This window comes from Pteronotus mesoamericanus, unplaced genomic scaffold, assembly GCF_021234165.1.
Source record: "Pteronotus mesoamericanus isolate MK-2021 breed Mesoamerican mustached bat unplaced genomic scaffold, CSHL_Meso_final contig_20, whole genome shotgun sequence".
Classification (NCBI taxonomy): Eukaryota; Metazoa; Chordata; class Mammalia; order Chiroptera; family Mormoopidae; genus Pteronotus; species Pteronotus mesoamericanus.
Window position 1 is genome coordinate 55,790,834 of NW_026555085.1, and position 72,089 is coordinate 55,862,922.

At 37.1% G+C, this 72,089-nt stretch overlaps 2 protein-coding genes across 3 annotated transcripts; one reads left to right on the forward strand and one right to left on the reverse strand.

Moving 5' to 3' along the window:
• The first annotated feature begins 235 nt into the window (after positions 1-235).
• Positions 236-13,519, forward strand: TSTD3 (thiosulfate sulfurtransferase like domain containing 3). The gene is made up of 4 exons (XM_054569756.1): positions 236-338; positions 9,001-9,174; positions 9,275-9,434; positions 9,734-13,519. The coding sequence occupies exons 1-4, from the start codon at positions 266-268 to the stop codon at positions 9,804-9,806; spliced, it is 480 nt and encodes a 159-aa protein (XP_054425731.1). The 5' UTR covers positions 236-265; the 3' UTR covers positions 9,807-13,519.
• A 645-nt stretch (positions 13,520-14,164) lies between these two features.
• Positions 14,165-40,389, reverse strand: CCNC (cyclin C). 2 transcript variants are annotated; one of them, XM_054569757.1, is made up of 12 exons: positions 40,229-40,389; positions 35,179-35,285; positions 34,127-34,211; positions 33,904-33,973; positions 31,169-31,220; positions 23,561-23,616; positions 22,479-22,514; positions 21,715-21,806; positions 21,016-21,083; positions 17,883-17,962; positions 16,831-16,949; positions 14,165-15,382 (listed from the first exon to the last, which is right to left on the reverse strand). In XM_054569757.1, the coding sequence occupies exons 1-12, from the start codon at positions 40,258-40,260 to the stop codon at positions 15,328-15,330; spliced, it is 852 nt and encodes a 283-aa protein (XP_054425732.1). In that variant the 5' UTR covers positions 40,261-40,389; the 3' UTR covers positions 14,165-15,327. The 2 variants fall into 2 exon arrangements, with proteins under 2 accessions (XP_054425732.1, XP_054425733.1); XM_054569758.1 differs by lacking the exon at positions 14,165-15,382 and adding an exon at positions 15,553-16,014.
• Positions 40,390-72,089: the final 31,700 nt, after the last annotated feature.

Here is a 72,089-nt window from a genome sequence, read left to right on the forward strand (position 1 = left end):
GTATATTTCCTACTTTATACTTTTAAACTTTGTCTCTCCTTAATAGGAAAAAAAAAGCAAGCCAACCCTTAGTTGCTTTCCAAAAGATTTTAAATGTTAAAGCACGTTTTGGTCCGCTATTACGCCTTGTGCCACTACCCGGTTCGGCCGGCACCTGGCTGGAGGGCGCTCAAGAGCCCGACACGGCTCCACCCGCAGCGGGTGGAGGGGGCGGGGCGGGGCAGGGGGCGGAAGTGGTCAGTAGTTTGGCGTGCAGGAGCTGGTAATGCCGCTGCAAAGGTTGCTGTTTACAAGTGCGCGCCGCACGATCCTCGGGCCCAGGGAGACTGCGCTGTGGGGTGAGCTCGGCGGTCCCCGGGGGTAGGAAGAGTCCTAACTTCGGGCCCGAGGGAAAGGATGGTATGGGTGGAGGCTCTCTCTTCTTTAGGCTTCCAGTTAAATGTCAGACCCATTACTCTCAGCAGTTAGGGATGTAGCGCCCTGCAGTTCTTGTTCCTGCCAATGCCGGGTTATTGGAATCTGAGGCAGCTCTGGGGGACGCCGGGAGAGGAGTAAATATTGCTCCAGGGAGCTCGCGTGGGAAGGCATTTATAGAGGTATTGGTGCTTGACTGAGCAATGAAGGTCAATTTTCCACTCTGGGAAGCGAACCGGAAGGCCAGTTCCTCCCCGGAAGAGACGTAATGACGAGCCCAGACCGGCGAGTTCCACTTGTGACCCACGAAAAAGCAACGCTTATAGCTTGATGAAACATTCACCTAGGATTATAGCATGCTAGAGCTATAAAAGCACCACCCCTAATTTTACAGATGGCAGAAGGGAAGATGGAGCAAAGGTAGTTAGTAGAGACATTAGGTGGAGAACTCAGAACAAGCATCCAGCCCTTTCTCTTTGCTTTTATGCTGCCTCAGTTTTGCCACGGCTGTTATTTGTGAATTCAAGGCCTGGGACCTGGAATAACAGTATTGTTATTGTTGTCACTCGCTCCACCCCTCAGGTGTTCCTTTTTAACTGTCGGTACATCCTCTGTAATTTGTTGTGCTTTTTGCAAATTCTTTGTTGTTTGTTTTTACCTTTGTCCAATATTCGTTTATTGAGTGCCTAATTAGCCAGGCCTCCTGCTAGGGACACAGCCTCTGCAGTTCTCTTTAGCATCTTGAGGGGAGACAGACACAGGTAAACAGTCACCACGCACAGCCCCGTCTCGTGAGACTGCAATGGAAAGAAGAACTGACTCTACCTGAATTGGAGAAAGTTAGAGAAAAGGTGCCTTTTAATTTTAATATATTAAAACAAACAATAAAACACAACATACGCCTCCTTTATACACTCTCCCCGTCCTACTCTCTTGCCCAGATATGATTTGTTACCAATCATTCTAAACACTCTTCTATGAGTATACATAAATAAATGTACACATAAAATACTACATATATAATATGTATTATATAATAAAAATCTATGTCACATTTTATATATATAATTTATATTATATTATGATCTACAGTGCATATTCTCCTGTAATTTTTTTCTCATTTAGGTATTCAGAAGCTTTCCATGACCACACATGTAATTCTTTTAACCACTGGATATATTCCATAGTATGGATTACCACAGTGTATTTCTTCTGTCCCCTATTGAACATTTTGGTTTCCAATATTTTGCTATTATAAAAAGACCTTCAATAATTATCATTGTACCTGCCTCTTTATGTATATATACAGGTATTTTATTCAAATAGATACCTAGAAGTGGACTTTGGATCCAAGTGGTGGTAACAACTGGCATTTACCTGGGTCTTAAAGAAGAGTACAAGTGTACCAGGTAGAGATGAGTGAGAAAGTTATTCCCTTCAGAAGAAACAGTGTGCATAAATCATGAAGAAACAGTGAATATATGTACTGTGTAGACTATTTAAACCTGGCAGTAACTATAAACGTTTAAGTATTATTCCCATTTTACAAAAAATAAACTAAGTGCCAGAGAGGTTAAGTAATCTGTACAGGGTTACAGAACTAACTAAAAGGGCAAGTCACGAATAAAAGCTGGTTTGTCTGACTCTTAAATCCCTGCTCTTACTATTATAAAATGTAGGTAGAGCACATGTATTTTTTTTTTCTGTGCTACAACCCATGTTTGTTTAATATGGTTGGTATATTTCAAGGGAATTAATTATGTCTGGTAAATATTAATATCTGCGTAGTTGTAAGTTTTGATCTAAAGGTGTTTTACTATTCACTTTCTTGGCAAAAAATGTTTTAAAACCATAGATTTATAGAATTTCTACTTGGATGGTGTCTTAGAAATAGTATCACATTTATTTTACAGATCAGGAACTTAGGCTCAAGAAGAACAAAAGATTAAGAATCATCAGCTCAAATAGCTAGGCAAGTGGCATAAAACCACATGCACGCTGCAGTTCCCTCTTTGCTCAAGCACTGCTTCACAGAAGGCTTCTGTGTTTATCTGTTTGTTGTATAAATAAAAGGAGAAAGTACTGAGTTTATCTCTCAGTTTTTAAAGCTAGGATTTCTTGGCATATGAACTTTCAAAGTCATTCCATGAGGTACTGATTTCACCCCATAGCGATTAAGTCTGCAAGCATTACCTACTGTGCTAGAGTTAGCTATGATCCATGTACAAAGGTCAGGTACCATCCTGTCCCTCACAACCACTTAAATTCAGAGATGACTGAAGTTGGAAGAACAGGAACAATGAGTTAGGAGAGCAAAGGTGGTGATAGGGGTCTCCTCTTTGAGGATCAGGTCATCAGATCAATATACTCACCCCATCCCTGCTTCCATTGACCTATGGCTATTTCATAGTGGACATCAGGGTGAAGATGCTGGTTGTTAAGACAGGTCTGATGCCTCAGAGGTAGGATTTTATTTTCTGCTCTTATTTATTCAATTATAAAGATTTTATTTATTTTATTTTCAGAGAGGGAGAGGGAGGGAGGAAGAGGGAGACAGGGGGAGAGAAACATCAATGTGTGGTAGCCTCTCATGTGCCCCCCTCTTGGGGCCCTGATCCACAACCCAGGCCTGTTCCCTGACTGGGAATCAAACTGTCAACCCTTTGGTTTATAGGCTGGCACTCAATCCACTAAGCCACACCAGCCAGGGCTATTTTCTGCTCTCTCTCTCTTTTTTTTTAAATAATGGTGACAATTCCTTTATTTTTTAAAAATTTATTCAGTTTATTTAAACTAAAAACAGTTCAGCTATTTTTCTTCCCCTCCCCCTGACCCTACCACACCCCTGCCCACCTCTGACAAACACCAATCTGTTCTCTATATCAGTGAGTTTTTACATACGTTTTTTAAGTTTCCACACATAACAGACATCATACAGTCTTTGTTTTTCTCTTTCTGACTTACTTCATTTAGCATAATGTCCTTGAGGTCTATTCATGTTGTCACAAATTGCAAAATTTTATTCCTTTTTCATGACTGGATAATATTCCATTGTATGTATGTACCACAATTTCTTTATTCATTTATCTATTGATGGACACTTCTTGGCTATTGTAAATAATGCTGCAATGAAATGCAGGTGAATATATCTTTGAAATAGTATCTTTGTTTTCTTTGGATAAATACCCAGAGTAGAATTGCTGGGTACAGTAGATGAAACAGTCACCTCTTCCAGCTGGAATGAATGGCTTTATCATTCAACCTTGTCATTCAGCACCTTAGCTTGTGGTTGTCTCGCAAACCTTTGTGCTTGCCCAAGCCACCTGTTACATCTTTAATAGCACCCAGCAGTTGAGGATATGCCAAGACCTGTCAGTGTCCCAAAGGCATGCATCTCAGGCTGCCTGGACACCAGACCAGCAGCTCTTAAAATATGCAAATGTATACAGCCCTGAATACATTTCATGAGGGACTGAAAGTGTAAGCCCCACTGGCCACCAGAGCCATACAATCAGAAGATGTACCCTTGGTGGCAGTCCCCGAAATCAGGACTTACATACTTTTGCTATAGCTGGAGGGTAGGGTAGTTGGGGCAGAGGAGGAAGGAGAGGGTTAAGGTTTGATAAATTATGCTAGTAAGGTGAGTTTGAAGGGCTTGGACTGTATCCTGTACTAAGGAGTTTGGACTGTAATATAACGTGGCAGTCCTCCAATGTAGGCTGTAGGGAGAACCCAGGTATGGTTAGATTTACTGCAATGGAAATAGCAAAATTTGGAGTTCATTCAAAGGTTAGGCTGAAAAAGGTGAAAATCAGGCGGAGTGTATATTACTCTGGAAATCCCTCAAGGGAATCACACATGATCTCTGAGTAAATTTCAAATATCCAGTTCTTCAGTATTGGAACAGATCACTATTTCTTTGGTTAAGCGCCAGATAAAGTCATTGATTTACAAGTAGAGGCCTTGGTGTACAAAACAAACAAACAAACAAAAAATCACACACACACTATAGCTTTAAATAAAGAATTAGTTTGGAGTAGAGGCCCATACACCAAGAGAGGCCTGGAGGGGCTGAGACTCGTTAAGGAACCCCGCTTGCTTCAGGCTTTCGCTCAGCACAGAAAGGTAAGGAAATCAAGTCTGCTGATTACACATCCTATTTTCCCCAGCACCCCCTCCCAAACAGTATAGCTGAATTGGAGAAAGTTATATGTCAATTTTAACAAGAAAACTATAACTATCTTTTCTTTAGTTACACAGGCCACATTCTGTGGTTATGTTTCCCAGTGGCTAAGTGCCACAGCCTTGAGTTTAACATAATTTTTAAAATTACCATACTTTTCCAGTTCCGAACATTGAGGAATAGTTAACAAGTGTGAATTTGGCCTGCTGGCCCTTTATATTGTGGGAATCCACAAAACAACTAGTTGAAAGAAAGAGATTGAGTTCCAGGTGTTTTAAGATCTAATCTTGACAAAAATGAACCAGCTTTTTAAAATCTGAAAAGGATGGAAAAGCCTGTATTTTTATTTTTAAAATATATTTATTGTGGTAAAATACATACTACCATTTTGATCCTTTTCAAGTATACAATTCAATAGCATTATAGATATTCACAGTGTTGTACAATCATTACCACTATTTCTAAAAATTTTAGTCATCTCAAACAGAAACTCTGTACCTGTTAAGCAGTAACTCCCTATCCCTCCTCCCTCCAGTACCCTGGTACCTTCTAACCTATTTTCTGTTCTTATGAATTTATCTGTTCTAGATTTGTCATATAAGTGGAATCATAAAATATTTTCCTATTTGTGTCTTGCTTATTTCACTCAGCATGTTTTCAATGTTGTAGTTTCATGTTGTAGTATGTGTTAGAACTTTATTCTTTTTTATGGCTGAATAATATCCCATTGTATGTCTCTGCCACATTTTTAAATCCAGCTATTGATGAATACTTGGGTTTCTACCTTTTGACTATTATAAATAATGCTGCTATGAGCATCAGTATATAAATATCTATCTGAATCCCTGTTTTCAATTCTTTTGGATACATACCTTGCTACAAAATGTTTTTGTCAATGATGACTTGCCTAGTATGCACATACGGTAATCCCATAAGATTAGAATGGAGCTGAAAAATTCCTGTCTCCTAGTGATCATTCAGCCCCTGACTTCAAAGGATTTGCCAAGGATAAAGAGGTTACAAAAATCAACAAGGTGGTGGTTGAGATGGCAAACAACTTTGACTTGTGTGTAGATGAGGATGACATTGAGTATTTCTTGGAGGTGGTTCCTGAGTAATGGATTAATGAGTTGTTGGAACTACAACATGAATGCATAGCTGAAGAGGCAAGAGAAAAGAAAACTGCAGAAGAAAAAGAAGAACCACCCCCAAGAAAATTCACAGTGAAGAGTTTAACAGAAGCTTTTGCAGACTTCAACAAGCTCCTTAAAAAATTTGAAAACATGGGCCCTGGCTGGTATGACTCAGTGGATTGAGTGCCGGCCTGTGAACCAAAGGGTCCCCGGTTCAATTCCCAGTCAGGGCACATGCTTTGGTTGTGGGCCAGATGCCAGTTGGGGGCATGTGAGAAGCAACCACATGTTGACATTTCTCTCCCTCTCTTCCCCTCTCTAAAAATAAATAAATAAAAAGTTTGAAAACATGGACACCAACACCAAATAACAAAGAGGAATGTTCACGTTGAATTATCTGCTTTACAAATCTGTGATGAAAAAAAATACACCAAAGCACCATGGACGTATTTCTGAAAAAGTGACACCTCAAGAAAAGCCGCCGGCAGGTCTTTCAGGAGGTGTCCCAGAAGAAGATATTGTTATCACAGGAGATGACAGTCCCCTGCGTGTTACTGTCTCAGTAGGACAAGATGTGGAGGTGGAAGACAATGATATTGATGATATCCTAACCCTATGTAGGTCTAGGCTAATTTTTTTTGTGTCTTAGTTTTTAACAACAACAAGGAAAAATAGTTCAAAGACTAAAAAATATTTTTAAATAGATAAAACTTACACAATAAGGACATGAAGATATTTTTGTACAGCTGTACAACATGATTATTTTAAGCTAAGTATTATTACAAAAAAAGTCAAAAAGTTTTTAAAGATTAAAGTTTATCAAGTAAAAAGGTTACATACAGAAACCTAAGGTTAATTAATTATTGGAGGAAAAATAAATCAGTGTAGCCTAAGTGTACAGTGTTTATAAAGTCTACAGCAGTGCACAGTAATGCCCTAGGCCTTCACATGCACTCACCACTCACTCACTGACTCTGAGCAACTTCCAGTCCTGCAAGCTCCATTCCTGGTAGGTGCCCTACAGGTGTACCATGTTTTATCTTTTGTATCATAATTTTACAGTACCTTTTCTATGTTTAGATACATGTTTAGATACACAAATACCATTGTGTTACACTTGCCAACAGCGTTCAGTACAATAACATGCCGTACAGGTTTGTAGCCTAGGGACAACACTCTGTACCACATAGCGTAGGGGTGTAGAAGGTCCTACTATCTAGGTTTGTGTAAGTGCAGTCTGTCATGTTTGCACAGAGACGAAATCACCTAGTGATGCATTTCTTAGAACATATCCCATTGTTAAGTGACACATAACCATATAATTTCCCCATAAATTTGGAATATTACTGTTATCAGATACCAAATTATCATAGAGGGAATATTATGGGCCTGTTTCTGGACTTAGACCTTTGAAACTTCTTATGTCAGTTTTACACTACTTAAAATAAGTTCACATTATATTTAATATCTCAAACATTTGAAGCATTATTTACGTTCCTTATAGTGGTCGTTTTGTTGTGAAATATGAACATTAACTTTGCCTTAATTAAAATTTGTGTTGTCTTTCACTTTTTAAAATATAATTTTGGACCTATAGAAAAGTTGCAAAAGTAAAATAGAGTTTCCTTTATTCTTACCCAACTCTCCCCTAATATAAACATCTTACCTGGTACAATTATTGAAACCAGGAAATTAATTTTGACATAATACTATTAACTAATCTAGAGACCTAATTTAAATTCCACCAGTTTTCTGCTTTGGCTGGTGTGGCTTAGTGGATTGAGCACTGGCCTGCAAATCAAAAGGTCACTGATTTGATTCCAGGTCAAGGCCCATGCCTGGGTTGCGAGCCAGGTCCCTGGTTGCAGGCATGAGAGGGGCAACCAATTGATGTTTCTCTTCCTCTCTTTCTCCCACCCTTCCCCTCTCTCTAAAAAGATAAATAAAATCTTTTAAAAAACCCACTAGTTTTCTCACTGATGCCTTTTATAATCCCAGATCCAATCCAAGATCCTACATTTGTATTAAATTGTTACGGCTCCTTTCCTTTAAATTGTGAGAGTTCCAGTCTTTGTCTTTCATGACTTATACTTTTTTTAGTGTATTTACCTTGAATCTTTATTTATAAAACATAGGTATTTGAACAGAGTTAAAATTTCATTGTACATACTTTATTATTTTTTAAGATTTTATTTATTTTTAGAGAGGGGAGTGGAGAGAAACACCAATATGTGATTGCCTCTTGTGCACCCCTACTGGGTACCTGGCCTGCAACCCAGGCATGTGCCCTAGGCAGGGAATTGAACTGATGACCCTTTGGTTCTCAGGCCAGCACGCCATCCACCGAGCCACATCAGCCAGGCCATGACCGACACTTGTAAATGGTTTGAGGTTTTCTTCCGATTAGATGGAGGATATGCATTTTTCGCAAGAATACAAAGGCAGTGGTATGTTCTTCTGAGTACATCACACCAGGGTACATGTTCTCAACTACTGTATTACTACTGATCTTTGAATAATTGGTTAGTGGTATCTTTCTGGTGTCTCCCTTTGTAATTAGTAAGTATCTCTGGAGGGATACTATCCCTTTTCTCATCATACTTTCATCTACTAACTCTAGTATCCATCAGTGGTTCTTGCCGCAACAATTACTGGGGTGTTTACCTAATCATGATGGTATTTCCATTATTCCTTCAACATTTATCAATTAAAACAATCCTTTTTCCCCACTTACTTGTTCAGTTATATCCTTACATGAGTATGGACCTCTGGATTTTGTTGTATGGTTGTTTATCCATTACCATTACCATGTTACGTTACCAATTATTTAACAGAGAAACAGTACCATTAAGAACTTTCAAGTGCTTTCAAATGTAAGGTCCTCATATCTAATGTATGGCTTATTTTTGCTTGTAAGGGGAAATGAAATTAAAATTTTAATATTAAACTTAGATCATGATAAGACTTACATATTATTTACACAGTTCACTCAACAAATGCTTCATGTGTGTTTACAAGGTTACTCCAACTAAGGGGCTTGGAGAGGGGAGAATATAGAGCTGACACAAAGCCAGCCATCAAGCGAGCAGGGCAGGAAGATAGGGCTGCGTCCTCCTGCTCAGTCAGACTGTGTAAAATATATACATTGAATATAGTTTAGTAAAGTCAAAGATCAAGTATAGTTAGCTGACTGGAACGGGGAAAATTCCTTTGAACTTCTCTTTGCAGATATTAATAGTGATACCATTATTGTGCCTGTATTCTTTCCAGGTTTGAACTCAATAGAAGGAAACTGCTACAATTTTTGTACTGCTGTTTTTAAAGATGTCACTTATAAGGAACTTAAAAACCTCATGAATTCCAAAAAAATTATGTTAATTGATGTTAGAGAGACATGGGAAATTCTTGAGTCTGGAAAAATCCCTGGGTCTGTCAATATACCATGTAAGTGACGTGTCTTAAACTGACTCATTACAAAAAATGTATATATTCAGCCAATTTACTGTAGATAAAATTTAATCGAGAGTCTTTACATTTTTTCCAGTGGGTGAGGTAGGTGAAGCTCTACAGATGAACCCAGAAGACTTCAAACAGAAGTACAGTGAATTGAAGCCATCCAAATCTGACAGGCTAGTGTTTTCTTGTTTAGCTGGAATAAGAAGCAAGAAGGCTCTGGACACAGCAATGTCTCTGGGCTTTAACAGGTACACGGATGAAGGGTAAAAATGTATTCAAGCATGTATATTGCAAAGTTTCATATGTATTGCATTTTTATTGGAGTACTGAAGAACTTATAATTACTGTTAGTAATGGCAGTATAGCAAGAGTAAGAGCCTCTATCTTTTCATAACTACTCAAAAGTAACACAATCTTTTAAATAGGCTGAAAGTCTAAATAGTATGCTGAGTAGCCACTGCGTCTCTGAAGTTCATAAAGTTCCTATCAACCTTGTGTTATAAAGCCGGAGAAAATGTTTACAGCACTATTTCATGTATGTTTTTAGTGCTCAACACTATGCTGGAGGATGGAAAGAATGGGCATCCTATGAATATTCAGAGAAGAAACAAGGAAACTGAATTCTGGACTACAGGCTGGCTCTTTCCTTGTGTACGTGCAGCCTAGCACAATGGAATGAGCAAAAGAATAAAAATCTCTCTTTGGCACCACTGACAAATGGGAAGGGAATTTTGTGTAAGTCAATTATTTGACAAAACTTTTTCTCAACTGTAAATTGAGAATACCACTTCCCCTACCTACTTGTAAAAGCTATTGAAGATCAAGACACTGTAAGTGACTTGCCGTGGATGTATAAGGGTTGGGATTCGAGGAATTACTTTTTGAACAGTTGAGTTCAATAGTATTCCAAAAGAACAGGTTACCTCCATTTCCTAATTGTAATGTGTGACCATTTGTTAGTATACGTTCTATCCATCAGAGGCTATGGGTTAGACCAGATTAATAAACAGACTTGACATTAAAACACCAAGGACCTGGGATCCTTGTAAGTAGATGAAATAATAAAAAATGAAAATACATTAATAGCATCCAAAGACTATGGCAGTGTTGTGACCAGCATGGTAGTGATATAACTTTGAGTTTAAAAATTAATATGATCTATATAGATCAAAATCAGGACAGTGATTGCTTCTGTTGAGGGATGATTAACTGAAAAAGGCAAGGAGGGATATTTCTAGGGTGATAAAAATGCCCTGTGGTACATGGTTCTATACACTTACCAAAACTCATTTAATTGGACCCTTAAAAAATATATTTTCTATAATTGTATCAATTAAAATAAAAATGAAGAAAAACTCAACCGCTAGCATGAGTATATTCCTTTGAAATGTCTTGCACTTGTTAGTGCCCTAGTGCCCCGGTGGTAAAACAAATTTGTGCTTTTTTCTACCTGTACCTCTTCGGACCCACCTGTTTTCAGTCTTATGTTTTTCATCCAGATCATGTAAGGCCTAGCAAGTAACTGTAAGAACGTGCTTTGTCCTTAATGATATATATTAAGCCAGTGGAGAATCTGGAGTAGGGATATGATGTGATCACCTTGAGCTTCTATTTCTGATGTCAGTCTAGTTTCTAGCACACTCCCCACATAACTAGAAAAGCTGGGAAATCCACACATGTAACATATGCAGAGACTTCAGTGTTGGTTCATTCTCTCTACAGCTTTCCTTCTCTGTGAGATTGTGCCTTTTCATATCCTTGCTGTATCCTTAGTGTATTTGCCCTAGTAATATGGTTTATATAAATATATAAATAAAATCTGCCTAACGGCAAAACCAGCAAGAAGGAAAGCTGTACAGAATGAGCCACTGTTGCAGTGAACCCATCAAGGAATAGGAATCTGGGTTAAACACAACAGGCTTTTATATAACTTAGTTGGAACCCCTGATAAGCTATACTGTAGGAGTGGAGGTGAACAAGAAACTGACCAACTCTCATAAAAATGTTAAGGCCAGCTTTGAATCAACTAAATGCCTGAATGCATTAAGGTGATCTTCTTGATACCCTTAAAGGCCTGCCAGAAGTAAATCCTCTCTTGGAGAAAGATATCATTTGTCTAGCTATGGCAGGGCTTGTCAACAGTAAATACTTTAAGTTGCCATAAGGTCTCTGTTCATCAATTGCTACAGTAGCACAAAAGCAGCCACAGACCATACATAAATCAGAGTGTAGCTGTTACTCCAATAACAATCTGTGGTTGGTTAGGTTTGAATTTTGTATTTTGAAGTTTCATGTATTGCCAGATATTCTTTTAATTATTTTAAAACATTAAAAATAAAGCAAACATTTCTTAGATCAAAGACCAGCCCAAAACAGGTGGCAGGTGGAATCTAGCCCACCCTTGAGCCAGAAACAGAAATGTTAAATAGTTTTTCATATCAATGTTCAGAATTCTTTCAGATCTTACTAGAAATAGCAGTAAAGAGGACTTCATGATTGAAAAAGAAACATCCACAAAAGAGCTACACAATTGGAGTTTTCACACACTTTAAAATAACTGTGATTTTTATATTCAATAACTTAGATGATAAAACAGAAAAGTTTATTACAGGAATGAAAACTACAAAAAAGTATCAAATAGAAATTCTAGAATTTAAAAATACAGTAACCAAAATTTAAAACCCAATAGATGACAATTTTAACAGATTAGCCATAGCTGAGAGGGTTAATAAAAATGAAAAAACAGATACATATATTAACATGGATGACTCTCACAGTGATGAGTGAAAACACGAATTTCAGAAACACAGTACAAGAGTTTGAAAACAAGCAAAATGCCATTTATTATTTATATGTGTATGCATATGTACATATATAGTACAAATAAATTATGGGAATAATAAATACAAAATCCATACTGGCTTCCTTCAGGGAGAGAACATAGGCTTTAACAATGTTGTTAACATATCCCTAACTTAGAGACACTTACACCAGATTGTATAATTTTAATACCTTTGGATTCCTGATATTTTAAAAGAAAAACTATGATAAATAATATATCCTGTCTGGGTATTCTATGCCCAAATATAATTGTACTTGTATCTTTTTAAAAAACTTAGGGCTAATAAATTAATTAGAATAATTTATTTACTATATCAAACTGGTAAAGAAAATGTTATTCTGAAACAATTTAACAATTATATATCTGAAATTGCACTTTCACAATAAAACTCAAGAGTAAAAACATTATTAAGGTCTGTGGTATCAGATACCTCAAAACATAAGAATATAGCATATTAACACAAATTTAACAGTGGCTGTTTTAATCATGGGAGAATATCACTTTTACTCTGATAATGTAATCAAAAGTTTTAGAAATGTGGAAAAGTGTCAGCAGTGGATGGCCTCAAGAGTTCTGAATTATCAAGAGTTCTGAATTAATCAATGTCTCAGGTTTTCTTCATTTACATTTCTTTCTTACCTGCCTTTTGATCTCACTGAGGTCTCTCAGATTCTGTGATAATGTACCCTTTTGCTATTTAGTATGTATATACCATAGAAATACGGGATAAATGTAGGAATCAGCAGCTAATTGGTGAGAAATTTCTTTTGTTAAGGACAAATGGAAAATTAAATGCTTCTTCCACCATCCAGTAACAATTATTTTTCAGTGTCTGAAAGGGCAGCAGTGTATTAGTGAAAAAATGTAATTTTGTTACTATTTCTTTTCAGTGCTCCAAGTTTCTCCAGGAGCAAAGTAAGGAAAAGAGAAATTTTAATGAAGGACGATAACGGTAGAATCTGACTGAAGTGTATCCAGATGGAGATAATAGTTTCCTCTGTGAATCCATAAAATATAGTACTTGTTAATATGCACAAAATAATTCAGGGTTGTTGTTTTGCATTAACATTAATGAGTAAAGAAGGCAGGCAAAACTTCCAGCTAAACATCTGGGGGTAGGAATGGCAATGAGATCCCTTACTGAAAACAGGAAGATAAAAGTGAAACTGAATACTGAACAATGATACCTAGCCCCCTAACCTCACTTGTCTCCAAGAACTGACCCCTCAGAAAGCTAGAGAGCTTTCTCTCTAGAAGAAATTGACTCATCCCAAAGGAAAAGCTTCAGAACATGATGCTGAAATGAGATGAAAATGGATCTATGAATTTTAAGAGATGAATCAATGAATTACAATGTATGGTCCTCATTTAGGTACTGACTAGAATTAAACAATATTTCATAATATTTAAGAGATAGTAGAAAATTTGAACATTTGAGTATTTGGTATTACAAATTATGATTAATTATAGTTTAGGTACAATACTACTATTACAGTTTTTTCTTAAAGAGCAAATTATCTTTTAAGAATACATACTGAAATAAGTATGGATGAAATGATATCTTGGATTTGCTTCAAAATATGCATGTTGGGGGAAGTGGGTGAGAGTTTAGATGAAATAAAATTGACCATGAATTGTTAATTGTTGAAGCTGTGTAATAGATACGTGGAGGTTCATTACACTATTTTATCTACTCTATATGTTGATTTAAAAATTCTATAATAAAAGGTTAGAAACAAAGTTTTAAAAGAATATAGTTAAATTTAAAGGAAAAATTAGGGTTCAGTCAATGATTATGACATATAATCACTCAGCTCTTTCAACCCAAGGCCAATCTTAATTCCTTTGGATCCGAGGAAAGCTTTTTTCTTATTTCTTACCCTGACCTTGAGCCTAGGAGACCTGTATTTGTCATTGGTACTGACTTTATACATCTCCTTTTCCAGTTTCTTTGCTACTCTCCACAAGGAAGCAGAACTCTAAAGTTTGCTTTTAAACCATTTGAAATTACTCACTTGACAAATTATAGAAGGCTTAATACTTGCCTAAAGGAAGAAGAACTCTCAGAAAACAACATAAGGTAGATTCGGTTAAGATAAATAATCAAGACACTGGCCAGTACAGCTGGAGAACGTACTTTTATTCTTGCAGTTTTATACTAGGAAATCAACACTTAATTTTATAATTCATTGTTCACAATTGACTTATAAAAAAAATTTTAATCCTTAAATTGTACATCAATATCCTATGACTCCAAATTTTATTTATCACTCTCCTTCAAGTCTGAAGAAAATGATTAATTTATTAAGTTCCACAGACAGCACAGTCCCACTGACATAACATTTAGTCTTAAGTCCTACGCTCATGAGAATTAAGAATAGCCAGTATCAAACTGGCCTGAAACCTGATTGTGTTCCTGGCTCAGGATACCTGTAATAAATTTGTAAATCCACACTAAGACACAAAAATAAACTAGTGTGTGTATGTCATATAAAAACTTTTCACAGTAGAATAAAAATCAACATTAAAATGTTACCAAATTTCGACCATATTTTTTATCCAATTAGCTTTCTAAATGCCTGATTTAACTGTGAATCAAATGCAAATGACTTCATGTAGGTTTTTTTAAAAGTTTGCCCAGCATTTCAAAATGGTTACAGAATTAATATAACTTTTTAAATGTCAAAGTATGCTATACATATTGCACTTTTCTGCTAGGCTGGGCTAGTATCTTCCATGGCAAGATACTAAAACTACTGAATAAAATACACTTTAAAATCAATAGGTACTTGATTAATTTCCCTGAAATTATCAACATCATTACCAAAATCTTCCAGGATTTTGTAAGATTTGATTCCTTAAATACAGTTTTAAAGTTTAACTTAAGGAGGGGGAAAAAACCCTCATATATTTCACTTTTTATGTCCTTTTTTTTGGTCCTTCAATGACCAAAGATAATTTTAAACAAATTATGCTTCATGTTTCCTGGCTTAATACAAAGCTATAATTTCTATTACCCAAATTAAGAAAAATGATACTAATCAAAAACTATTAATTTTGAAATATCTGTAGGTCCCTTTAGAACCTTTCCAAACTTTTATAATCAAGATACTTTAATCAATTATGTACTAGAATCAAATTAGGTAAGGAAAAACTTATTTTGCAAAAATAAAATCACTTCCCAGTATGCTTGACAGAAACAAGCTATTCGTTTTCATTTGTGTTCCATTGAAGACATTACTGAAATCTGTCCAATGGTTTATTTCCAACTGGTCCACTACGGAATTCTTCGGAATGTTTTAAGATTGGCTGTAGCTAGAATTCTGACTTCCATTTGGACCCTGCTCTCCTTCACTGTTTAAGTGGGGAAGAAAGATTTTATACAAATTAAAAGATTCACTTCAACACCCTGATAAGCCTACTAATTTTTAAAGTTAGCTATTCCATGGTAAAAACTTACAAAACAAAGACACTCCCAATATTAAGACACAGATGTGGAAAAATTAAAATCCAGAAGACTAAGGTTTGGTTTTATATTTTTATTCTTATGTAACTTAGTGTCCTCATACATAACAAGCTTTTTGAAAGTTAGTATCCATATACACTCAAAAAATTTAAATTAGGGTACAGGATTTCATTGTCATTACAGGTATCACTCAACATATAGATTTGAGTTTCTGAACAAATTTCCTATAAAATTAAATCTTACATATAACATCTTATTCCCATTAACCAGTTATGAAAATCAAGATGTGTTCTTTCAAGAAAACTATTGTCTGAAGCCATACCAAAATGTTATGTAAACATAGCAAACCTTTATAAATCAGAAATAAGGTAATTGCCTGGAAAATGCTGAATATTTAACATAACAGTAACTAAAACTGAAAATACCAGTAATTGTGGCAATAGGATTATTGCCTTATCTTGTCCATCATCATCTTGTAGCTTCAGGCCCTGCCACTATTGGAGAATCACTCAGGGAATTTCTGCAAAAAATGCATCCAAAGGTAGCTGTTTGAATGACTGCTTTAAAACAGCTCCTTGTATAACTACTTATTTTTGTCTAACAGTGACATTTTAACATATCAGATCTACAAATTTATCTCAATGTTTTATAACTTAAGTATAAGTTAATTAAGATAGGCGTATTTCTTTATTTCCCTTTTGACCTTGTTTCCTTACCCCGAATGATCTGATGCACAGTGAAAGCTAAGAACCACTGAACTGAATGAACAGATCCTATTAAAACAACAAAAACTCCCTTAGCGCAAGTGATTCATATTTAGCAAAATTATGTTATTGGGTGCCATGGACCACATGGGTCAAAAGGCAAAAATTTTTATCCTTATAATATTAGAATAATAATCTAAGTTTTTGAAAACTGCTACTGGAATTTATAAAAATAGGATAATAGCCAGTAGTTGGGGGGTGGGGGGACGTGGGGAGATGGCACAGAGTCCAACTGACATGGGAATACTACAGAATTCTTTATCTCTGAATTTCCAATAAACTGGCCTAATTCTGTCCTGTTTAAGTTTATGTATGCTATATAGCCATATGTTGAGGGATACCTGTAATAGACCTGCCACTGCATGAGGAAAAGTTACTATACAGATGATCCAATTAATTTTTAAAAATGAGATATTCTCAACCTATCAGGTCACAAATTTTAAAAAATTAGTATGTATTATGAAGTTCTGGAAGAAATTTTAAGGAAAAAACAAAATAATGTAATCTATGAAAAAAATGTGATAATGCACATGAAATACAAAATTAAATGGAATAGATAGATAATTAAGTACCTGTTTGGAGGAGGTTTTGGTTTCGGCATCTTACTAAGAATAGTTGCCATCTCTTTTCTCTCATCAAAATTCTTCCACTGTTCATATAGTTTTAAAATAACCCTGATTATTTCCAAAATCTAAAAGAAAATATTTGAAATGTTCTCAATGGCAATGTTAAGCAGCATTTAGTATATGACGAATACACGTTACATACTAGGTATCCCTCAGAAAACAGTGAAAAGATAAGAGTCTCTGTCCTTAAGTATTCAGGCTTGACAATCCTGATAAATGTGACAGGAGTATTGTTAGCACACTGCTATTTAGGCTTTTCCTTCTGGCCTCTCCTATGTTAACGTGTATGCCCTGTCCATCCTTCCCCATCTCTCTGCAGCTGGTTTCCTTCTATCTGCTGATATCTAAACCTAAGCAAAATAATGAGGTACTAGGAATAGAGGTCTAAATCATGAAGTTCACCATTATACAGTAGGCTCTTCTAAAACCAATTGTTTCAAACAATTTAATGGGAGGTAGTGCACAAAAGATGTTTTAATTCTGTTAACTATTGTAAAAAAGCTAAGGAGCTAAAAAATTGACAGCTACAAACCTGTCATATCGTTTCCAAAATGGCCCTTTCTTCCTCACAACAGTAAACCTAACCTTGGATCGATTTTAATGCTAACAACATTTGAGCAGAAAAGATAGAAAAAAGGCCAAAAACTGCTTTACCAGGAGATAGGCTGTGTTTCAGAAGTTTACAGTAGTATTTAGTGGTTACTAGGTGGCTTTTAAAATAATCCTGGAAATCAGGGGCTGCTCCTCAACTAATCAAACTAAACATTTACCATTCTGTTTAAAATAAACCAAGAAAAGAAACGGTAACTAAACAGTCAATATCGACTCTTCTTGTCAAACATATTTCTTTATTGTTACTATCATCATTATTATTTTTAACCGAAAACCTTTTTTTAGCCTGGTAGACATCTTAAGATTTTAGGCTCATGATAAGTAAGTATAACATTAACTTTAAAATGTTCAAGTTTATATTCCACTTAGGGAATTTTAAAGAATACCTTCTCCATATCCACAGAAAGCTCAGCAAACCACTGTCTGGCATCTTTCTGCTGTACAACACAGGCTACATGTAGGCAAGCTGGAATGAAAAGAAGAGACAAAGGTCCACATTTAATTACAAACATGTAATGTGTGGACTTAGAACTAAACATGAACTTAAAATTTTAAGTGAAAATCCGCATGTATATTTTCCAATATTCCTTTTAAAAATTGCACAGGTTCATATAATAGTTACCAGTGACCGTTCTATCTGGTATATAGAGAAAAAATTACTAGACTATATTAAGGTTTTTGACATCTCCAGCTCTTCACTGTATGCTAGCCATGGTGCAGTTGACTTGAGAATCAGGGCATGTTAGGGAAAAAATCTAATGAGGATATTTAGAGCAGAGAAATCATCTTTCAACAGTGATACAAGGTAGTGATTAAAATGCAACCAGAGCCCTGTCTGGTGTGACTGAGCGTTGGAGTTGGAGCATTGTCCCAGAACCAAAAAGTCAGGGGTCCAATCCCCAGTTAGGGGTTAGAAGGGGAGTGCACAGGAGAAGGCACCCAACTGATGTTTCTGCCTCTCTGAAAGCAATGAAAAAATGTCCTTGGGTGAGGATAAAAAAATAAAAAAATAACCAGAAGTCAGTGTAATGGGAAAAACAAAACAAAACAAACCCCAGCTAATCAATACACTGATAAATTTCAACAGTATTGACTGTTTTGATATTTCAATTAAAAGTAGTGTTAATTTCCTCTGCTTTTTAAAGTTTTTAGTATAAAATTTTATAACTAAAGTTTAGTTATAACTAAAGTTATAAAGTTATTAGTATATCAAATTAGGTGAAAACTGGGCATACTAGTACAGAATTGAGTGTTGTAATAAGAGCTTAGAAAAAAATGTTATAGTGTTTATAATTATATACAACTAACAAAGAGAGTAAAAATGCTCAAAGACAAAACCTACATCATAATTTTGCCCAATATAATTCCTACTGAGCAGCCTGACTACCCTGATCCCACACCAGCTAGTTAAGAGTTATGTTCCCTGATGTGGTCACACATACGACTCTGCTAAAGATGACATTCTAGCCAGTGACTCAAATGCGAGCTGACACAGTGGTTGCCCCAAGACTGACTTGGTTGTCCCAAATCAAGCAAAGCTATAATCCCTCCTTTGTCCAGGAGGGATTGGGAGGTGAAAACACTGAAATTATAATAATAGGTAATTACAACACAGTGGAAAACACCATAAGGGTATGTGTAGGGTAAATTAGAGATAGAGGAGAAATCCTAAACCCACCATGAGAAGATGTAGGGAATTTTGGTGGGGGCCCAGTGTTTCTAGAAAGGTAAAATCTGAGCCAAGTCTTAAAAAAAAAAAAAAAGGGGGGGGGGGGAGAGTGGGAACAGAGAATGGCACACACATTAACTGGTAAAAAGAAGATGTGGACTTTATTTAAAAAAAACCCAACAGAAGCACTTAGAAGTTTTAACTGGGGGACAAATTATGGATCAGAGTTTCTCTGCCATGGCACTGAGCAGTTCTGACATTGTGGGCTGAGCAGTTCTTTGAGACTGGCTGGTACACTATAGGATACTTAGTAGCATCCTTGGCTTCTACCCACTAGATGCCAGTGGCATCCCATCACAGCTGTGACAACCAAAATCACTGCCAAATATCCTGAGGAACAAAATTATCTCTGGTTTGAGAACCAGTAGCCTAGCTCAAGTATGAAGGATAGACTGACTCTCTAAGAAAAGGGATGCTGGAGGCCTACTGGTCATGAAGTAGACTGTTGTGGTAACCTGAACAGAAATGAGATGATGGCTATGAGATTACTAAAGGGATTGGTTACCAATACTCAACTGTAGGAACTGGTTACTAACTAGATGGAGGTACTGAAGGAGATGAAAGAGCCTAACTGCTATGTTCCCAACTAAAGTAACTAATTACAGCTATTCACCACGCTAGTAAAGACACTAAAAGGAGCACATTTTGGGGCAAAGCAGCGAGCTCAGTCCTGTTCATGAGTCTGGGGTGTCAGGGAGAAGCCAAGGCAGAAGGACAAGGCAGAAGAACTGCTCAGGAGTGAGCAAGATCTTGGTTAAGTGAAGAAATTTAAATGTTTCAAAACCTAAGAAATAGAAGCCACAGGCCTCAGTGAGACTACCCAGGAAGAATAAAGACAGGAGAAATGGCAAGGATGTGTCACATGGCCTCAAGCATTCCCTCCTTCCTATCCATGCAGATCCCAGTATTCCTCTTCCCACTGAACCCAGATGCTACTTTAGAATCCTTCCAAATATAGTGCTTTCCTGGAGCCTCCAGTACTACAAAAATATAACTCATGCACCACCCCTAATATAAGGATAAGAAATATTAACATTTAAGGAATAATTGAAAAAAGAGAAAACAGTAAGTTTGGACTGGTAAAGTATGGGGGAGAGGGATCAAGAGGACAGAATCATGGATACCAATAGAAAAAAGAATGGGAACGAAAAAGTGCCTAATATATGGCAGACGTTATTTGGTGCTTCACAAGGTATCTCATTTAATTTTTGCAACAACTCTGTATGGAGTTGTTAGTATCCCTGACATTTTAAAATTAAGGAAACAAACTCAGAAAGTTTAGATAACCTCCCTACAATTACAAAGGAAGCAAAGTTTAAACCTAGGATCATCTGATTCCAAACTGTGTTCTAACCCATTACAGTACTGCCTTCCACAGATAACAGGATGGCAGCTAACTTCTCCCGCAAAAAGGGAAATAAGGACCACAGAAGCTCCTTTACTCAACCTCTGAGGACTTAAGATTCAGGAAATGAAGGGCCCAGTTATTTCATATAAGTTACAACTAATATTAGCAGGTTTAATACTGAACTTCTCACCCTAGACAAACACTGGTTAAAATTATTTTAAATGATTTTTTAAAAAAACTTACCAAAAAAGGGGAATGGGGGTACACAATAATCCTGATTTGTGACAGATGCAGTTCATATTATTGCAAGCTCACATGCAAGGATTAGTCTATTACTTCATGAAAATAAAAACATAAAGTACAATAGGGTGAAATTTCGTTTAGGATGACCTAAACAGCTTTATAACAATTTAGCTAATAAAGATAAACCATACTTACATACCTAAAGCTATCATGAAAGGAGGATACAGTAGGCAAAGATCCGTTCTGTAGGTATCATTCACTATCCTCCTATAGAAATGTAAATCATATTATTACTGAAAGCAGAGCTACCTCATCTGATTGTACATTTCCCTCCAGAGAAGGGCCATATTTCCCATCTTTGTACATATTGTTTCTCTTTTATATTACTGAAGCACGGATATAAAGGTGAAAATATCAAGGGAAAAAGATGGATACATGAATGATTGATTCAATAAATAAGCATATTTTAATAAAATTATAGCTAAATATGTTTTAAAATTTAAAACCTCATAATAAATTTTAAACAGATTTTTTTCTAATTTGTAAAAAATTAGAAAATCGGATAGGAAACCCAAAATCATACAATGAATTAATATGTATGTTGAATACCACCAAAAAGTACTTTGATAATTTTAAAGATAAATTGTCTCATTATGTAGTCTGTTTTTCGTAATAATCAACTTGAATGGAAATATTCATCAAATAGGTAATTTAAAAATCCTTATTTTAGCATTTGTACCAATATAGTTACTAAAATTCAACAAGTAGATATTCTGTTCAACATCATATATTTGGGGACACTACTTTAATTACTTTAAAAATACTAAACTTAATATTTAGTTGTCAATCTTCCTAGCTAATAACATGTTACACTATGAATAACTTCTGTTCTAATTACCATGCAAGGGGAAGCAACATGTCTTCTTGGCCCATGTCCTGCACATACTGGAGCAAAGGTCTATAAGGATGATAGACTATCAAGCAACAATCCTAGAAACAGTTTAAAAAATGTGTATGTATAAAAACAGATTAATTACAACACAAAAAAACTTATCATTACCCAACTGATTTGCAATTGTGTATTCATATGTATTTCTCTAACTCATGCTTGCTTCCCTCTTATTTTCTTAAGAAAGCAGTACGGCAGCCCTAAACTCTACTATAATAGTGAAGGCAGTGCTCTCTCTGGAATATACCTTGGTAAATCGGTTGGCAGTCAGTCAGCATCCATTCCCTTAGAGACTCAAAGTGTCACATCTGCAACACACTGAAACCTCTTATTAGCCTATAAATCCGTAATTCCCAACTGGAGGAGCAGAATTCTGCCAAAGACATAATCTATCTTTAAATAACACCACACACATACACAAATTGTGCAAATAACTGACAGTGGTTTAATGCCCTGACTGGTTTGCTGGTAATCCTTTTATTATAGTTACTACAGAACAGAAAAATACTTCCATCCTAAGTAGGATATACAAATTGTTTTACAGGCTTCCAAGAGGATACATGTGATGATGCTACTAGGTACTGATTTCACCACCATGTATCACTTGGATGGTTTTAAAATGCACCTCCCTACATATAATTTCTTTAAAAAATTCTGACTTCACTGAATTTGAAAGTTTTACTCTATTAATCACAGGGAAGATGTATACTTACCATTAGTTCTAAAAGATAGAATTCACATTCTAATATCTGTTTAAAAAGATTATAAATGTCAACATGAAACCAAATTAGATGAATCTACTTAGTCTAACAATTTATAGACACTGTAATTTATCACAAATTTTTACTAAAAATTTTTTAAATCAAGAAAATAAACATAGTAACTTAACATAGAATATATGTAATAAAAAATTTACAACTATACGATTGAAATTATGATTATAAAACATTTTTATCCTTAAAAACAGCCAGCTCCATATAAGCATTCTTATTATTTTTATTTAAAATATCCTGTATAGCCCTGGCCAGGTAGCTCAGTTGTTTAGAGCATCATCTGGTATGCCAAGGTTGTGGATTTGATCCCTGGTCAGGCACATGCAAGAATCAACCAATGAGTGCATCAGTAAGTGGAACAACAAATCAATGTTTCTCTCTCTCTTTTCCTCTCTAAAATCAATAAATACATTTACAAAATAAAATATCCTGTATAAACTTCAGGTTTTCCAAATATTTTCCATTCAACAAATGCAAAAATGCAATAATCTTAAATGGTATTCTTATTATACTATAAATCAGTAAAAGGAAAGAATACTAAAAATGAAATAAAAAAATACAAGTTAAATGAAATGAAGAAATCCCTTGCAAGCGAAAAGAAAATGTCTATTAAAATGTCAATTGAGATTCATTTTCTAAAACAATATAAAATTTCAAATATGGTTTTCATACTATTCCATTATTGCAGCTTCAGCTGCACATCAATATCACCTGGGAGCTTTTAGAGAATACCAGTCCCCAGGCCTCAAACCTTAAAATTCTCATTTAGTTGGTTTGGAGAGGCCCTGACATCAGTACTACTAGGTTCCCAATGTGATTTAATGAGCACCCAAGGTCATATAACCACTGCTATGAAGTATTTTTAAAAATAGTAGAAGCAATTAATTAGAATTTCTTTAAAGTCTATATTGTAGCATTCAAAACTGCCATTTCTAGGAGACTATTCAGTTTATTCTAATATAAAATGGAGCTAAACTATATGCAACTCTGACAAATAGTTTTACTTTATTCAATATACTTACATGGTTCATCCTATAAGGAAATTCCTTTGGAAAGGCATATGAAAATCTAGTTTTTACTGCAGGGAGAAAAAAAGAAACAACAACTTAAACTGAGAAAATGGGAGTGAATTATCCCCAAATTTCTTTAATACTGTGTAGAATATTAGAGGCACAGCTAAATCACTTTTAGTAGGGCACCTGGAGATGCTTAGAAACCCAGATTATTTTGTTTCCAGGCGAGAAAGAATGAGTGGCAGGAAGCCCCAGACTCCCATTTATATACAATTACACAGCCTTAATTACATGACTAATACATTAAGGGTTCTGCAGCTTAAAAAATAAAGGGATTAGAAAAAGAACCACCAGGTTTTATCATCTCTAAAATCTTCCGAGCTCTAGAATAGTATCTTCTTTAGCGCTATTTCCGTACAATTCCCACACAACTGGACAAAATACAGAAAGTGTTGGTCATAAAGATAAAAAAAATATTTTTGTAGGAATAGTTTTTTACCCAAAATTCTTAAAGCAGTAACTTTTACTTGGCAATTTAGCTTAAAAGGAAATGTTCACAAATATAATGTACACATTTGTAAAAATATATAAATATAAATCAATTGGAAGGATAATACAACAAAAAACATGTTAACAGTGTTCATCTCTGAGATTCAGGGAGTTTTACTAATCTGTACTTCCTAAACTTTTTATAATAGGTAGTTCTTTATCAAAAAAATATATTTTAATAAAGCATGAATGAATTGTGCAAAGGTCTCTAGAACTTTTTTCATACCACACATAAACACATAGTTACTATTCTTAATAACTAAGTACAAATGAGAAAACTATTAATTATCAATCCTCCATTTCCTCAAAATGCTATGAGTATATACCTTTAAGTACTATTTGACATAACTGTACTCAAATCATCAGAGACACCATTTCATTCGATCAAGTGACTATTCACAGGTTTTGGAGGATCTGTTCTGTGATCCTTTCCATTTGTACAAAGCCCAAGTGACCCCATGGAGATTAAAAAAAAAAAGAATTTCATTTATTTTATGCACTCTACTTTGTAAATTGAGTATCCTAACCATTAATTTAGATAGGTAACATATGCCAAGATTTGAAACCTGAACCACTTAAAACTTGACACCAAGAAATGTATTCCTTAATCCTTCCTCTTCTCCCTTAGTTAATTTGAAAACATCCCCATTAAGGTTTCAGAGTTTTACAAATCCTTTGTTGTAAACAAGATGTAAAGTGTACAAGTAAAACAGGTATTTACATAATGGTAATTAATCAAGCTAAAATGATCTCTACAAATAAAACAGATCTATACCTCTAACCCCCAGACTTTGACACCTGACTTAACTGAGATTAAGTTTACCTGATGCTGTCAACTTCTCTCCTACTCCAAGATAAAAACTACTCTGCATTTTGATTTTTTCTTCTAACTTGGAGGAAAATGTATCCCTCCTCTCTTTTGCTACCTATACCACTTATGCATTTGCTTTTATCTACTCCATTGATAATCACTACTTTTCTTTTGCACCTTTAACCATTCCTCCTCCAATAAATGTTCATCACTTACTAATATGCTCAAATTTCCCTTAAAAACAAAGAAAAATAAAACCTCTACCAAATTGTATTCCTGTTTTTTTTAACTGGACTTTTATTTTTTAGGACAGTTTTAAATTTATAGAAAAAAACAAAAGATAATAGAGTTCCCATACGCTCGTTTAGGAATGAATGTCTATGTCCCCCAAAAGTCGTATTTTGAAGCCCTAATGTGACGTTATGAAGGTAGGACTGCCATGATGGGATTCTTCTCTTAAGACGAGAAAGAGAGACCAGTGATCTCTTCTCTCTCTGCCATGTGAGAAAAGGATGGGAAGCAGTTGTCTGCATGCCAGGAGACAAATTATGGCTGAACAAAGAACTGATCAAGGTAGGCACTTTAAACTTCCCAGCCTCCTGAACTGTGAGAAATAGTCTGATATATTTTTATAGCAGCTCAAGCAGACTAAGACACTCCATGACCCAGTTTCACCTGTTATTAACATCTTATATTAGTATGATATACTTATCATTAGTGAACCCATATATACATTATTAATTAAAGTCCATAGTTTATTCGGATCTTCTTAGTTTTTACCTATTGTCCTCTTTCTGTTCCAGGCTCTCATCCAGGACACCACATTCCATTTTTATGCCATACCTCCTTAAACTCTACTTGGCTGTGACAGTTTTCCAGACTTTCCTTGTTTTTGATGATTTTGACAGTTTTTAGGAGTACTGGTCAAGTATTTTGTAGGTTCACCTTCCACTGGAATCCATCTGATGTTTATCTAGTGGTCAGACTGGGGTATTGGTTTTTGGAAGGAAGACCAAAGGGGTAAAGTGCCATTTCAACAGAACACATCAGATGTACACACCATTAATGTGATTTATCACTACTGATATTGACTTTGATCATCTGGCTGGGACAGTATCTGTCAGGTTCCTCCACTGGCTCTGCTCACTTTTCATAATGTATGTATTAGAAGGAAGTCACTATATACATAGCCAACACCTAAGGAATAAATATTTATGCTTCCTATACTTAAGGGTGGATTTAGCTACATAAAGTATTTTAAATTCTTCTACAAGGGAGATTTGTCTCCTCTCCCCCATTTATTTATTTAATCATTTGTATCTATAAACTTGTGGATATTTTGTACTTTCAATTATAATCCACTTATTACTTTTTTTTATTTTGTTGCTGCAATTCTTCCAGCTTTGGCCATTGAGAGCTCTTTCAACTGGATTATGTGTCTTTTTGACATATCACAATTAATGTAGGCTTTTGGTTTTGGTTTGAATACTTCCTTACTTGCTAGCACTATAAGATGCTCCAGGTCCATATTGCATTTTTCCTGCCTCACCTAGAATAAGCCATCTCTCCAAGGAGTCCTAGCTCCTTCTGTTGGAGAATGGTATTAAAAACAGAGATTGGAGCACTGGGTGAGCTCACTGCTTATAGACCCTCTTAACTGACAAAACCTACAAACACATACACACACTCATTCACACATAAATCCATGTGTCTATACACATTTACATGTATCTATGTTAATGTAAATATAGTTCATACTGATGTCTCTAACCATAACTGATTACCACATTGATCATTCTGGTTTCCTCTCCTTGCTCATTTGTAAATTCCCATTCCAGCAGTGAGAAACCTAGCTCTTAACATCTGCCATCTCTTTACCATGTATATATCCATTTAGTGGAATTGTTTAACTTCACCATAAATTTGTAGCAAAGTCAGAATTGTTAACAAGTTACAATGCTTATGTACAGCTCATTTTACCCTTAGTTGTACAGACTATACTCATTTCCAAAGTTAGTCAGGTTAGCAACTCCCCCTGCCCAACCCCCTTCACTGAGGTTGTCACATATATTTACGATACAGTTAGGTTCTCCTTTTCTCAAAACCTACTCACTTTTTAATTCTTTGCTATCTGGCTTTTACCACCACCCCATAGTGTCTAATGACATCATGTTCTCTCCTAAGATCACATTCCAAAGGTCTGTTTTTTTTCCTTTGGAACACATCTTCTATGCAGCACAAGACACTATGCAACTCTCTTTCTTAAAATTTATCAAGTCCCAAATTTCAATTATTGGCTTCACAATTCTAAAAGTACATTCTACTGATACATTTACATCTGGAATGTCTAAGATTAACTTACTCCTTCTCAGAAACCACTTATTCTACTCTCCTGGTACCACCTTCAGCTCCTCAGTGCCGAGACATGAACCTCAAAAATTATTTTTGACTCTTATTTTTTTAAAGTATATTTTATTGATTAACACTATTATGGTTGTCCCAATTTTTCCACTTTGCCCCCTCCCCTCCAGCAGATCCCACCTTTGTTCATGTCGTTGGGTCATGCGTGCAAGTTCTTCAGCTTTTGCATTTCCTATGCTATTCTTAACATCCCCCTGTCTATTTTGTTCCTACCTATTATGCTCGTTAATCCCTGTACCTTTCCCCCCATTCTTCCCTTTCCCCCTCCCAGCTGATAACCCTCTTAATGACCTCCATACCTATGATTCTGTTTCTGTTCTGGTTGTTTGCTTAGTCTTGTTTTTTTACATTCAGTTGTTGATAGTTGTGAGTGTGTTGCCTTTTTAATATTCATGGTTTTGATCTTCTTTTTCTTAAGTTCCTTTAACATTTCATATAATAAGGGCTTGATGATGATCAACTCCTTCAGCTTTACCTTGTCTTGGAAGCACTTTATCTGCCCTTCTATTCTAAATGATAGCTTTGCTGGATAATCTAGGTTGTAGGTCCTTGCTTTCATCACTTCACAACTTCTTGCCAGCCCCTTCTTGCCTACAAAGTTTCTTTTGAGAAATCAGCTGATAGTCATATGGGAACTTCTTTGTAGGTAACTGCTTTTCTCTTGCTGCTCTTAAATCCTTTCTTTTCAAAAGTCCTACTGACTCTATCATTCAAATCTAGCTTGCTTGTTCTTGCTGACTGCCAATACATTATTTTAAACCTTTATTAGTGCTCACCTGGATTACTTCAATAACTTACAAAAAACTTTTTCCCTCCTTAAACCTGTTACCTTTTACTTTTCACAGTACTCCACAGTGACAGCATTCACTAGTTTGCAGTTTTACATGTATTTATGGTAAAATACATCTTACATAGAATTTACCATCTTTAACCATTTGTAAGTATACAGTTCAATAGTATTAAGTACATTCACACTGTTGTGCAACCATAACCACAGTTCATCTCCAGAACCCTTTTCTTCTTGCAACACTGAAACTTTATTCTCATTAAACAATTACTCCCCGTTTCCCACCCCACTCCCCGGCCCTTAGCAGTCACCCTTCTACTTTCTATCTCTATTAATTTGATTATTCTAGGTACATCATAAAAGTGGACTCATACAGTATTTATCTTTTTGTGACTGGCTTATTTTACTTTTCATAATGCCTGCCTACAAGGTTCAGCCATGTGGAGTGCGTGAAAAACTTCAAAATGTGTCTAGTTCAATTCATACTCTCCCTCAGTTCATCTGACATCATTCTGCCAGATTCACCTTCCTGACGCACAATTCTGGAATCACCCTCATGTGGAAAATAAAGCTTTCAAAGGTACCAGCACTGCCAACAATAAAATGCAGATTCCTAAGTGAAGGTTTTTAGTTATCTGGCCTTGGCCAGGTAAGGGCATTCCCTGCTATTTCCTTATTCAACATTCACTGAATGCAAATCATTAGCTTTCCCTATTTTTGACCAAACCGTTCAATGTTTCTGCACTCTTTTTCCCCTACATTTCTTGGTTCAAATTTTATCTTTCTTCACCAAATTCTAGTTAAGCCTTTCTGGATTCATCTAAAAAATAATCTTTCACACTCAAATCATTCACTGCACTTTCTGTAAGCGTGTGCCAATTGTTTCCTTCTGTATTAATATTTTTATATGCATGTCTTATTTTCTTGTCTTCCAGTCCTGTGTATTTATCTCTGTATCCACCACTGCATGCAGTATGGTATTTTCCAGTGATAATGATGCTGTAGTTGATGATGACAGCGGCCACTAAAGTTTAATGAGTAGTATGACTGAATTGTGTCCTCCCTCACAAATTCGTATGTTGAAGCCCTAACCCCCATGTGACTCTATATGGATAGGGCCTTTAAAGAGGTAGTTAACGGTAAATGAGGTCACAAGGGTGGGACCCTAATTATATTGTACTAGTGTCCTTTTAAGAGAAGAGACACTAGGGTTACAGGTGCACAGAGAAAGGGCCAGGTGAGAACACAGCAAGAAGGCGGCCATCTGCAAGCCAGGGAAACAGGCTTCAGGAGAAACTAATTTGTTAGTATCTTGATCTTGTACTTCCAGTGTTCAGAACTGTGAGTAAATAAATTTCTGTTGTTTAAACCACTTACTCTTTGACATTTTGTTATGGCAACCATAGCAAATGAATCCACTAAACAAGGCACTGTTCTAAGAGCTTTATCATTATTTACTCATTTTATCCTCTCAACAGCCCTATGACATAGATACTATTAATATCCTCATCTTGCAGAAGTAGAAACTGAGACACAGAGAGATTATATTTTGTTCAACTTCTCACATAGCACTGGAACTGAAATTTAAAACCTAAGCTGTCTGGGCCTATATAATACACTATAAAACTTATGAAATAAAGAAAATAGTCTACTATAAAAGTTTCTATTCATTGAAAACCAAACGCTCTTGTGAATATATCATTTAGCTTTTGCATGAAAAACAAACAAATCTTGGTAATAGGTACTTTTGCACATTACAAACTATAACTTCTAAAAAATTTGGAAAACAAAGACTAATAATGTAAGAAGAAAATTAGGCCTCTATAATTTAGAACTCAGAGATGAACACTGCTACCATTCCAGTAGATTTTCTTCTGGTTGTTTCTTTCTTTCTTTCTTTTTTTAAAAAATTATTTGATTTCCTAGAGGGAAGATCAATGCTTCATCCATGTCATATACTTAGTATATTACATTCTGGGGCAAAACTACTATACTTCCATCCTCAAAAAAATAAGATACGGCACAGTAAAGATTAAATTAGATTATTATACTCTTCTCAGAAAGGGAAATGGCCCCAAACCATAAAAGTAGCTTGGCTCACAAACTTAAAAACACAAGTCTTCTTCTGCGTCTTCTATGTAAGGTCACAGAAATAACAATAAATAAATAATCTGAATTGTCTTTTATTAAGTAATGCCTTTTTGCTTAACCTATAAAGATGGAGCATACTATAATGTTAGTAATTTTGTATGTAATACTTTACAATGGCTGCCTAGCTAAACCCCATCTTTTTAAGTAAGAACTAAGCCTGAAAAGCTCAAGGTTATGTAGCTGCTGCTGGTGACAGAACTGGGGCTTAGAATTAGCTCTACTGACTAAAGTCAGTATTTTTTTTCTGCACCATGTTCTTCAATATGGAGGGAAAATACATTATTCTTATCAAAGACATACATTACAGTTGCTAAAGAAATAGTTTACTCTACCCAGAAGAATGACACAATGGTTAGTCGTTAGGAAGCAATACAATAGGGAAATAATTTTAATTTACTCTTATTATGAAATTAAAGAGCCACTGAGTCAATGGTTTTGAATCAATAGTTACTATCCATTTTTAAACATTAAAAGTAATGTCTTAGACTTAATACTATAAGTAGTTTTAAAACCTCTGTATTTTAACTTTACTTTTAGTCATATACATAGCCATAAAGGTGACCTCAGATTTATTTATTTTATTGTTCATGCTATTACAGTTTCTCCTTTTTCCCACCTCTACCCAGTCCCACTCTCTCCCTATCTCAGTCAATCCCCGTATTGTTGTCCATGTTCATGGCTTATGCATAAATGTTCTTTGGTTAATCCCTTCAACCTCTTTCATCCAGTTCTAGCCCCCAACCCCACAGCTGTAGGCCTGTTCCATGTATCTATGCCTCAGGAGCTTTAACAAACCCAATTAATCTGTCACAGGTCTTATAAACTGAAAAACATGTATGTCGTATGGAATTTTCCTTAGAAATACATTCTTAAAGTAGGATATACTTTTTGCACTTACATACAGAAGTAGCAGCAGAAATCAATCTTGTATTTGAGACTACTCCAAATTCCTAAAGAAAGAAAAGTGGGTAAGATCAGGTACACAGAAACCCAATGAACCTAAAATTTTCTGAGGTCTATTCAAAACAGAACTTCCTATGAGTTTCCCCCCATGATTATATAGTCTATTCATCTTCTACCTACTTCAGGTATGATGTACTTAAATCTCTAAATGTATTACTTTTCCTTAAAACTGCTACAATTTAAGAGAAATGTTTAAATAATTTTGTATTTTAACATTACTGAAAGGTACCAAATTAGCAATCAAACCTTAAAGTGACACGATAGTTTTCTGCACTCAAATTAGTTTCCAAGATTTTTTTAGATTCCACATTTAATTGCAAGAATATTAAGTATGCTTTCTATTCAATTGGACCTGGACTAACAGGTAGTTCACACCATTTAATAAAACAGTTGAATTTCTGAAGATAAACTTTAATATCACCAAAAGAATTCAAAAATACCACACAAACAATTATTCTTCTAGGAACAGGAAGAGAAGAATGATATAAGATTTTCAATGCAGTTCCCATTTTCTCTTTTAACTTAATATGCAACCATTATAAAAATGACTAAAATTTATGAGGTGATCCAGCTTACATATATTGCCTCTTTTAATTTGATTAGCCTACCAAGATTACGAAAGCCTTCACTTCACTTTAAAACAGAAAAAAATAGAATTGGTTCCTTATCCTACAAAAGAAATGAAACTAAATATAGTCTATTCAAATACCTTCAACTTATATTCTTATCCTTGGGGAAGAGGGTAGTAGGGGCACGTGTGTGTGTATATACTAGGTCCAGCATAAATAACACCTCTTTTTTTAATTACAAAATCTTTTATTACAAAATTATAAGCATGTAATTCTGTAACATTACAATATCACACTCAAGCACATCATATGACATTTTAGGTGCAAAGTTCAAATTAAAACTATAAACTATTATACTCATATTATTACCCTACCAACCACACTCAAGCAGGCCTTACTTCTGCCAGACTCTATATATCTATATTCACATTTAAACCTCAAGCTATAACAACTAAAACTAAAAGGTAATCAATCACCTATGACACAGTACCATTTCCACACAATTCCCACACAACCAGACAAAATGGAAAGCTTTGGTCATAGATTTAAAAAAAATAGTGCTATAACCATATATGAAAATGTACTTTTTTCCTAAGAATACTTTTTTATCCAAAATTCTTAAAGTGAAAATTTTCACCCAGTAAATTATAATTTAAAACAGGATTTTACTTAGAAAATCATAAAACAAAACAATACCAAAAAACTAGATAAATTAAAATCCCCAAGTTAATCTGTAAGAGAAATTTATGAAGTAGTAAAGTGTAAAGGGGGCCAATTTCATGGTGATGGAAAATGATATGACTTTGGGTGGTGAGTATACAATGCAATACACAGATCATGTATTATAGAAATGTATACCTGAAAACTATATGACCTCATGAACCAAGTCACCCCAATAAATTTAATAATAAAAAAGTCTATAAAAATTTTGTCTAGGTTCCCACACTGGCTGTGCTTCAGATACATAAAATTACACAGTAATATTTGGAAAAACTACACCCATAATACAAGATTTTTATAAACATTTTCTTTTCTACTAAAGAACTTAACAACAAAGCTGGTTCTGACTCCTTAAACTATCACTTACAATCAGAAAACATAAAACCTCTAGGCTTGTCTTAATTTCTAGAGTCAACTCTCATTATTTCTGGTAGTAGGTAAGAAAGGTGTTATAATCCTAGATAATGGCTAAAACAAAACTCAAAATGAGTACCAAAAGGAATGTAAATTTACTAGGTTAAAATTACCTTCAATATTCAAGAATACAAATTACTATTCTAAAGATGTAAGCTAAAAATAGAAGCATGACACAAAAGTTTAATCATGGTAAAAATTGCATGGATTATTATGTAACCCAGTCAATATCTGCTACCATTGCCTGGATTTTACCTGAGCCCTCTCAAAAATACTGAAAAGGTAAAAGTGAGCAGAGATTTGGTTTCAGCTACAAACTGCCATCTCTCTTCTCTCTCCCTCACCTAATTTCTCTACTCACATTGTTGAAATGATTCCTTATTAGAATCTACAACACTAGGGCCACCCCAATCCCGGCCTTCCCCCTTCCCTTCCCTATGGCTGGGTACACAGCCAATCATCAGGAGGCAGGGAGCGAAGACAGTAGGACAAAGCAAATGGAGGAGGAGGGTGAACATTGTCCAGTCAAAGCAAGAATCTGTGGCACTTATGGGATACTACTTAGTGCCAAATAATAAATGTCTTAGACACTACAGCAAAGCAGGTAAGGGCATGGAATTAGGAGCTAGACTCCCAGGGTTCAAATACTGAATTTGCTGCTTAGCAGCTCCATGATCTTAGGCAAGTTTCTTAACCTCTCTGTGGCTCAGTTTCCTCATTTATACATCTGTGTTTCTTTGTTATGAAAATTAAATCAGTTATAGTTGTAAAGTACTTAAAATAGCACTTTATACATAGTACTGTTTGTTAAATGAAAAGATGTGTGTATACTGCTTTGATATACAAATTTCAATATTTTGCATAAATCACCACCTGTTATTATTTTTACACAGGTAATCTGAAAACTGGGGCAGATTTGCCAATTCACATTGACTAAACTTTGATGAGAAACAAAATTATTTCATACCTCTACTTTGGATGCCAAAAACACACATGTAGGAGCCATTAATACAGGATCTATACTTTTCAGAGAATACCTAAGAAACAATAAAACAAAATTAAATGTAGAAAACACGCTAGGGAAAAATCAAGGTAACTCTATGGCAAGTACATGATTTATCCATACAAAGACTCATCAAAATTAGGTAAGTTTCAAATAAGCATTAACATTCCCAATAAAACAGTCCTACCTGGCATAGAATCTCTTGAAATACACTGTAGCAGTGGCAATAACTTGTTGTCTTAATTTAAGATGTTCACCTAATGCTTGGATAACTAAAAGAAAAAAAAGGTTTTAAATATATCTTCTGGTATCATTATAATGTTAACATTGAACATTAAGTTCTATGTGGTTAAATCATAATTATATTCATTTTTAACATAAAGAAAAACCTATACATGTTACAAAGCTCTACTTAGATCACAGTGCTAATAGAATATACAAATTTGCTTTAAAATATAGATATGCATACACAACAAAAAATAGAAATTGCCCCACAAAAATTACTATTTTTGTATTAAGGAGGTTGAATGATAGACATTTCTCCTCTGCCTTCTAAGAATTTTCAATGCTTTCATATTACCTTTAGAATATAAAAAGAAAACATTAACACCTATCAAACTCACTTTACTGATTTATAAAGTTTACTTAAAAATCCATAATGAATTTTGAAAACAGCAGAGAGGTAGGTTTGAAGAAGAGTAAACTGAACGCTGGAAAGATCATGTGGCAAAGCTACCATGTGGCCGGGCAAGGATCTTCTGCCTCTAAACCCCTTTCCCTCAAAGCAAACTTGTAAGATAGGAATGCCCAATATAGGATGTCAATCCAAAGAATCATTTATCCTCAAAGTAATCTGCTTTAGCCAATCTTAATAAAGGCTTAAAAAGATTAATGAGTATTTTGAAACTATCTTGAATGTCTCTGACATTAAGATTTAAAAAGAACTTTAGATCACTTAAAAAGATTAAATGAATATGAACTGTAAAAAGATTGCATGTGTAAATAAAAATGATAAGCAGGTAAAATGGATAGGCTATTGAACATTCCACATTCAAAAGTTTTGTAGGGTGGTGAGGAAGAAGGAGATCTTCAATGTTAATTTTAATATAAAGTAAGTTCTTGACTTAAAAAAAAAGTTAACTAAGGACTAAAACAGCTCATCACAAATTACCAAACAAAAACATTTTAATTCAGACTTAATCAACTGTATCATTTCAATCAATTTTTTTAAAAGTTTACCATTTGTAAAAAATATTTGCAATTTCCAATATTCTTCTTCTGAGAGAAACTTTAAGTCCTTTTGGCGTTCCTTCAACAGATCTTGTTTATCCAAAATCCATTGCAAACTAGAAGATGCAAAGATGTCAAAACATGCTATAGAAAATCAAATAACAAAGTTATAGAAAACATTCTAAGATTAAACATGTTACTAAAATTCTGAGAAACACAAAGTACACATAACCCTAAAAGACAGTATTTTCCACATTTCTTGAAACTCCACTGAGAATCATCTCATAATAAAAGTATATATGCCCTGAAAAATATTCTGCTGTAATTTCTATCTTCCTTCTCAGTCTGTCACTAGCATTACTGTATTTCACTGATTCTAAGATTCTGATATTAACATGCATCTTACAATCAGAGATGCCTTAACCTTTTAACCCGCAGCATTTTTTTCTTGCTCAGTGATATATAAAATAATGGTGAAATTATTTGGCACCAATCGATGGTGCCTTGAATTTGATGAAGTATATCTTTTCTCAGTTGTTCATGGGTAACTAAAGAATTTAACTTCCCTACCTCACAATTCCAATCATGTTAAAAACTCCTTCAGAATTTATTCATTTGATAGCCTCCTTCCTCCTGCCTAGTCGTCTACTATTTTTAATCAGATATGAAATTGACATGACCTTCCAAAAAACTATTCTGTAATGTCCTTTTGTCACTCAGTATGTAATGGAAATTTTTTGTCAATGAATTTATTATTCAGCATCCTTTTAAATTGCTGCACAGCATTATGGACGAATCATTTATTTAGTTAATCCCTACTGATAGGTATGTAGGTTATTTTTTTCACCATTACAAGTAATACTTTAATATCTGTGTAATTTATCCTTATATATTTGATTAACAACATATTTGGAATAATTTCCTGTAAGTAGAACTGATGAGTCAGTTTTGCTAGTATCTTTGATATAAATTGTCATTTAAGGTCCATAAAAGTCACACCAATTTCCATTCCTATTAAGAGTACATGGCTACACCTTAAAATATTTAACCCTATGGGTTATTGCCAATCTTTTAAATAATTTACAACTTAAAGACAAAGTAGTATCTTACTGTTTTATTTTTTTTTAAAGTGTCCATCTGATGTTAAACATTTTCCATGTCTTTACTGGCCAAATATAGCTCTTCTTTTGTACATTATAATTCTAATATGACCATTTTTCTAATGAGATAGTTATCTTTTTCATGTTTAAGAGATTCTTCTCATCTAAACTTGTATATTGTGGATAATAAATATTGTCAAATATGCTGCAAAAATTTCTCAGGTTTAGTATGATCTCTCAATATTTAGTTATTTGTAATACAGAAATCTCAATCACTTACATATTGAAATCTGCCTGTATTTTACTTTGACTTTGTCACATATGAAAAGGCCTGCCCTGACACAAAATGACTACACACACACACACACTCTCTCTCTCTCTCTCTCTCTCTCTCTCTCATATTTTCTAATACACTTAAGGCTTTTTTCTTTCAATTTGTGATCCATCTGGAATTTATTTTGGTATACATAGTGTACAGAAATCTAGCTAAATGTCTGTCAAATGGTTATCCAAATGTCACCAAAGTATTTCCTAATGTTTAATTTTATCATTGTATTTGAATCTTCTTTATAATATCCTATTTTTTTCTTTTTCCTATGCCATACTATTTTAAAACATATAAAATAATTAAAATCTGTTATGGAAAATACTCCATCCTTGCTACTATTCTTCAGAAAATTTCGGCTACTCTATTACAATTATTATTCTAAGACCTGAATATCATATCCCAAGAAAGGAAATGCATTAAAAAATTTGTCTGGACTTGCATTAAATATAAAGATCAATATAGGGAGAAAAGATACCTTTGCAGTACTAGAATTCAAACTATTTATTAAAATCTTTGTGTTCTACGATAGAATTAAAATTTTTCCTTCCTGTAGGTCCTATACATTTCTTAAGTTTATTGAGTTTTTTTTTATATTTTCTGTTGCTATTGTAAATTATATGTTTCTATCATTCATTTAATAGAAAGCTTTGTATTTGTATATTTTGTAACTGGTGATGGTATTAAACCTTTGTTATTTCTGATTTTCAATTAACTCAGTTTTCTAATTTTATCTCTACACATTGATAATTTTATCATTCTTTTTATATCTCATTCTATCAATTGCATTGAGTAGTACACTCAGAATAATGTTAAACAGGCACAGTAATTTTTCTTATATTTCATCATTAAATCTCTTGTTGTTTTGATATTTTTATAATGTTAAGAAAACATCCCATGTGTTTTAGTAAGAGCATTAGTGGAGAATAAGTGTTGAACTTCATTAGATATCTTTTTGATGCCTTCATTGTTTATTAACAGATTTCCTAATACTAACTATAGTCTGTAATAAAAATAGCTGTCATTTTAAAAAAAATTTTAATGTAATGTTGGAATCTATTTGTTAATACTTTATGATGCTTGCATCACTATTCAAAAGTGAGAGTGTTTCTAGTGCTACTTTTGCTAGATTTCACCAGTGTTATTGTAGCTTCATAAAGAAAACTGAAAAGTTTTCTTTGTTTCAGTGTGATAGGAATAATTTCAATAGCAGGTTCTCTTGAATGTGACAAAAATTTTTTTAAAGAGTAGCTCTTTGGTACCTTTCTTAATTTGTTTTGGCTTTCAAATTTATTGCCATGGAAATAACGCAAACATTCATCTGAGTTTATTTACTTTTCTTATTCCTAATTTTGTATTATCCCTATCGACCTTGATTCAATTAGTACTAGTTCAGTCTACTCTTGGTTTTTCCTTCCAAAGAACCAACTCGTATAATTTTTGTCCATTTTTTCCCCTTCTAATACATTAATATTAGTGTTCCTTTTATTCTTTTTTTCCTTAGCTGCATTTCCTTTTCGATATTCTTATGCAGAGTATTTTATTTGTATTCTCTCAATTATTCAGGATATTGATTTTTCTTGTAAATTTGGCATTAGCTACAATATATGGATGTATATTGATCTCACTGTTATTTCCTTAATATTATATAACTTTCAGTTTCCTCTTTAATACAATAAAGCACCTAGAGCTGGTTTTATACTTTTAATTTTTTTACTTGTTCATTAATTCATTCAGTCTACCAGTCAGTATTTAGTTTCCTGCTAGTATGACTGCTTCATGGTCAAAGAATGTGTTGTTCTCATACAACTTTCTGAAAAATGCTGCAATTTGATTTGTTCCAGGATTATCATTAGTTTCATCTCCACAGTCATTTTATATTTTTTAAAAAACATATTTCACAAATATTTAGGTTTTCCTCACAGTACACAGTATAAACTAAGAAGACATAAATACCACATTCCATCAAATTTAAGATTCACCATTATTTCAAGTATAATAAGAAAAAAAAATGCTATCTTGAAATGTTAAAATGTGCACCTTAAAGCCGTGAAATACAGAATATTTCATGTCAATTTTCCTTTCACCAAAATCACCTAAAACAATGGTTTTCATAATTATTTTATGTATTTTCTCAGAATTCTCTTATCTTTCATACTTTTTACCTTTGGCAGATCAGGGGACTCCATGATTCTCAAGGAATCAGAGGAAGGCAAAGTGTGCCCCCTCCACCAGGGACTATTTGAATTGGGAAGCAAGGACAGTTTCAAAAAACACATTTAATGTTATAATAATTTTATATTTGAAAGTGAACAATTGTTCTTATAAAATACATCCTGTCCCTGTTTTGATAACTGTTCTATCATAATGCTTACAAAAGGGGAGATACAATCCTTTTTTTTAAGTTGAAAGATTCTGTAATCTGACAAACAGCTAGCTAGCTGGCTCTCAATTCTCTCATCTTTCAAAGTTTATCAGAATACCTCTTCTCTACTAAATTTTCTGTATTTTAATTTTTCCCAAGCAAATATTTCAGTGAGTCAGTGTAAAATAAAAATATCAGAAGTAAAACTTCTATAGCATTTCATCTCCATAGACTCACTCTACAAGAGCAGAATCTGCTTTTCTGAAAATAGGTTTCCAAGCCGTTTCTTTTTTCCTACAGAGGCCTAAAAAAAGAATGAATAGTGGAAGCCACCTTTTTCACAGAATCAAAATTTAAATTACAATTACTAATTCTCTCAGCATTAAAAATTATTTATATTAAGATAAAATCTTTATCAGGTTGAGTTCATCTATCAAGTGTATAGTCTAGTCAAAGTTCATTTGGTATCATCACCCACCTTCCTGACTACATTAAGCAAATGAATTCAGGGGAAAATATTTATAGTATTACTCAAGCTTTTCCAAGGTCCCTGACAGAAACAAAAACTTCTTCATTAAAAGGGTTAAAAAAACCAGCAACGTTACTGAAAAATACACTCTTAAAATATAAGGCACAGGCTAACGAAATGGATATATTTTGAAAGCACCTGCCCTATACCTTACCAACATAAAACTGCACGGAAACATAAAGTCGTGGCAGGAAGAGGTTAGTGAAACATGTCTGACTCCCCCCTCTCCTCGGAATATTAATTCCACTCAAGACAGGAGGTGAATGACAAAACACTACGATACCGACCAATGACGAGATCCTACACAAAAAGTGACCCGCAACTGTCCTGAAGAGCCAGCGTCACAGCTCCCAACCCTGTCACACTTCCCATACCTGTGCCCTGCCCTACCCTTCCCTTCCCATCGCATCCCACCCCACCCCCTTCCAGGCCTAGCTAACCCAAGAATCTTAAACTCTCGAACCTTCCTACCTCGGAGACGGAGTCCCCTTCCCCCACGCTTCCCGCTCCCAGACCGTTTCTACCCCTCCGAAACCTGGCCAGAGGGCGGGGAGAGGGGAGTTGCCAGAAAGACGCATCCCGCTTCCGCCCGCAGCAGCCTCTAGTGAGACTCCGCCGCGTTTGGGACAGGGGCTGAGATCCAGGGACAGGGGCTGGGATCCAGGCCAAGGGGAGTCTCAGGCCCCGTTTTCACTGACCCCCAAGAGCCAGGCCCTGCGAGAAGACGGAAGGTAACTTACTAATGGGAGCTCTGCCAAAAGTTCCCTGCCATGGAACACAGCTTGCCCTGATAAAAAAGCACCAGCCGGCGGAGCGGCTCGCGGAGCGACCATAGACCCAGCCCGCCTGGTAACCGCGCTCCTCGATCTGATCTGCCCGGCTCCGCTCCGCGGCGGCGACGGTAAAGGAAGAGGATGGCACCCTACTCTTTTTGACGCCGGCCGGCAACACTCTACTGTGTAAACCTGTTCCTATGGATAAAAGTTCCGACCCGCCCCGCGTTAGCGGAGGAAGCCGGCTGGGAGGAGACAGCTTGTGGAGGCACATAGATAGTCAATGGGAGCTGGTACTCGCGAAGGCTCGCGGCGGTAAAGGGATCTCGCGAGAGCTTCTTGCCAGTTCACGCCTGGAGCGCGCACTGCTTGTATTTCTGGGTTCGGTAACCACTCTCTCAGAGTGGGATTGCTGCTCTTCGGGTTTGTTATTCATGTCCACACCTTACAGGCCCCCAAAGCAGCACGATGGGATTGTATTAAAGGTTTTTCTTACTTTAGTTCTTTCTCCTGTAATTGGGAAGAAAAACAGATTATTTGGCCCGAAGGACCTACCTACGAGAACCTACTGGCACCAAGCGGAATATATTCTTAATGGAGTTCTTTTGCAGTGAAGCGGAAACATTTAGAGCAATACTGTTTCAATGTCGGGGAACCAGTTGTTTCACATATATGTACTAAATAGAAACATACAGCCAAAAATGCAATACTCTAATTTTACAAGATGAAGTAATCTGTAGTTTCCATTTCTATTATTGTGATACTGTAATTACTGTAAAACTTCTAATTTTCCAAAAATTGGACACAATTGAAAGTTCTTCGTAGACGACCAGTGCTCTGAGGTAGTTTGAGAAAGTATTTTTTCCACACTGTAGGTGGCGACCAGTTAGGGTGTGGTTGAAATTGAGTAAAATAAGCATTTTTTTAAATGAAATTTTTTAAAAAATTAGGCATTTTCCTCAGGAACAGCAAGGATATTAAATATCTGATTCAGTTATATATGGATGTATGTACTACATCAAGATGTGACATGCTATATGATTTCACTTATATGTAGAATCTAAAGAACAAAATAAACAAATAGAACAGTCATAGATACAGAGAAGAGTTGGTTGCCAGGGGAGAGGGTTGGATGAAAAAGGTAAAGGGATTAAGAAAGTACAACATAGGGAATATGGTCAATAATATTGTAATAACTGTATATGGTGCCAGGTGGGTACAGAGGGGAACACTTTGTAAAGTATTTGATTGTCTAACAATTGTGTGGTACACCTGAAACTAATACAGAATAATACTGAATATAAACTGTAATTGAAAAATAAAATTTAAGTTTAAAAAAGATGTGAAATGCATCTCAGTAGCTTAACATAAAGTATTTTGTGTCAATGTCACTCCCATAAAGTCCCATAAAGATTGCTCTCCTTGATGGTTGTCCTCTATATATTCGAGAATCTAGTATGTTTTCATCTTTCTACTCCAACTTGGTTCTTTGCCTCCAGGCTTAAAATCTTTCTAGAGAAAGTGCTCAGGACTTTCACAGGTTCTTAATCAGTGTTAAGAGACTTGAACCAGAAACAACACGATCACGTTCTCTCTTCCCATTGATCAAAATAAGCACATGCTTCTAATTTAACTGCAAAGAGGCTAAGAAATGTAAGAGAACCTGTAATGTATTTGATGAACTACTGTCTGCTACACTGCAGATTACAATAAAAAAAGTTTGAAAGATGGTTGCTCAAGAAACACCAGGCATGAGGCTACTTCACACTGGTTGGGAATTTCTTCCACTTTCTCAGAGGTTGCCAGACTGACAATATCCAGAAAATAAAGATACTGTGATAAATTAGTATTGATAAATATTTTGTTCTGTGTGCCCGCATTACTCTCTTTCTACCACTAGGCCAGCATTGTTTCATACTTAATTCTGCACTCTTCTTTCCACAAAACTGTGAGCTCCTTCATCCTTTTTTACTAGTAGTTCAGGGTCTAACATGTTGTAGGCACAGCAGGAGCTGGTATCTGTGGGACAGGGCGCCTAAAAAAAAGAAATATGATGTGGACCCAAAATTAGGTTGTAAAGTATTTAGAATGCAAAAAAAAAATCATAACAAATTACTAGAGTCTTGAAGATTTAGGTCCTTTCCTTCTGTGAACTCTTTTAGGCAGTTTACCGAAAATACCACAGAGAAATCCTTTGCATCTACAATCTGGTTTCTGCTTCACACCCAGAACTCCAAATGCCCAGCAGCTCTCCATGCTCCCAGTGACCAAGAAAGAGGGGCCCGAAGCTTAGGCTCCATTAATTCCAGAGTAAATTATCTCTGAGGGTGCTCTATAAAGGTAGGTTAAATGGAATGACTTGAGCTGAAAACTAACAATTTAAGGATATCTGATGGAATAGAGTAATTTACAAAAGCTGTTAAAATGCTAAAAGGCCTATGTAGCCCAGCTTACCTGGATGCAAAAGATGATGGGCCATGTAGTTTTGCTGATAGGATTTTTGTTTGTTTGTTTGTTTGTTTCTTACTTTTCTAAAACTAGTTTTAGAAATACTGTTTCTCAGTCCTCACCACCTATGTAATTTAAACTTACTGGAATCAATCTTGTCCCTTCTAATTTTTCATTTACCTTGTGCTTTTCAAATAGGGATGTGATCAATAAATTCTTGATTCTAATGTTGGTTCTTTTGTGACAAAAAAAGCACTTAACTCCATTTCCTACGGTGCTTTCCCTAGCAGCATGAATACTATTTCTCAGAAAGTGAAGGCTGGAAATTCAGTGGCTTTATCAAGCTCACTTAGCTAGTTAGTGGCAAGAACTGCTAGAATCCAGTTCTCCTGATTCCCAATGCAATGAGCTTTACACCTAACTATACAGGTTCCATAAAACTATAATGACTAAACTATTGTAAACACATTATTCCAGGTTTGTAGTAAAAGTTTCTCCTCCTAAACCCTGTTATTGAAGACAGTCTCCTCACTTTTAATTAAATTATATGACTTTGCTTTGGTACTAGCAGTCATTATTGTGAAAATATTCTCTCTAGTCATGTATTGTGCCACCTTTATTTCAATTCCTGGATACCTATGTTCATCAAAGATAACTAAACCTCTAAACCTTCTGGTGGAGCATACTAATTAGGAACTCAGTCTTGAAACTAGACTGAGCTGACACTTACTAGTTATGTAACTGCCTTGGCAAGCTCAGAGTGCTGTGACAGGATACCATAGTCTGGATGGCTTAAACGATACACATTTATTTCACACAATTCTGGAGACTGAGAGGTCCAAGATCAAGGTGCCATCCCTGTTCCTGGCACCTCGTAACTCAGTTTCTGGTGAAAACTGTCTTCCTGGTTTGCAGACAGCTCACTTCTTGCTGAGTCCTCACAGGGCAGAGAAACAGAATAAGGAACTAATCCCATCATGGGGCCCTACCCTCATGATCCTTTCTAAACTTAACTGCCAAAGGCCCCACCTCCCAATATCACATTGGGGTATTAGGATTTCAATGTCTGAATGGGTTTGGGGTGGCACATACGTTCAATCTACAACAGCAACGTTAATCAAACTATTTAGCCACCTTGAACCTCAGTTTCTTCATCTGTAAAACAGGGATAATCATAGTTCCTGAGTCATAGTTCTGATGAGGTTTAAACCTCAAATGAAGTTAGAATAGTGTCTGATAATGGTAGGAGCTCAATAACTCTTTTAGCTTTTATTATTTAAAAGAAGTTTGGATTCTGCAGTCTAGACAACAAAGAGTTCTGTTTTCACAGAGAAGGAAAATAGTGCCACCTTGATACAAAGAAAGATGTACTCTACCACTTAGCACTGGCCCTTGATACTTCAATGCATTTGTACTCCACAGGGAACAATAATCAAATATATTGATTACAATGTGCTAGTGTACTCATGCTATTAGGTATTGTTCTGCCATGTATACTTCTAGATATGAAATCTCTGAACAATTTGGGGGATTCTGGAATTCACTTTCTGGTTTCAGTTAGCCTGAAATGACCTTTGAGAGAACAAAATGTATCAATAAGAAACTTTAGAGCTATACCCCAGTATTCTTGTTGTCTAAAGATTCCAAAGACAGAAATGTCTCATTTCCAAGAAGATTCCATATAACAACAACCACAACCAAAAAAAAGTCAAAACTTAGTAAAAACCTTAAGTCCAGTCAAAGTAATCCAGCTGGGAAGCCTATTTGGATTGCAAGTTAAAGTTTACACCAAGTTATCATATCATTTTGCAATAAATAGAAGGTATTTAAGGAACGGAAATTTATGGAGTAGTTAAAAGGAGGTCAGAAGGGTCAAATTTGTCAACGTGTCTATATGAGAATCCTATTGCTGCTATAACAAATTACCATTAACTTAGTGTCTTAAAACAACACAAATTTATTATCATGAAGTTCTGGAGGTCAGAAGTCCTAAATAGGTGGGTCTTACTGGGCTAAAAATCAAGGTGTTTCTTCCTAAATGATCTAAAGGAGAATCTGTTTTTCTTGCCTTTTCCAACTTCTAGGGGCTGCCTGCACTCCTTGGTTCATGCCCCCCTTTCATTTTTAAAGCCAATAATGGCCAACTGACATGACATGGCATCATTCTGATGCTTACTCTTCGTCTATCTTTTCCATATTTAAAGTATTCTTGTGATTACTGTTTTTGGCCCACCTGGATAATGTAGAATAATCTAAATTCAACTGGTTAGCAACCTTAATTCCATCTGCAACCTTAATTCCCTTTGCTATGTAACATGTTCCTAGGTTCTGGGGATTAGAATGTGGACATCTCAGGGGACATTATTCTGACTTCTGCAGTTTTTTCAGATTACTCAGAGGTTCTGGCTCATAGAGTTTTAAGTATTTAGGCCCTTCAACAGGTATATTCTTAGAATAGAAGTGGATACACCAGAGTGTTATAACTTGACAGCACTAACTCCTATTGATCAAAATTGTATACTTACCAACCAATATTCCAATAATAATTCATTTTTCCACATGACTTTATCTATTGAAATATAATGATCTGAGCAATGAACAAAAGTATCTGGTCAATATGGCAATTATTATTTTTATAAATCAATTTATACTGGGTTTTTAATATATGAATTTTTGTGGGCTTGATTGCTGTGTGTTCAGACCTAAGATATGGTCCATGCTCAGTAAGCTGGCAGTTCAGATTTCTGAGTCTGCAAGAATGAAGATAAGATCTGTGGACACTGATGAAGTCCATCTGCTCAGTGGTCTTCCCAAATGATTAAAAGCTGACTTTGATATACTTTTCTCTTCAAACAGAAAAATAATGGATTTCACCATATGGCTATGGGCTGAATGCTCTCCTAACTTCTTCCATGACATTCTTATCCCTGGAACATTGACCAATTCTCTTCCTTATTTTTACTTATACTTATTTCAAATCTGAATACAGGCATACCTCCTTTTATTGCACTTCACTTTATTGCGCTTCACAGATTTCTTTATTTTTTTTATTTAATTTATTTTTAGAAAGAGAGGGAGAGAAACATTGATCAGTTGCTACTCATATGCACCCTGACTAGAACTGAACCTGCAACCCAGGCTTGTGCCCTGACCAGAGATCCAACTGCAACCTTTCGCCTTGCAGGATGATATGCAACCAACAGAGCCAAACTGGTCAGGGTAGGTGTTTCAATTTTTATGAATAGAAGGCAAGACCCCCCACCAGCAAAAAATCATGACTCACTTAATTTCTATATTTGCTATATTAATTGCTAAGTTTTTTGTGGGGTCTCTTTCTGCATAAACATTATGATTAAAAATGTATTTGACAGGAGACTCTAAGACTAAAGACAAAAAGAAATATGCATTAACACTGTACTCCAGTTTGTAAATTTTCTTATAGGAGTGTAGATTAACAATTCTGAACCTGCTTTACATGCATACTGAGCTTGAACAAATAAGTAAACGGACTATAGATAATGAGATCCAGGTTTCTCACTGTCAGAGAAAGAAGCTATAAGTCACCAAAGGAGGAAAGATAGAATTTATTCTATGGTAATAGATTAGAGTCTAAGATGACTGAATTAACTCTATCTCCTGAATTACCAACTCTGTCTGAAATCCTGCTTGCTCTTGGGTGCCCAAACAGTAAGTTCCAGTTATTGAGATGCGCAGTTGGACACTTCCGTTACATTAAACTGCACTGATTTTATTTGTGGGTATATTTCTTCGAGAAAAAACATTAAAATTTTTCTGTTCAAAGACATTTAAAATGCTGCAAAAGAAAAATAGCATGATCTCTTTATGTCTAGGACTTGAAGAAAATTTTTGGAACTGAACTTGGAAAATAATTTTTCATGTGACTATTAAAACAGTGGGTAAATGAGAATATTCTCTCTTTTTTTTTTCTCTCTGATATGCTATGAGGGGAAAAATCAAGAATACAAAGCATAGTGCAAGGCTTTAGATGGTCTTATAGGAACTATTTGACAAGAGATGATTGGTGGTAACACTGGAGGCAAGAGAATTACACAACAATGGCCTGATTTGGGCATTGTTGATTTAAGAGAAATGGTGTGGATAAGTTGATTTAAAAGTTTAATTTGAAAGTCATAGTTCAGTTAAATTCTTATAGAAAATACCTGAATTTGGTGAGCTAATGACACAACCTTTTATCTAGGAATTTATCTTATTTGACTCTAGTGGTATTTCTCCTTACAAACAGTAAATTTAATAAAAATTAGAAAGCATTTGATATGAGTAGTCTGATAGGTAAACACGGCTGCCTCCTTGCACAACCACATCACAATTACAACTAAAATATAGAATAACCACCACTCAGAACCATCAGAAATCAAGTTGAACAGAAGTCTGACAGCTATGGAATTAAAGAAACCACATCCATCTAGACTGGTAGGAGGTTCAGAGATGCAGAACAGGCTGTTCCCACATCCTGTGGTAGATAAAAATTTGGGAGGGATATCTTAGGTATGAGGAGTCCCAGCCCCACACCAGGCCCCCCAGCCCAGGGTTCCAGTGCCAGGAAGATAAGTCCCCATAACTTCTGGCTGCAAAAACCAGCTGAGATTGAGTTGGCGGAAGAAACTTCTGGAAACCCAAGCAGTTTCTCTTAAAGTACCCACACATGGACTTAATCAGACTCACTCCCTCTGAGCTCCAGCACTGAGGTAGCAGCTTGAAAGCCACCAGTGGCATACAGGGATAAAATAAAGTGTCCTGCATCTAGGTGAGAGCTGAGGGACAGCTTTCTCCCAGACAAAGGGTGGTAGAGGCTATTGTCCCTTTTCTGAACCCTTCCCCACAGACCTGGCAGGCTGGTGCCATATCTGAGACTACATTGACCTGGCTAATATTGTCTTCCCAGCCCTGGAGATCTCCAGAGACTCTGTTCCACCCAACTTATGAGCCCACCCAAGCTGCTTTTCCATATGAATGGCTGGCCATGGCTCATGCTTCATAACTTCCTAAATGTCAAACAAGCGATAGCCAGCCTCAGTGAGGCCCCAGCCCCCATACCTCTTACAAGTTTCCCCAGGCCCATCACTAGCAGTAACTAGCCTAGGCTCACAACTTGGCTTTGCTTGGGAATCTCCAAGCTCAGCACAATTAGCAGCCATCTCAGATTGCTTTATAGCTCAGTCAGGGTGACCCTGGGCAAAACACAGGTAGGAGCTGACCTTGGCCTGCACCAACCAGGAAACCCCAGAGCCTGCACACCCAATGGACAGTTACAGACCACATTAGAGCACCACCACCCTGCCTTCCCACAGCTTATCCTCCACAGAGGGTGGAGGTTGGTGGTCAGTGGCCACAGCCAATCCTTGCAGCTGACTGGCCTGGGTAAATCACTCCCATTGACCTGCCAACAGCAACCAAAGCTCAACTACAACAGGAGGGTGTACTCAGCCCCCCAAAAGGGTGCACCTTGGGTGATGAGGAGGCTGTGCCACTGGACCCTATAAGACACCTACTACAATAGGCCATGCTACCAAGACAGGGAGATATAGCAGCTCTATCTAATAATTAGAAACAAACACAGGGAGGCTTCCAAAATGGGGAGGCAAGGAAACATGGCCCAAATGAAAGAACAGATAAAAACTCCAGAAAAAGAATTAAACAAAATTAAAATGAGCAATCTATCAAGTGCAGAGTTCAAAACACTGGTTATAAGGATGAAAGCTCAATGAAATTAGTGACAACCTCAACAACATAAAAAAGATCTAGTCAGAAATGAAGTATATACTACTTAAAATTAAAAAAAACAGCCCTGGTTGGTGTGGCTCAGTGAGTTGAGTGCTGGCCTGTGAACTGAAAGGTTGCTGGTTCAATTCCCCAGTCAGGGCACATGCCTAGATTGCAGGCCATGTCCAGTATTTCTCTCCCTCTCTTTCTCCCTCCCTCCCCCCTCTCTAAAAGTAAATAAATAAAACCTTTAAAAAACCCCACAATTTATAGGGAAGAAACAGTAGGATGGATGAAGCTGAGAATCAAATCAATGATTTGGAACACAAGCAAAAAAAAACAACTAATCAGAACAATAAGAAGAAAAAAGAATCTAAAAAAAAATGAGGATAGTGTAAGGAGCCTCTGGGACAACTTCAAGAAGTTGCAACATTTGCATCATAGGGGTGCCAGAAGAAGAAAAAGAGCAAGAAATTGGAAATCTATTTGAAAAAATAATGAATGAAATCTTTCCTAATTTGGTGAAGGAAACAGACATGCAAGTCCAGGAAGCAGAGTCCTAAACTGATATATGCAAAGAGGCCCACTCCAAGACACATCATAATTAAAATGCCAAAGGTTAAAGATAAAGAGAGAATCTTAAAAGCAGCAAGAGATAAGAAAATAGTTACCTACAGGGGAGTTCCCATAAGACCGTCAGCTAATTTCTCCAAAGAAACTTTGCAGGCTAGAAGGGATTGGCAAGAAATATTCAAAGTCATGAAAAGAAGGGACCTACAGCCAAGATTGCTCTACCCAGCAAAGCTATCATTTAGAATCAAAGTGGGGGGGCGGGGAAGAGTTGAAGGAAAGATAAAGAGCTTTCCAGGCAAGAAAAAACTAAAGGAGTTCATCATCACCAAGCCATTATTATATGAAATGTTAAAGAGACTTATTTAGGAAAAAGAAGATCAAAACTATGAACAATAAAATGGCAGTAAATACATTTTATCAATAATCATATTTAAGAACCAAACTAAGCAAACAAGAAGAAGAGAGACAGTATCATGGATATGGAGAGCATTTTGATGGTTGCCAGATGGGAGGGACGTGTGGGGAATGGGTGAAGAGATGAGGGGATAAGAAGTGCAAACAGGCAGTTACGGAATAGCCATGGGGATGTAAAGTACAGTATAGGAAATGGAGAAGCCAAAGAATTTACAGGCATGACCCTTGGACATGAACAATGGTGTGGAGATTGCCAGAGGGAGTGGGGGTGCTGGGTGGAGGGGGGCAAAAGCAGGAAAATTGGGACAACTGTAATAGCATAATAAATAAAATATAATTATAAAAAATATGAGTAGTCTTTTTAATTCACATTATTCAATAGAGAAATCTTTACTCAGCTACCAGGTAATCAATTTTTTATTTTCTTTATGTGTGAAATCTATTAGCTACCTGAAATCTAATAGCCACCATGGCCAATAATAGTTACATGTAAATATTTTATTTAGTCTTATTAACAAGTCTTATAAGCGACAGGGTACTCAAGAGAAGGAAAATTTTAGTTTTAGGTAATAGTCAATAAGCTCAGTAATAAAAGTATATAAGAAGCTATTGTTTCAGGAACTGAAGGTATGATCCACCCTGTCTCCAAGAGACCACAAGCAGTTCCACCTTTGTGCCACAGGAGGACTGCAAGCAATCAAGATGGTAATCTGACCCATTGTACTCCAAGGTGAGACATTCACCACTCAGGACACAGATAAGGAATGACTGGTCCCCAGATGAAAGAATGTTGCTGCTTTCTATCTAATTAACTTTTCCCTTGAATTCCAAACCCCTTACCTACATTTTTCTTCTCCTTATAAAAAGGGTCTGATTAAAATGGAATATAAAACGGTCTGCTAGGATATATACCCCGCCATCTTTTCAGATCACGAGCCATTTGAATGAAGCGCCCATAGATTCAATCCCTGTCTCTGCCTATATAGGCCTAGTAGTAACAGACCAATAGCAAAGAGACTAATCCCTGTCTCTGCCTATTGGTCTGGTAGTAGAAGTAGCTGGCTTTTCCGGTTTCGTAAGTAGGCATTATTATTATGCTTCCATGGATTAAAAAAAACTTAGGCTCAAAGTTTAAATAATGAGCCCAAATTACATTATATAGTATGGTGAAGCAGGATGCAGTAACAGTCTATGTGCCTGGAGTGTATATAACTTCATATTTTACTGATAGTGCCAGGAAGGAACAAACCAGCTATTTAACAACATTAAGCATATTGAGGAGTAGCAAATATCACACTCACACAGGCTCTCCCACGATACTGAGCACTTAGTTACTAGTGGTTCCTCAATAAATGCTTATTGATGTAAAAATGTTAAGATGTTCTTGCTGAAACATAAGTATTATTTAGGAATGGTGGGCAGAGCACCAAGCTAAGCATCAGACCAAGATGCTATCACAGACTCTTCTATTAACTAACCATTGGGCCTTGGACAAATTACTTATTTGAGGCTTAATTTTATTTTATTAAAGATTTTATGTATTTTTAGAGAGAGAGGGGAAGGACGGGAGAAAGAAAAGGCAAGAGACATCAATGCGAGAGAAACATCAATCAGGTTGCCTCTCGCATTTGTTGCCTCTGGTTTGCACCCTGTCCTGGGACCACAACCCAGGCATGTGTCCTGATGGAGAATCAAACCACTGACCTGGACAACACCCAGCCAAATGAGCCACACCAGTCAGGGCCTGAGTCTCCATTTTCAAAACCAGAATAACAATATCTGCTGGACCTGCTTCCCAAATTCGGGTCCATGTAGGAAAAGTATGATTTGTTGGACAAATGAAAGGCTTTACAATCTCAAATTCTAAGTTCAAAGAAGCCCATTAGAAGGGAATAACTCCTTCACAAAAACCAACTCAACTTCCCCTGCACAGACTTGATTATGGTATAAACCTATCTCAATATCTCACCATAAATCTGGCTAAGAACTCTGGAATCCCTTATTGGATTCTACTTCTTTGAACCTTTCTAACTTCTTCATTTGAGTTAATCACCCTTCCACCCAAACTAATCAGCTTTCTTTCCAAAGTCATTTTCTGTAGCTGAAGAGAAGAAAGTATGCTGTCCAGAGGTTAGACTCATGGAGCATTTTATTCAGAGAACACAGGAATCTTAGGGGCCTTTTTCATACCCTAGGCTTTATTAATCATATTTAAAGTTTTCTGTATATTATGATGGTTTGACTCTTAAAAAAAGTTTTTCTGGCTGGGGAGAGACTGACCCTTCCAGGGGTAGCCAAATCATAGAGATTACAAAAGGCCCAGAATAAGGTATGTCTTTGATATGAAGGCTAACCAATCCAGAGCCATTCCTCCCATCTCAGGCCCATATATCCCAGGAGACTATTCCGCTGCCTTAATCATTCCAGGGCCCGGTGCCAGGCAGCTAGAGACTTCCTTATTGCTCCAAATCCAAGGAAATTATTCATAATGGCCCATCCTAAACTGTTGACCCTCTTCTGCTTTACCTTTCCTAGAGAAAACTCAATACTCTGGCCTAAACGTATTGCTTGCTCCTGCCTTTGCTTCATACCAAAACCTGGTGTACTGGCCTTATCCTTGTGTGGTGATTCATGCCTCTTGTTTCTAGGGGAGCTGTATCATTAAACCTTTCTTCCAATGGCATTGACCTTTCTCTGTTGTCACTCAGTCACCTTTGTAAATTAAGATCTAGGCCCAGCTAGGTCTTTTCAAAGCCAGAAGCAACAGTAGCTTAAGGGGAAGTGGAGTAGCTAGTATCACCAAGGTTTCTACTTCAGGGTGAGGTTGTCAGGAGGTACTCATTTTATGATTCTAATTTCTTTAATTGGCAGTCCTCGATCTAAGTTAAAAAACAGTGAAGAGTTGCTGTGACAAACTTACAATGTTTCTTTGTGAAAAGGGAAATGTAGCCCTACCACTCTTTTTTTTTTTTTTAATCATTGAACTGCCTGTGTTCTTTCTTCTCCTCATTCCTTTTTTCCCCCCTACCTTATTTTTTCAGCTTTTGTTCTCTTTGGGTGTTCCTCCATGAGACTAGATGGACAGATTATGTGTAGACTTTAAAGACAGACCTCCTTCCCTAGTATATAAAATGCATTGAATATCTTAGTCCACTAGGGCTGCTGTAAAAAATACCATAAAATAGGTGGCTTAATAACAACGCAGATTTATTTCTTACAGTTCTGGGGCCTAAGAAGTCCAAGATCAAGACCCCCAGCAGATAGCTCACCCTGGATTTGCAGAGAACAGCCCTCCCAGGCCCCCAAAGGAAGGGATATCTCTGATGTCTGTTTTTTTAAGAGCACTCATCCCATTAATAAGGACTCTACCCTTACGGCCTAAGCACCTCTTAAAGGTCTCACCTCCTCATACCATCACATCACATCGAGCATTAGGATTCAACATGTAAGTTTTAAGAACACAAACATTCAAACCATAACGCTGAACATAGGCAGGTAAGGAAAGAAGGTAATATTTTCTTATGCCCATAGAACACAGAGCTGATACTACAGTAGAACCCTCCAATCGTCTTTTACTTTATTCCCTCTCCCTAGAGACACTTGGAAGAGGAAAGGGAAGGTTCTACTTCGATCTTTCTGGCCATTTCCCCCCCCGTCCTTTTGGAGGTTACTAATGCAAAGGTGGCCCGGAGGTGACAGTTTTGTTTTCCACAGCTTTCTTGATATCTGACTCTTTTTCATTTATTTAACTAGTGGGAAATAAAAACTTGCTGAGGCCAGATACCTCCTCTGTGTTGTCCACGACTGTGCCAATGCCTGCCACATGCTGGGCGCTCAACAAACACGTGAGGTGAATGAACCATTACTGAGCGCTGCTGTGTGTTGGGTACCACTCTATGAGCCGAAAATAGGGAGGTAACGACTACACTGCGCGTCGCGTAGTCCTAGAGAACTAAAACCCACGCGTTAAGTGCCCTGCCTAACAGAGGGAACTCCAGGCAGAGACCAGCGCGAGGCGGCGCTGAGTCGGGTGCGTGCCTGTACGGTCTATTCGGGCTCAGTTCTCGCTTCTCTGCCTCCTGCGGCGCGGACCGATCTGCTGCTCCAGCAACAGACCCGGGAGTGGCTCCAACGCCAGATGAGTCCTCCCAACAGACTCGCCCCGGGCATTCCGCTCTCATTCCCAGACGCCTCTGGTGCTCCGCTTCGACCGCACACACCTGTCGACCTCGTCGGGCCAGCTGAGGCTCAGGCTTGCTGGACTCCTGGGAGCGACGAGCACCACCCCCGCCCCACCCCCAGACTGCGGGCTTAAACTGCAGCGGAGCCAACCTGACCTCCCGGCCCGCCCCCGCCAACCCGCACGGTTCTTCCCAGCGATTTCAGCCGCTCGGCTCTGCGGCCGAGGCGTGGCCTTGGGTTCGAAGTCCGGGGAAGTGTGAAGAGCTCAGCATAGATCACGGCTGAGCACCGCCCTGCCTTTCTTCACCCACACGCCCGCGCCAAGTGTCTTCAGGTCTTTGGCGAGGTGCCTTCACCTCGGTCGGGGCCGGGTCAAATCGCCGCTGTGGGTCTTCTCCAAGCTCCAGGTTTAGCTGGAGCCGGAGAAATCCGCCGTGCCCCGGAACCAGTCTCATGCAGGCAATTCCAGAGTTATCTTGAAATCTCTCTCTTCTCTTAAACCCTAACCAGGTACAAGAGACCCGGAGGAAGGAGTGTGGGTGGCTGCGCGCTGAAGCTGGAGAGTGGAGGTGCGGAGGGAAGCAGCAGTAGCAGCAGCCAAAGCCGCAAGCAGGGCGGTGTGTGCGTCTCATCGCGCTGCCGGAGTCAGCCTTTGCCAGCCTGCTCCGCCCGGCGCCCCGGGGCCCTGCTAACCATCTTTTACTTAGGCAAAGAGCTGTGAGGCCCTGTTACCGCTGCCTGACATCCCCAAACTTTGTCAGCTCTGCCACTTCGTGGTGAATTCGGCGGCGGAGGGGGGAGGGAGGACCAGCAGGGGAAGAGCTAGTTTCCCAGAGGAATATCGCATCTGTGCTAGCCTGTCACTTGTGTTTTATTTAAAGATAATGTTACACTTCACCAGGTATTTCAACGGACAATATCAACATTTCACCTACAAGGTTTGCTATTTAGAAGAAAAACGTTCTCCTTTTTGACAGGTATGTTTTCTCGTTCGTGTTTCATAATATACAAAATTAAAAAGCCCACTATGGATGCAGGAAACCAGTCACTACCTTTTACAATCACAGCCATCAGTTTTCTGTATTTTTCCTTAGGTTATAAATACTTACATTGACTACAGGTTTATTCAATTGTAGTTGTAATTTTGGGGCAAAGTAGAGTAGATTTACACATTCGAACCTTAAAAAAAAAAAGAAGTAAAAAGTAATGATGATAAAATCATCTTTTAGTCCTCCTGGTTTTGTCATTGTTCTATTTTCTCCCAAGCATCAAAACCTGGGCCTGACTCCCAGACTTGACCCTAAGTCCACGCAAGTGAATTGGATAACTTTTCCCGCGTGTCATCGTACCTTTCTTCGTAAGGGTCACCAAGCTCTCCAGATCTTTTGTAAACTATGCAACAGTTGCCTTGCAGTGCTCCTGAAAACGTGGGAAAGATCATATTTGAAGAGCCTGGGAGGGCCTAAGATGATGCTTGTGGAGCGCGGGTAGAGCTGCTCCATAATAGGTGCTCCTTGAGTGTTCACGGAAACCTCGATGATGCTTAACACAGTACTGGGCCTTCCACCAAGAGGCACGTTACTCAAACTTTTACAGACAAATGTGAACTCCTGCTTCTCTTTTATTATCATTTATGTCTTTATCAGTAAAAAGCATTTAATGAAATTATTTTAAAAGGCTTCCTGTCTTGGGAGTGCAATGCCAGCTTGGTACAGTCACGGCGGTCCATGTCCCGCACCCCATCCACCTGCGCTTTGACTTCGCAAGTAAGGGAGGGGATCTGGCGAGGCAGGGAGCCAAGCAGGGTGTGGACAGCAAGTGCGCGGCGGTAGACCGAGGCGGGGGGCGGGCGGGGTCCACGGAGGAGCCGCCCGGCTCCGCTCGCCCTCTGGGGGCCGCCCCGGACACCCGCCCTGACGCGCCCTGCTACACCCTACTTCCGAAAGAGCTTCGGTCACAGCGCGCCGCTTCCCAAGAGCTCGTAGTCCCAGTGCCATCACGACTCCAGCCGACCACTTAAGAAGGCGCTAGCGCGGCGTGGGGCATCGAGGAGACGGCCACGGGGAAGGAGAAAGTTCCGCGCGGAGGTCTCGGGGGTCTCCACCTTCGCAGGAAGACAGCCTGATCGCCTGAGAATCCAATCCCAGGAGCAGAGCGGAATGGACCCCGCGCCCCGTCCTTTTCAAGTCCCAGAGTCTCCTCTTTATCGCGGCGCCGGCAGTAGGGGAGGAGGTCCGCTCCCGAACTCGACCATCCTGCGGAGGCCCTCTAGCCCCGGAGGCCAGTATTGTGCAGTCCCAGGCCCCCCGTCCCTCTTCCGCAGCAGCGGGCGGGCCTCGGCCGCACCCGCAGAGATCCCTGGCGTTCTGCCTGGGCTTCCTCAGCATCAGCATCTCTACCCACGGGCAGGGTCGGGGAGTTTTGCCAGGGGCCCGAGGAACCAAATGAGGGACCTGGTGGAGTCTCACACGTTAATACTTTCTCACTTCTGTGTTTGTTAAAGGGTTCTTTGTGTGGAACTTTCTGCACCTGATCATCAGTTTGATGGAGTGAAGTAAAAATCTTATGCCCCAAACAATCATTTCTTGTCTAAGATGACAAGAAAACCCAGCTGATTGCATTGCTCCAGAAAGAGGAATCTTTTGGAGATCCCAGTACTAACTGTAACACTTGGTATCTCCAGAATGTAGGGCCGATTGTTTGAATTTATTTTCTAAAAATGTTACAAATTTCTAACTAGTTTTTAAAAGAACAAACAAATGCTGAAATTTGTATTTATTCATAGCAAGCACAGGAGGGAAAATAATAGTTAATATTAATTAAAACACTTAAAACTGGTCCCCATTTCTAATTCTCAGTAATTTTCTTTTCTCTATTTCAACCCTCAATTTGCCAGAGGAAGTAACGCAAATATCCGCATCTCGCAGTTAGATTATAGTTAGATCTTCAAACACCCAACATTTCTTTATTTTTTGATGTGCACGTCTAACTGCCTAGGCTTAAAAAGCTGGGCAGAAAAGTTCCTTAGGGCAGAACTTTTCCATAGAGAAGCACTGGTTCTTTTTAATTTATAGATTCAAGCTTGCAACCTATATAATTTTATTAACCAATATCACTCCAATACATTTAATAAACAAATTTTTTTTTAAGTCAACTCTTTCTTGATCTCCTCTGACTGAACAATCCTACCAAGGAAAGGACAAAGTACTGCCTAATTCAGAATGTGTTTTGGAAGGAATAAGTGTACGATGCTGAGAATAAAAGGCTTTCTTTCCTCTTTTAAGTAACACCATTTCTATACAACTATTTTCTTTTATAATGACTATTTCAACTAGCCAGATCTAAATATCTTGAGTGTTACATTTATTTGATAATAAACACATTTATTAATAAACTTGGTGATATTCTTAATTTTAATTTTCTCCCAGGTTTATGACATTTGTTGCCAAGAATGAAAAGTTGTAGGTTATGGCTTTGAATAAATCACAACCATCCATAATTCACAAATTCTTTCCAACTTGAAAGAGGGAGTAACATTCTTCCTGAGATTAAACAATATTTACTTTTCTTCCTCATAAATTATTTCCTTGGCTTCTAATTCTAATAACAGGAAGACTTGAAAACGTGTTCTTTATAATAGAGGCAATATGAAGAAAATAGGAATGGTTTCAGTGGTCAACACATACTGAATTTATTTTCCTTGTAAATATATGTTACTTAGTTATTCTCCATTGTCATTATCTTCATACCGAAAATAATCAAAATTAGAATTTTGAGCATAATGTTATCCAGCATTTAAATAATATCAATCATTTAAAAAATTGCTTCATTGGATATTTCCGCAATTTAGCCCTGACTGAGTAGCTATATTTCCTTAAAATGCAATGAAATTCAAGAAAATAAAGTCCTTATCTTTAGTATCCTCATTATTAATTAAACACTTTGTTACTTATAACTCTTTAGATTTTTGGTTGCTCGCAAATGAAGTCTTTAAAGTGTTTTGCCCTACAAAAGAAAAAAAAAAGAAAGAAGTTGTTTTGCCCTTAAACACATCAAAATCAGGAGGTGTTTCTAGAGAGCAATATTGTTAGAAATAATAACCTGCCCTGAATTTATGCCTGTTCTTTAATGACTTTACAGTGACTTTGTGGGGGTTTTCCTCTCATTTCAGGGTAAAATTTATTTGTTATAATGAGAAAGGAAGTATCCCTCTTTCATTGTAGCACACATATTAAGACCAGGGAAACTCAAGTGTGACTAGAGTAGAGCAATAAGGAGAACAGAACTAAGAACCTATTGCTCTCAGATGGTCACCTATTCCAGTAAGAATCAAATTAAAATGTCTTATTGGATTTATTTTAATTGAGCAATCTAGAAAGTTCTATTTTATTTGACTTATACCTATATATATTTAGATTTTAAAAAAAACTATCTGAAGGTTGGGACCTGGAGCCTCTAGATGTCCCACTGGTTCTGAGATACTGGCTCCATGAGATGTAATGCAAATGGCTTTAAGGAGCTGCCTAGTGACTAGGCTATGGCAGTGTGTGGTAGGGCTGTGTAAAAGGATGGGGGTTCAGGCAGGCCTGAGAGAAAAAATAATAGTTGCCCTGAGGAGATGGTCAATTTAAACTGGATTATAAACTATCTCCATTTCAGACTCTAGAATCAAAACTCTTTAGATGAATAGGTCCAAAAGCTCATTCAGATCCTGGCCATCCAATTGACTGGGGCCACAGTCCTTCTTGCAGGGGAGATCGTGGGCAGGGTTGGTGGTGCAGGGCAGTCTTCCTGCCTGCCGCAGAGCAGTAGGAGGAAGAGGGTCAATCCCTCTGACTTCCAAGGGGAGGCAGGAGAGGACCAAGTTGAAAAGCAGACAGTGCTTTGCTCACTTCCTCCTTTTAAACTGCATTAGAGGAAGTATAGTGAGGTGGAAAGGGCAGGCTGCACCTTTCATAGGTCTTATGGCTTTTGGTCAAGTGTGGCTACCTTCTATGCCTCAGTTTCCTTTTACAAAAGGAAGGGGATTGGACTAGATTATCATTCAGGCCTTCAGTTTTGTGATTTGACCAGAGAGGAGATGGAATAGTATTAGGGACTGAATTATTGAGCCCCTCTCTCAATGTAATAGAAATTTGCAGAGATGTGTTATCAACTCTCCTAATTTAACTCTCCTTTAACTCAGCAGTTGTCCCTTCCTCTTTCTTGCACTATCAGTATTTTCCTCTTTTGAGAATCATTACCATCATCGTAAAAGCCTGTTGGTAAATATCTACCAGCCTTTAAGAAGTAGTTGATCCCATTTCCTCCTCATGTTAATATCCTATTTCTCTGGTTCCTTTTATAGCAAAACTCCAAGTAGCTTATAGTCACTGTCCCTGCTTTTTCTTTTTCCATTCTCTTTTGAACCCCACTTCTATCAGATTTTCATCCCCCTCAATCCAATAGAAACTTCTGCTGATAAAATCAGTATTGATTGCCATATTGCCACATCTAATGGTTGACTTCTAAAGTTTTTATTTTACTTGACTCCTCAACAACATTTAACAGATATCATCATTCTTTTTTTTGTTTTCTAGAAACTTCACTTGACTTCAAGGACACAACTCCTTTTGTTCTACCTCATTGGTTGTTCCTTCCATCTTCTCTGCTGGTTCCTCCTCATATCTTTTACTTCTAAAAGTTGAAGTGCCCCAGGACTCAGTCCTCGGATTTCTCATCTCTGTGTGCACTTAGTCCTTTAACAATCTCACCCATTATCTTGACTTTAAATATGCACTCTATCTACACTGATGACTTCCCAATTTATATCTCTAAACTGAACACTCTTCTAAATTCTAAATGTATACATTTCAACGTCCTCCTTCACTACTTCTAATAATAATAATAACCATCTCACATTTAATATGAACTTGTGTCTCTTTTCAAATTTGCTGCTCCTTCAGTCCTTTTCATCCTAGTAAATGACAAATCCATACGAACAATTTGCTTATGTCAAAAACCTAGGATTCACCTCTGATTCCTTTTTTTTTTTACTTCTGGGCCATAAGCTTTTGTTTCTTCAATTTCTTCTGGGCTAGCCTTGTCTTCTGTTCAGTCTTCTCTTCTGGTTTAAGAACAATCTGCTCTTTTTCAGGAAGGATCATCTCAATGTGGCAAGGGGAACTCATAAAGGGGTTAATCTGCCCATGGGCTCTGTAAATTCTGTGTCACATCTTGGGAGCTTTGTTTACTTGGATGTGCTCAATGACTAGAAAACCTACACCTGAAACTTTACATCTATCATTACTCTCTGCGTTTTTAAACATGTGTCCCAAAAATTTGGCACTCTTTTTGGGTCACCAACTGTGTGCCCATCTCCTGTTTGGCCTGGGTACACCTACCAACTCCACCATTGTAACAACAGAAGGTCACACATTGCTTCTGTAAAGCAACAATCCTTCAGATACTTGACTTTTTTAATATGCGTGCTGTTCATGGCCTGGGCAGTTTCATGAATGTTCCTAAAGTAAATACAAAGATTTGAGTCTCTTGGGGGTGGATGGGGTGGAGGAAAGTGGTGGCAGGAAAATGGAGAAAACTGTGTTAGAACAACAATTTAAAAAAAAAGGAAAAAAATATTTGAAACTCTTAATTTGCATGATTTTGTGGGGTTTTCTGTGCCAAGTGGATAGCAAATGTATAGCAAACCATTTTCAGAGGTCACCTCTGGCCACTTTGGGGAAGAGTTGATTCCTCTTTGTCACCGATATCTCAACCCAATACATCAGGACATCTTGGTGACTCTGCCTAAGGAACATCTCCAGAAGTTTGTTTCTTCATATCTCAACTACCACCCTGGCCCAAGCCACCATCACCTCTCCTCTGGATGTTGTTATAGTCTACTAGTTAGTCTCTGCTCCCACCTTTGTCCCTTCTGGCAGTCAGTGTGATTCTTCTACAGTAAAATTCCAGTTGTGTTACACCCCTGTTCAAAACCCTATAAAGATTACCCCTTATCACCAGAATAAAATCTACAGTCTTTTACATCTCAAAAGACTCTACATGAATAGGCTCCGTTATTTTTTTCTCTAATTTCTCCTCATACCACTCTCCCCCTCACATACTCTATTCTAGTCACACTGGCTTTCTTGCTATACCTGGAACTTACTAGGCACAATTCTACCTATATAGATGTCTCCCTTACTTTCTTTGAGTAACAAATATCATCTTATCAAAGAGACCTTTCTTAACCATCCATGTAAAATAGCACTTTCCTCCATTAGTCTTTTGCCATTATCTTGTTTTATTCTTTTTCATATCACTTATCATTTCAGATATTACTTAATTATCTAAAGGCAGAACTGCTTTAAGATTGGTTAATTCAATGGCTCACAATGACAAGTCTCTGGCCTCTTTAGCACATTGGTTTCTGCCCTCATGTTTGTTCTCTCATGATTGACTACTATTATTTTAGGAAATTCATTCTCATACAACATTCAAAGAGAAGTAATGAGGCCTCTTTCCTTTAGGACAGGATAAACCTTTTTAAGATCAGGATAAACCTTTTCCATGTATCTCCAGAAGACATTTCCTTATGTCTTTCTTGGCCAAAATTGTCTCACTTGCCCATTCCTAAACCAATCAAAAGCAAGAGAAAAAGAACTGTCATTATTGATATGAATGAATCAAGATTTACTTCTTGGGATTTGGAGGGACTTAGCATTCTTCCTGAAACCATTCACAATTTTTTAAATTAAATTAATTTTTTTGATAAAATTTTTTCTTAATTTATTTTTTATTGTATTTTTTCCAATACCATTTATCCCCCTTATAGCCCCTTCCCCCTGCAATCACCACACTGTTATCCATGTCCATGAGTCCTTTTTCCTTTTTGCTCAATCCATCCACCTCACACCCACTTTTTTAAAAAAAATCATCCCTGGATGATATAGTTCTTGATTTTTAGAGAGAGAGGAGCAGGGGAAAGAGAGGTCTATGTGAGATAGAAAGATCAATAGATTGCTTCCTGTATGGGCCCAGACCTGGGATTATACCCACAACCATTTGGTGTACAGGACAACACTCCAATCAACTGAGCCATCTTGCCAAAGCCCTTCACTGCTTTCATACACAAATAAACTCAAGATTCTGTTAGCAAGAAAGAAGTAAGGACAATGGCTGTTGAATGAACATCTTAATAATGTTTTCTATACTCATGATCAATCAAAACTCTTTTTGTTGGCCATCCCTTTTCTAAATAAGCTATCCTCTCACTTTTCTATCGCCGATCCTTTGAATCTAGGCAATTCCCCCATTTCTCTCTTGTATTTAATTGTGTTCACTTATAGGAAATGTATTATTTTATACTGAATAAGTTAATCACCTTGAAACTTAGTGGTGTAGAAAAACAATTTCATACACCATGATCAAGTGGGATTTATTCCAGGAATACAACGTTGGTATAACATCCACAAATCAAGAAATGTGATTCACCACATAAAATGAAGGATAAAAACCACATGAAAAAACATTTGATAAAATCCAGCACCCATTTATGATCAAAGCTCTCAGCAAAGTTGGAATAGATGGAACATACCTAAACATAATAAAGGCCATATATGACAAACCCACTGCCTGCATCATACTCAACAGGCAAAAACTACAGGTGTTCTTCTTAAGGTCAGGAACAAAACAAGGATGTCTACTCTCACCACTCTTATTCAACACAGTACTGGAAGTCCTAGCCACAGCAATCAGACAAGAAGAAGAAATAAAAAGTATTCAAACTAGAAAAGGAGTAAAACTGTCTTTATTTGCAGATATCATGATACTATACATACAGAACCCCAAAGAGTCCACCAAGAAAATACTAGAACTGATAAATAAATTCAGCAAAGCAGCAGGATACAAAATTAATATTCAGAAATCAGTTGCATTTTCACATGCCAATAATGAACGAACAGAAAGAGAAATTTTTAAAAATCCCATTCACAATTGCTTCAAAAAGAATAAAATACCTAGGAATAAGTCTTACCAAGAATGTGAAAGACCTGTACTGAGAAAATTATAAGACGTTGAAGGAAGACATTGAAGAACATACAAATAAGTGGAATCACATATCGTGTTCATGGATAAAAAGAATTAACATCATTAAAATATCGATACTACCCAAAGCAATCTATAGATTCAATACAATTTTTGTTAAGACTCCAATGATATATTTTACAGAACTAGAAATTTATATGGAATCACAAAAGGTCCCACATAGCAATAGTGATCCTGAGAACAAAGTTAGAGGAATCAGGCTACCTAATATCAAACTATACTATAAGGCCATAGTAATCAAAACAATATGGTACTGGCATAAAAACAGACACAGAGATCAATGGAACAGAATAGAGAGCTCGGAAACAAACCCACACCTTTATAGTCAATTAATACTCAACAGAGGAAGCAAGCACATACAATAGGCTAAAGATAGTATATTCAATAAATGGTGTTGGGAAAATTGGATAGATATGTGCAGAAAAATGAAACTAGACCACCCTCTTATACCACACACAAGAATAAACTCAAAATGGATTAAAGACTTATATATTAGACCTGAAACCATAAAAATCCTAGAAGAAAATATAGGCAGCAAAATCTCAGACATTGCTGGTAGCAATATTTTAACTAACAAATCTCCCCAAGCAAGAGAAACAAAAGAAAAACAATAAACAAATAAGAATACATCAAACTAAAAGGTTTTTTAAAAAGATTTTATTTTATTTATTTTTAGAAAGGAAAGGGAGGGAGAAAGGGAGAGAAACATCAATGTATGGTTGCATCTCATGCACCCCCAGCTGGGGACCTGGCCTGCAACCCAGGCATGTGCCCTACACTGAGAATCGATCTGGCAACCCTTTGGTTCACAGGCCAGCACTCAATCCACTGAGCCACACGAATTAGGGCCAAACTAAAATGTTTTTGCACAGCAAAGGAAACCATCAACAAAACAGGAAGACAACCTACAGAATGGGAGAAGATATTTGCTGATTCATCTGATAAGGAGCTAATATGCAAAATTTATAAAGAACTTATAAAACTCATCACCAAAAAAACCAAACAATCCAATTAAAAAATGGGCAAAGAACCTGAATAGGTAATTTTCCAAAGAGGACAAACACATGGTAAATAGACATATGGAAAGATTCTTAACGTCGTTAATCATCAGAGAAATACAAATTAAAACCACACTGAGATATCACCTCACACCTGTCAGAATGGTTCTCATCAATAAATCAACAAAAAACAAGTGCTGGCAAGGATGTGGTATAAAGGGAACCCTTTTGCACTGTTGGTGGGAATGAAGAGAGGTACAACCACTGTGGGAAGTAGTATGGAGATACCTCAAAATATTAAAATTGAATCTGCCCTTTGACCCCACTTTTGAGAATATCTCTAAAGGAACCCAAAATACTAGTTTGAAATAATAGAAGCACCCCATGTTCCTTGCAGTGTTATTTACAATAGTCAAGATATGGAAGTTGCCCAAGTGTCCATCAGTAGATGAGTGGATTAAACAACTATGGAATATTTACACAATGGAATACTACTTGGCTATAAATAAGAAGAAAATTTTATCCTTTGTGACAGTATAGGTGGACCTAGAGAACCTTATGCTAACTGAAATAAGCCAGTCAGAAAAAGACAAATATCATGATTTCACTCATATGTGGAATCTAATGAACAAATTGAACTAACAAGCAAAATAGAGGTAGACTCATAGAAAGCAGGGTAACAGCAATCGGGGGATAGATTAGGGGTTGGTGGGACTGAACAAAAAGGAAAAAGGACTTACGGACATGGACAACAGTGTGGTGATCGTGGGGGTGCGGGTGAGGGCATAAGGGGGTTAAATGGAAATGCAAAAATATACAATAAAATTTTAAAAAGACAAAAAAGAAAAAAGAAAAAACAATGTATTTACTCACGATTCTGCAGTTTGGGCTGGAATTTCCTAGATGGAACTTTTGCTGGTATAACCTAGACTCATTCAAGTGGTTGTAATCATTTGGTGGGCAGCTGGGCATGGGGTCTCTCTTTCTCCATGTGATCTTTTACTTTTAAGGAGGCTAGGGCAGGCTTTTTCACACAGTAATCAACAGAATATTAAAAGAAAAGGCCCAATGTGCAACTATTTATCAAGTGTCTGCTGCTGTCACATTGAGCAGAGCAAGTCACATGGCCAAGCCCAGAGTCTTTGTGAGAGGATATACAAGAGCATAGGTACCTGAACATTTGATTCACTGGGGATGATTATGGAACAGTTTACCACAAGAGATTAACCACTGAAGAGAAAAAGAAAAATCACTGGAAGAATTGTGCAAATCAAAGAGCCATTCTTCTGGGAGTACTATATAATTTATCTAAGCTGTGACTGAGCTAAATGTAAAAATGAGAGTACCAAGTCTATGGAATAAAACTTTTGCTATGTGTGATTTATTATATATTTTTAAAATCATAAATTAATTATCTAAAACTAAATTCTAGTGTGGGTGAAGGCAAGAGAATCAGGTACAGGATTAAAAATGAAACGTCTTTCCAGAAATTTTTTTTTAATGTATAAAAGCAACCAAGTTTTATCCTAATTTAATCTCCATTGTTTCTTTTTCTGTTTATTGGTTTTATTCTAGCCAGCAACATTGTGTTGTGAAAACAACAGTCATTATTAAAACAAGAACCAGAAAATTGTCTTCAATTTGTCAACTTTATTATTTTTTAATTAAACATTTTTTAATTGATTTTAGGGAAAGAGGAAGGGAGGGAGAAAGAGAAGGAGAGAAACATCGATTGGCTGCCTCGGGGGCTGCAACCCAGGCCTGCGCTCTAACTGGGAATCACACTGGTGAACTGTGACCCTTAGGTTTGCGGGAGGGTGCCAAACCGGCTGGGTCACAGAGGCCTAGGCTATTTTCATCTGAAAGGAATCAACACATAGGTAACCCAGAGTTGGTGGTTCCATTAAGTCATCTGGGACCCTGCTTCCTTCTGTCTTTTGTTTGGGCATTCTCAACACACAGCTTCTGTACACAGGGACACTTCATAGAGTAAGATGTTTCTGTGGTCCCTGCCATGTGTCTGTAATGCAGGTATCAGAGAAGGGAAAAGTAGGCTGAGTTGTCTTCTTAGTCACAGACAACTCTCGGCTTACATCACACTAACCAGAACTTACAGAAACATATCTAGCTACAAAGAGGTTGGAGGACACATAGTTTTTGCTTCAGACAGCAATATACTCAGCTGTCATGTAATGTAATGAGGGTTCTGTTAGAAGATGGGGAAGATGAGTCCTGGGGCGGCTCCTAAAAGACTTTGCTACAATGACTAAGGCAATGTAGTGAAAATGTATTGTGCCTTTTTTCCCTACCAGAATCTATGAAGACTCTTCAACTATGACTGGGGTCCTCCTTGTATCTCCATCCTTACCCTCTTTATTAGGTCCAAACCTCATTTTCTCAGCCTTCCTTTTGTTTCCAGGGGAGAGGAATGCACTTTGGGATCTAAGTCAGATGCTAACCCCCAGGACCTTGATTTGGAGGTAATGTGAAAAAGGCAATGCCTGTGTGGAACGCATTTTTGTGAGGGTAGCAGCAGAGACAATAACCTTCCTGAGGCAGCAGTGGCAGAGGCCCATGCTCAGAGTTGTCAGTGCAGTGTGTGGGTCTGTATCCTGGACAGCAGAGCCATGCTGTGGTCTGATTTGGGCAGTTTTCCTGGGAGAGTAGCCTCCAAGTCTGATTTCTGGCATTTGCTTAGAATCAGAACTATCTCATGCCCTTTATGCTACAACTATTAAGAAAGGATTTCTGATATTTGTACCTGGATTAGTTTGCTAGGGCGTCCGTAACAAAGTACCACAAACTAGGTGGATTAAACAGCATAAATTTATTGTCTCACAGTTATGGAGGCCAAGAGTCCAAAATCAAAGTGTTGACAGAGTTAGTTTCCTCTGAACCACCTTGGCTGTGAGGAAAGGGTTTGTTCCAGGCCTCAGTTTTTGGCGTGTAGATGACCGTCTTCATGTTCATATGATGTTCTCCCTACGTTCATGTCTGTGTCCAGATTTTCCCTTCTTATAAGGATGCCATATTGGGTTAGGATCCACCCTAATGACCATATTTTAACTTGATTACTTCTGTGAAGTCAGTATCTCCAAATAATGTTACATTGTGAAGTCCTGGGGGTTAAGATTTTAACATATAAATTTGGAGGGGACGTAACTTAACCCATAACAGTACATAAAGACCCTCACTGATGCAGTTATATCTTGGGGTACCAAGTTAGGGACATGGTACCCCCACTCTCAGTAATAATACAGAAGATTCTCTTCCTCCCTACTGCTTTCCCTTTTTCCTATTGGTCTCAAAAAAAAAAAAAAAGTGACAAGGTTTCAAAGCTTAAGGATAATGTAAAATAAATTTAATAATTTTTTTTTCCCCAAGGAAAGGTCTTTGTACAAATACAATGAATTTAGGCCATTTATAATAGACTTAAGCACAGTCTACATTTGATGGCTTCTGTTCCAAATGAGAAGAGGAGAAAGAATTTTGTTCAATGCCACAGGACTAGCATTTTTTATTGTGAGAGCTTCGGACACTGTGCCTGTGGGTTCCTTAGACCTGATGGGGCACCACTATAGCTGTGAGAATTCCAGATGGCTGTTTAGATCACAGACTGCAACTCAGCACATTCTGTCTGGCTCATCCTTGGTATAATTTCTTAAAAGATCACAGAACAAAAAAAATCTATTTTTCATGTATTTCAATGAAATATTGGTAGTGTACACACGCCCATTGCCTGCCTCAGATTTTGGCTGCCCTACTGTAAACCTACCTTTGCCCACCCCTGTATACTCGTATTTCTCTGTGTATAATGCACACCCACATTTTTTGGCCCAAACTTTCAGGGGAAAAAAACTTTCATTATGATTTTTTAATTCAGTTTTTAATTTATTTGTATTTAGATACTTGGTTTTTGTTTTATAAAGGAATTTTAGTGTTTATTTTTGACAATATTACAGTACAAGAAATTTTGTGTAGTAGCCCTGGCTGGTGTGGCTTAGTGGAATAAGTGCTGACCTGCGAAGCAAAGCGTTGCTGGTTCAATTCCCAGTCAGGGCACATGCCTGGGTTGCAGGCCAGATCCCTGGTAGGGGATACGTGAGAGGCAACCACACATTGATGTTTTTCTCCCTCTCATTCTCCCTCCTTTCTCTTCCCTCTAAAAATAAATAAATAAAATATTTTTAAAAAGGAAATTTTATGTAACAAATAATTACAAAACACAAGAACAGATACAAGGTATTTCAGGTACTACCCATGTATAATGCGCATCCTTATTTTTCCCTGAAAAATTTGGGTAAACAGTGCTCATTATACATGGCAAAATATGGTATAAGTGGCTTGCTTTTTGTGATGCTAGCCATCATTGATGATCACTTCCTGTCTCCATTTCACCAAGGTTGCAAAACATTAATACTTAAATTTTCAAACTCCTTTTTCATTTATTATCTGGAATATGTCTATAAAGAGAGACTTTCCCTCATCGATTGTTTGTTGCCCTGAAGTACACATGACTGTCTTATGTACCTGCCTAAGTGGCCCCTGGTTTTGGAAGTCCTGTTCCATTTACTTTATCATGTACAATTTCTAGCCTAACAGTACAGAAAATTAGCAAAGGGCTCCATGAACAGTAAGCATAGGTATTGTCATAAAAATACAAGCCCTGATATGCTAGCTCAGTTGGTTGAAATGTCATCCCCATATGCCAAGGTTGCCCCTGGTAAGGGTATATACAAAAAACAACCAATGAATGCATGAATAATTGGAACAACAAAGCAAATCCTCCCTCCTCTCTCTCTCTCTCTCTTTCTCCCCCCATGTCTCCCTTTCTCTTCTTCTCTCTCTCTAAAATCAATTAAAAATATTAATAACCAACATTTCTGAGCACATCCTATGTCCTGAATGCTATGCTAAACACTTTCCATCAACATCTCATAATCTCAACAAATCTATGAGGTAGATCTCATTACTCATATTTTACAAATGAAGAAACTGAAGAATAGAAAGATTACCCTAACACATGTTTTGAACTTGGCAGAGGCAGGATTTGAATCCAGTCAGTCTGACTCTAGAGTCCACTCTCTCAACCACAAAGATACCCCATAATAACTTAATGATCCTCATAGAAAAGAGCAGATATGTGAAGTCAATTAACCTTCTGAAAGTGTGTGGTCAAGTGAAAATAGCTGGGACATTTAACTTAGAAGGATGTGGGGGGAATTCTCTCTCTATTATTTACTGTGTGACCCTAAGCAAGCTTCTTAACCTCTCTGAACTTTTCTCATTGGTAAAAGATAAATAATGAAATCAACCTTAGTGTTGTTATGATGGTTAAACTTAACAGGCTGTTTTGTGTTGGGCATTTAAAAAGTTATAAACGTATATGCATGCTCTATAATAAAAAGACAAATAGTCCAATTAAAAATTGGAAAAGAATTTGAGTAATCATCTCCACAAAGAAGATATACAAATGCAAGAAGCACATAAAAGGATGTTTAAGCGTTAGGTTTTTAGTCATTGGGGAAATGCATATTGAAACTATAATGAGATACCACTTAACTCCTAAGATAGGTATAATTAAAAAGACAGATAATAACAAGTACTGGAGGGTATGGGAAAACTGGAACCCTCATACACTGTTGTGAAAATGTATAATGGTGCAAATAGCATGACAACTATTCTAAAAGTTAAATATAGACCCAACAAATCACTCACAGGTATATGTTTATCCAAAAGAAATGAATATATATATATATATGCAAAAACTTGTGTGTAAATTTTCATAGTGACATCATACATGATAGCAAAAAAGTACAAAGAACCCAAAGCTTTATCAACTAATAGATAAATAAAATATGACATATTTGTACAATAGAATATTATCCATTCATAAAAAGGAATGACACACTAATACATGCTACAACATGGATGAACCTTGAGAAATTATGCTAAATAAAAAAGTACAGTTGCAAAAGACCACATCTTATATGGGTTCACTCAAATGAAATATAAAGAATAAGCAAACCTTTATAGGAAGAAAATACATTGGTAGTTACCTGTAACTGGGGAGTTTGGGAACAAATGGAGAGTAATAGCTAATGTGTATACGCTTTCTTTGGGAAGGGCGAATAAAAATGTTCTAAATTAGATTGTGTGATGGTTGCACAATCCTGTGCAAATACAAAAAAAAAAAAAACAAAAACAACAACCCAAAACCCAACACACCACAAACATTGAATTGTACACTTTAAATGTACAATGTATGTATATTTAAATGTATAGCATGTGGATTATATCTCAATAAAGCTGTTTAGCAAACAGCAATATTTTTGTGTATGTGCATAAAATTCACCTTTTGTAAACTTACCTAATTTTTATGTTGGAATTAAGTATATATTTGAAAGGTTATTTGAATGTGAATCCCTACTGTAAAATGAAAGGTACATAAAATTCAGACATGCTTCCAGGGAGCAAAGATGTCCCATCATTTGGTTATGGACAATTCAGAATAACATGAGTGATGGCATTGCATTTTAAAACAGACACACTCATAATTAGCGATGCCATTAGGAGAGTATACAGGATCCTGCTAGTGAACTTACAAATTGTTATTCATGAATAGAAATGCTGGTCATGAACCTGAATTCAGTTTTTAGTTGCGACATAGCTAAAAAATTTTATTTTTTTTCTTATTACTATCATAATGACCACTGAACAAACTTCTGTCACTCACAGATTGTCCTAGGAATATAAAGATACCTGCCAGGACAGTTTCCTCCTGTTAGGCACCACTTTCTGAAGAGCTGAGAAATGGGTCATGAGTTAAAGGAAAATTCTGTGCCTTCCGAACACAAGTTCTTTCACGACGTGGGCCAGCCTGGGGAGAAAGGAAGGTTTTAGGTCTGATGAGGAATTAAAAGAGAAAAAATGTTTGACTCCTGGCTCCCCACTGGGGCTTGTCCTGAGCTTAGACACCCTGGTCTCCTATCCCCCAGGGAACCTATGTTTCCAGGTGAATTTAAACAAATTAAGAAACAGGAAAGGAAATCCAAATAATTTTGGAACTATCTGCTCTCCCCTCATGACTCTTTTGTTCAGTGTTCATCTGTCATTTCTGGTTTCTCTGCTAAAAGAGGTGTCACTGCCCTCTGCTTAGACAACTGTCCCAGCCTCAGCACTGGGCTGGTATTTCAGCTTTTAAAAGGCCTTGTCACCTTCACCAGTCACTTTGAGGTGGAGATTTACAAGAGGCTATATATCTTCAGGCAGCGCCTGAATGTATACGAATCCTTATCCTTATGTTTGTGTTTTAACATAGTGTGAATATATTTTACACACACATATAAACACAAAGCAGGAAACATTTTAATTGACTTATTTGGTTGCAAAGTTCTCTCTAACATACAAAAGAAGGTACTTCTGTTTCTTTTGACTTCCCCCCACCCTAATTCAAACGCCAAATTGGTATTATTGCCCCAAGAGAGGGTACTTCTTTGGGGGTGGGTATAGGGGGCAGAGATAAAGAAAGAATGAAAGCCAACTCTTCAAGGGGAAGGGGTGGGGGAAGGAAAAAAACCCGTCTGGGAATCTCAAGAACATCTTTATTTCGCCTTTTAACTCTCCGCCTTTCTGATTAAAGAGTTCAGACCCGTTCCCCCGCCCGCGTTCAATTATCCGCCAGCATCTTTTCTCTGAAGCTGTCACTACCACTTGCTAAACCGCAGCCCCACCGTGAGCCCTTCGCCCGGCTCTTTTCCGTTTCGCTCCCCCCCTCCTCAGTTTCTCCCTGCAAGCTTTATAAATTTCCCTTGGAGGAGGAGTGTCCAAACGGGTGGAAGTCTAAACACAATGCAACCTGAGAATTTGTCACTCTCTGCATATGCTCCTAAGTGCTTTAATCCCAATTAGGGGCGGCTGACACACGGTCCTATTCATTCCCATCAGCTCTTGAATACATTTGCCTAGAAATGAACTTCACAAATAGAGGCGCTCCTAAATGTGCCCAACAGCAAGGAAAATCGAATTGAGTGCGGGCTCATTCGGCAGCGGCCGGCAGAGGAGCGTTGAATGTGGAGGTGCCCCGAGACATTGCAATTCAGCAACATGCTCGCTGACTTTTCTTTGCATCATGTCAACCGAAAGAACCAAGAAATAAGTTGGGGAACTCCGGTTAAAAGGCAACTTGAGAAGGACTCTGAATACTTTTATTGAGCCGCTTCCAATGAAGGACTTAGAAAACAACATAAAAGGCACCACAAAACCCACCAGCGGCGTCCGGGCTGCGTCCTAGCCGTGCGATTGGAGCCTCCCGGCCGCGGTGCACCCACCGGCCTCGCAATTAAGGGGAAAATGGCCCCGTCGCCGGCGTGTCATCTGGTGGC

What these genes read in the sequence shown, in the direction of transcription:
- TSTD3 (XM_054569756.1), top strand. Translation starts at nt 266, where the DNA reads ATGCCGCTGCAAAGGTTGCTGTTTACAAGTGCGCGCCGCACGATCCTC. An exon ending in CAGGGAGACTGCGCTGTGGG is followed by an intron (nt 339 to 9,000) that starts GTGAGCTCGGCG and finishes TATTCTTTCCAG; the next exon opens with GTTTGAACTCAATAGAAGGA. An exon ending in TGGGTCTGTCAATATACCAT is followed by an intron (nt 9,175 to 9,274) that starts GTAAGTGACGTG and finishes CATTTTTTCCAG; the next exon opens with TGGGTGAGGTAGGTGAAGCT.
- CCNC (XM_054569757.1), bottom strand. Translation starts at nt 40,260, where the DNA reads ATGGCAGGGAACTTTTGGCAGAGCTCCCATTA. An exon ending in TTCTGCTGCTACTTCTGTAT is followed by an intron (nt 23,617 to 31,168) that starts GTAAGTGCAAAA and finishes TTCTCCCTGCAG; the next exon opens with TAAAAACTAGATTTTCATAT. An exon ending in TCCTTTCATGATAGCTTTAG is followed by an intron (nt 17,963 to 21,015) that starts GTATGTAAGTAT and finishes TTTTCATTCCAG; the next exon opens with CTTGCCTACATGTAGCCTGT.